The sequence below is a fragment of the Erigeron canadensis genome, chromosome 4 (assembly GCF_010389155.1).
Source record: "Erigeron canadensis isolate Cc75 chromosome 4, C_canadensis_v1, whole genome shotgun sequence".
Classification (NCBI taxonomy): Eukaryota; Viridiplantae; Streptophyta; class Magnoliopsida; order Asterales; family Asteraceae; genus Erigeron; species Erigeron canadensis.
Genome location: NC_057764.1, coordinates 5,331,458 through 5,403,546, shown reverse-complemented (window position 1 = coordinate 5,403,546; position 72,089 = coordinate 5,331,458). Strand labels below are relative to the sequence as shown.

The 72,089-nt window shown below is 33.2% G+C and overlaps 5 protein-coding genes across 5 annotated transcripts; 3 read left to right on the top strand and 2 right to left on the bottom strand.

Moving 5' to 3' along the window:
* The first annotated feature begins 18,226 nt into the window (after positions 1 to 18,226).
* LOC122596880 lies at positions 18,227 to 19,474 on the top strand. Its single transcript, XM_043769525.1, has one exon. It carries the CDS (start codon positions 18,227 to 18,229, stop codon positions 19,472 to 19,474), a length of 1,248 nt encoding a protein of 415 aa, XP_043625460.1.
* Positions 19,475 to 32,654: 13,180 nt separating this feature from the next.
* On the bottom strand, positions 32,655 to 34,669 carry LOC122595162 (repetitive proline-rich cell wall protein). Its single transcript, XM_043767485.1, has 2 exons — positions 34,415 to 34,669; positions 32,655 to 34,061 (listed from the first exon to the last, which is right to left on the bottom strand). Exons 1-2 carry the CDS (start codon positions 34,563 to 34,565, stop codon positions 33,019 to 33,021), a joined length of 1,194 nt encoding a protein of 397 aa, XP_043623420.1. The 5' UTR covers positions 34,566 to 34,669; the 3' UTR covers positions 32,655 to 33,018.
* Positions 34,670 to 46,799: 12,130 nt separating this feature from the next.
* LOC122598311 (translocon-associated protein subunit alpha-like) lies at positions 46,800 to 52,443 on the bottom strand. Its single transcript, XM_043770903.1, has 8 exons — positions 52,361 to 52,443; positions 50,052 to 50,231; positions 49,904 to 49,954; positions 49,456 to 49,544; positions 48,742 to 48,819; positions 48,414 to 48,617; positions 48,217 to 48,288; positions 46,800 to 47,040 (listed from the first exon to the last, which is right to left on the bottom strand). The coding sequence occupies exons 1-8, from the start codon at positions 52,428 to 52,430 to the stop codon at positions 46,990 to 46,992; spliced, it is 795 nt and encodes a 264-aa protein (XP_043626838.1). The 5' UTR covers positions 52,431 to 52,443; the 3' UTR covers positions 46,800 to 46,989.
* Positions 52,444 to 54,796: 2,353 nt separating this feature from the next.
* LOC122595431 (ER lumen protein-retaining receptor erd-2.2) lies at positions 54,797 to 60,903 on the top strand. Its single transcript, XM_043767788.1, has 6 exons — positions 54,797 to 55,196; positions 57,604 to 57,803; positions 58,602 to 58,742; positions 58,822 to 58,902; positions 60,260 to 60,384; positions 60,577 to 60,903. The coding sequence occupies exons 1-6, from the start codon at positions 54,974 to 54,976 to the stop codon at positions 60,623 to 60,625; spliced, it is 819 nt and encodes a 272-aa protein (XP_043623723.1). The 5' UTR covers positions 54,797 to 54,973; the 3' UTR covers positions 60,626 to 60,903.
* An 8,562-nt stretch (positions 60,904 to 69,465) lies between these two features.
* LOC122597847 (gibberellin-regulated protein 1-like) lies at positions 69,466 to 70,278 on the top strand. Its single transcript, XM_043770419.1, has 3 exons — positions 69,466 to 69,614; positions 69,842 to 69,875; positions 69,973 to 70,278. The coding sequence occupies exons 1-3, from the start codon at positions 69,528 to 69,530 to the stop codon at positions 70,152 to 70,154; spliced, it is 303 nt and encodes a 100-aa protein (XP_043626354.1). The 5' UTR covers positions 69,466 to 69,527; the 3' UTR covers positions 70,155 to 70,278.
* Positions 70,279 to 72,089: the final 1,811 nt, after the last annotated feature.

Sequence of the window (72,089 nt, the reverse complement as noted above, 5' to 3'; positions counted from 1 at the left end):
TCAACATTCAGATTTTCTCCAAAATTTGTTCTAATCTGAAACTTAGGAGAGCTAAAATCATCTTCTGATTCTTCAAAAATAGGATCGTCATCAGGCAGTGTAACCTTCGATGGAGTAAGTGGTGTAGTGTTCTCGGGTTCATTATCATTTAAATCTGGTGTCTTATTCTTGTCCTTACCACTTTCATCAACATCAGTAGTAGACTGAACTTTGGTTGGAGTAGTATCGACGTTTCGAGTAGGCGGAGATATAGGAGTATTATCCATGTGATCTCTTAAAATAATCACATCATCAACTGTCTCAGGATCTGAATAAGAATCAGGACCATGTAGTGAACTAAACATACTATCGTAATCGAAGTTTTTGCCACTTCCAGAATGAATAGCGGGCTTATGACTGACAATCTTGACATATGTTCCCAAATCAACTTTGCTGGTCTGTTTATTGTAAACCCGTCGAATTGATGTTCCCGATTTATAACCCATGAAAAATCCCTCTTCAACCTTTGAATCAAACTTTGACTGAGGTAGATACTTCAAGAAAGTACACGGTACACCAAATGGTTCAACATTCTGTAAATTCGGTTTCTTCTTATGTAGAAGCTCATAACATGTCTTATTATGACGCTTAACTACAGTAACCATATTTAAAATATGACAAGCTGTATTCACTGCCTCCGCCCAAAACATAGTAGGAAGCCCTGAATCTGCAAGCATAGTTCTGGCTGTCTCGATTAGAGTCCTATTCTTTCTTTTAGCAACTCCATTCTGTTGTGGTTCATACGGAAACTGTATTGATGTTGGATTCCCTTTGACAAACAAAAGACATCCATCACATTATTCTTGAATTCAGTTCCGTTGTCACTCCTGATTCTCTTAACACGAACTCCATAAATGTTTTCAGTTTTGACAAAGAAATTTATCAAAATCTGCGGAGTTTCATCTTTCGATTTAAGAAAGAATACCCATGAGAATCTCGAGTAATCATCAGTAACCACCAAACAGTAATACATACCACCGATACTTCTTACATTTATTGGACCAAACAAATCCATGTGAAGTAACTTTTCTTGCTTCGGTTTATGTGCAGACTTTTGTTGTTTACCTTTGAGACAAGTTACACATTTGTCTTCCATTCCAAACCGTTTCATGGAAACGCCGTCAACCAAACCATGTTTGACAATGTCATTCATCTTTTGGAAATTGATATGTCCCATTCTTCTATGCCATAACAAAGATTCAGATTCGTTTGCTTTCGATAACAAGCAAACAGACTCTTTTGGATCATCAACACCTAACACAAGGCCATAGATGTCTCTCTTACTATGAGCTTTTAGCAGGATCTAGTCTTCAGGAATAACATATCCTGGTTTCAATATAAGTGCTTCTTTCTCAGTAAAATGGACATTGTTTCCCTTGTTACAAATCTGAGAAACACTTAATAAATTATGTGCTAACTGTTCCACATAATTGACTTTCTCCAGCGTAATCTTCCCATTGACAACATCACCTTGGCCCGAGATGTTGCCGCCCTTGGGACCTGCGAAACTAACATACGAACCATTTACATCTTCATAATTGGACAAAACATTCTTGTACCCTGTCATGTGCCTAGAGCATCCACTATCAACATACCAAAGACTGATAGGCTTCCTTGGTTCTCCCTGCACATCAGACAATAAGATGGTTAGTTTCTGAAGGGAACCCAAACCTTTTGAGGTTTAGGTTTTCCGAATTCATCTCTAATGATCAATTCGGTCCAATATCCATCGCTCTGTAAAGGAGCCTTGGATGAAGATGGTGTCATTGACTATTTCTTAGGTGAAGTGAAACGTGTCTTAGGAGGAGAATTCCTTGGTGAGTGAGTACCAAATCTAGGTTGACTCCCTAATCGATCATAGAATTTAGACGAACTATTGATTCTAGAAGGAGGAGATCGATTTTGTTGAGCCATCTTCCTAGGTGAATAACTTCTTTGAGGTGTACGAGAACGACTCGGACTTACACTACTAGAAGTAGTATTATGTGAAGGTCCCTGTCGTTTTGGAGTCTTAGATCTATTGAAATTAATCCTTTGATCTGTAACTGCAGACTTACCATATGACACATTTTTAAGTAACTTAACATAATTTTGCGCATCTTTATTATCAGGATGTCCTTTTGCATACCTCTCATAATAATCTCTTTTATATGCACTCATAAATTGTGGGGAAGCTACTTGTTCAACTAATTTACCCTTCCCTTTAGTATTAGGAATATCACTAACATCCTTTGACTTGACTTGACTTGACTGTCATTCTTAGGATTCTTGACCTTCCTATTTGGACATTCAATAGCTATATGACCTTTCTCACGACAAGTATAACATTTCTTTACTTGTTGTTTTCTAGATTGACCATTTTCTATTTCAGGGATTGGTATACCATACTCCTTCATTTCATTTATGGTATCAAGCGTCTGTATTGCTTCTTCTATAGTTTTTGCTGGTTTAAAAGGAGCATAATGTCTATCCTTATATGGAATTTGTTCAGCTAACCATTCTTCTTTATTTTCCACACACCAAACTTTATCAAATTTTGATTTAGGTTCAATCCTATTTATAGATACTTATTTATCATAGAAAACTGTATCACAGTCTTTCAATGTGTAGTATACTACTTCATCTGGATTAAAACCTAATTCAGTTTGTTGGTGATCTCTTTGTAGAAGTAAATCAGAATCTTTAGTCACGTTACTTTCCTTCTTAAGAATAACATTTTCAGCAGTTAAACTAGTTAAATTTTCTTTCAATTTCAATATCTCAAGTTTCAAATCTGACACCATTTTACAAACGTCAACAATAGAAAACAATGAATAGGATACCTTCTAATCTGCAGCCTTGCAATCTGCCATGTATGCAACAAAGTCTTCAGTTGTCATACCTTCAGGTATCACGAAGTTCTTCATTTGTTCTTTGATGCTCTTCATAGAAATGTCATCAACAGGACTCGATGACTCTTCCTTTTCTTCAGATGCTTTCACTGTTGTCACAGGTTCACTCTCAGATCTCACAGTCTCAGCAACATTACATACATTCTGCTTAACTATCTCAGATGCACTTTCTTCACTTGAGTATACAGCATAATCAATTGTTGCAGCTACCTCATCATATAATTCCACCATGTAGGCATGATTCGAGGTATCATCGGATTGTGTATCCCATCGATAAGTACCATCCGGATTCTGAACAACAACAGCTTTTGACTCCGAAAATGGTGCGAAACTGGCTGTTGTGGAGTAGCAGGATATGTAATCATTGCTTGAGTTTTATGATTACTCGGAGTAATACCGCCTTGATTGTAATTTTGACGACCAGCAACGGTATTATCAATCCTCTTAGGTCGCTGACACTCTCTTGCAAAGTGACCAAATCCATCGAAGTTGTAACATTTCACCTTAGATTTGTCAAAGTCTTTAGTGCCATTACCTATAGGTCTCCCAGTTCTCTGAGTGAATCTTCTGACCTTAATAGTGAGCATAGCTAGCTGCCATTGTAGATCCATTTCTTCCAAATCATCAGGATCTATATGATTCTAATCCTCATCAATTACTGCAGGATCAGTAATCTTTCTTCTGATAAACGCTTCATGAGCATTACAAAAGGCTGAGTAAACACTCATTCTACCTTCTGCGGAACTTATACTCATTGGCATAGAATGAAAAGATTGTACATTGCTCTTGACATTCGTATGTGCATTGTCATAAGCAACATATCCAGCAATACCTTCAGCATCTACTATTGGTGTAGCTTCTGCACCACTTAGAAATGCATTATTCCCCGAGCTAGAGCTTGCGCGCTAAATGAACAGACTTAGCATGATACAATGATGGATCCGAGTGTGTATCTGTAACAACACGATTTTATCATTCGAATTCACATCAACAATGGCGTTTGGTTAGTGTGTGTGTTCTTGGTGTTTGTGTGTGTGTTGAGAGAGAATTGGGATCAAGTGTGTGTTATTCAGATGTAATGGAATAAAAAATGTGTCAAGAGTTATTCCCGGTGTTATGATTTCTAAGGAATTGAGGGCTATTTATAGTCTAAACTAACCAACTATGCTAATTATCACAATTAGTCCCCCAACCTTAGAAATCATCAACACATGACTTAACAACAAGTAAGTCCATAACTTAAATTACAATGTATCACTATTTTTGGATTTCTAACATTCTCCCTTAGTGATATATTGTAAGATCTGAAGTACGTGTTGTTTTGTATTGTAGGAATGAATTTGATGAGCCCGGTGATGAAGACAATTGGCGAGTAGAAACAAGTCTTCAAAGCTTTCTCATTGTCTTTGGAGAACTTGATTCAGTATTGGTCTTGGACTTCTTGAAGTTAAATCATTTGTTGATTCTCAATGTTCTTTTTGAACAGAGAATAATGAGTGTGTGTGTGTATTAAAACTTCGAGGATTGTTGAATCACATATCAGAGTTGTTTTTTGAAATGCGGAAGATATGAATTTGTCTTGAATTCTTCAATCTTCGAATCTTGAAGTCTTTTCTTTGAAGTCTTGGAATGAATTTTCAGAAATATGTACTCTCCCCCTTGATGTTTGCAATGTAGCTTTTGGTAAAGTGTTGTTGTATGACTTGAAGATCTTTAATTTGATGAAGACTCTTTTTGAAGCATTTCTTCTTTTGTCTTGAATCTTCAGCCTTTTGTCATTTGAAGCTTTGATCTTTGTCACATCGTCTTAAACACTTTTGAGAGTAAATATTTCAATAAGGTTTTGGAAATTCTTTTATGAAAGTAATCATGCTCCTCCTCAATTCATGAGTAATCACAGTCTTTGATTTGAGCGTTTTTGAACTTTTTGTAACATCTTGAGTGAACATCCTTTCATTATTGATCTTGATCTTCTTATCCTTAAAATCATTCTAATTCTTCCTTAATCAAAATTCAATCATACTATTTTCTCCCCCTCATAATGACAATGTTGGGAACCAATGTCATTATGCAAATATTGATTGAATAGAATGTCAAAAGAAATCAAAAGAATCATAGCTCAATGGTGTGTACACAAAGATATATGAACTAACAACTCATTAACCCAAACCATTAGTCCAACCCAAATAACCCTATGGGTGACTAAAATGTAAGGTTTAAGTTGTTGGTATAAGCATTTTATTATGGTGTTGGTGTTTTCTCTGTTGGGGTGATGAGAAAGGAAACCGGATAAGAATGATCTGTTTGCATTCAAAAATCGAAAGGATTAATGAAATGACCGAAAGAAATGTATAGCATTTATCGGATTTCCTATGTATCATTGAGAAATGCACAAAGCAAATCTCTAACATAGTTTGGTCTTTTGGCTTTCCAACCTCAAGATTGCTTCAAAGAATATAAACCATGGTTAGTGTCACCTAAGCGTTCGATAACCATGTTTTACTATCCTTAAAGACTTTTTAGGAAAAATCCAAGGTCACAATAGACTTCTTGTTAACTCAATAATTACACAAATGCAATTATGAGACCTACGTTCAAAGCTGGAAATGATGTTAGCAATGGTAGGATTTCCATTTGATCATCGTGAAATATCAATTAAGATATCACTACAAATGTTCCGGCTATATCACAAAGATAAGCATGTATATCACAAAGATATGACGTAAATGTGTCCTAAAGAATGAATAACAATCAAATTAATGATCAATCACGAGAGCTCTAGACACAAAGTGATCAAATGAAGTCGGGGACTGGAGCAGAGTGTCACCCTTTTTCAATATCAACGTCTTCCAAATGAAGAGTCAATAGAAATGAGAAAATTTCCGTGAGAAATAAAACAAGCATTTGTTAAGAAACACTTGAGTGGTTAGGTAAAGATGTGCATCGCTTCATTGGGTCCATGAAGGCTTCTTTAATACTGAGATATCAACAAATGACATCCGATAGAAATGTGTTTTACCCGGCGATTTGAGAATTTTAGGGAAGGGTATCAATTCTTTTAACCCTTTTCTCACAACGTTATCACCATAACCTCTCACTTTTTTATTGTACTCCCTCCAACTTAGTTGCACGAATTCATCATTACTCAAAAATACCGTCACTATCTACTGAAAGAAGTGAAAACTCCTAGGTTAGAACTCATCGGCGATGATGAAATTCATGGAGTAGAATTTTGAGAAAAATCTAGTCGCTCATGTGCAAACTAAACACCGAACTTCCTTTGAAGCAAATGTTTTGAGAAAAATCATCAAATGTGAAAAAAAAAAATTTTAAACAACACATTTGAAGGTTGAAAGAGATTTGAAATCACAAACTCCCCTTTAATCTATGTAAAGATAGATCAAAAAAAATTTTCAAAGAAAAGGTGGAGCAAAAATGATTTGTGTGAGATCAAAACAAGTTTATGAAAAGTGAACTCAATCAATTGTTCAATATGAGACAACTCAGGAGTACACAAAGGCGTTCAATCCTTTGCTTCTCATATCAACAATTGAGAGTTTTTGAAACAGGTGCAACAAAATTGTAATCAACATCTTGTACTACACATATACATTCATATAAGACCACTTGGAAGTACACAAAGGCGTTCAATTCCGCGTTATCTTATATCAATTTATATGTATAACAACATGAATTAATTCCAACTTTGAAACATAAATAATTTTTTCTTTTTAAAACCGGGTTGCATACAGAGTATATGCAAGCCATTATGAAATAAATAACACAAATAAGCACGGGTTATACACTGAGTGTGCATAAGCCGGGAAGTAATAAATACATCATTTAAGCACGGGTTACATACATAGCATATGTAAGCCATTTTAGAATAAATAGTTCAATGAAGAACGGGTTGCATACAGAATATATGCAAGCCACTATGAAATAGAAAGAAAGAAAGAAAAAAAAATTAAGAAAATCTTTTTGTTATTTTTCAAAATTTTATATTTTTGTATTTGATTTTTGTTTTTCAACCTTTTATAATTTTTGAAAAATGAATCAAGAATTCCTTCCATGGTAAAGTAAATCAAGGATCAAAATTTAGCATACCATGTTTAGAGATTAAGAAATTAAACCTCTTTTCGTCCAGTGGTTTGGTGAACAAATCAGCGAGTTGGTAGTCAGTTCCCACGAAGTAGAGTTCGATGTCACCTTTCTCAACATGATCTTTGAGAAAATGATATCTCACATCAATGTGCTTTGAGCGTGAGTGGTTGACTGAATTGACAGCAATTGCAATCGCACTTTGTGAATCACAATAGATAGGGACACGATCATATTTCAGACCATAATCGGTAAGTTGTGTTTTCATCCATAACACTTGAGCACAACAACTAGCAGCAGCCACATATTCAGCCTCCGCTGTCGACAATGATACACAATTTTGCTTCTTGGATGACCAACCTACAATCTTATCCCCTAAGAATTGTAAAGTACCAGATGTGCTCTTGCGATCAAGCTTACAACCTGCATGATCTGCATCTAAATAGGCAGTTAAATTGAATCCAGTATCCCTTGGATACCAGAGACCAAGATTGGGTGAACCCTTCAGATAACGAAAAATTCGTTTCACAGCTTGGCAATGTAAATCAGTCGGAGCGGCTTGATACCTAGCACACATACATGTTGCAAACATTAAATCTGGGCGAGATGCTGTAAGATACAACAACGAACCAATCATGCTTCTATACCTCTTTTGGTCAAATGGTTTCCCATTTTTATCAACATTAATATTTGTACGAGCAGCCATTGGGGTTGAAATTGAAGAACATGTAGTCATATCAAACTTTTTCAACATATCTTTTATGTACTTACCTTGTGATGTAAAAATACCAGTTGGTAATTGTTTGATTTGTAAACCCAAAAAGTAATTCATTTCCCCAATCATGCTCATTTCAAAATGATTAACCATTAGAGATGAAAAGTTTCGGCAAAAAGTTTGACTGGTTGACCCAAAAATAATGTCATCAACATATATTTGGACAAGTAAAACATGCTTATCTTGCTTACGAATAAACAGGGTAGGGTCAATAGTGCCTTTTGTAAAGTCTCCTTTGAGTAAGAAAGTAGTTAAGGAATCATACCATGCTCGTGGTGCCTGCTTTAAACCATAGAGAGCTTTGTCTAATCTGTAGACATGGTTTGGATTCTTAGGATCAACAAAACCTTCAGGTTGCTCCATGTAAACTTCTTCTTTGAGTTCTCCATTCAAGAATGCTGTCTTCACATCCATTTGAAACACAGTGAAGTTTCTGAATGCGGCATAAGCTAAGAATATACGAATAGCCTCCATTCTTGCAACAGGAGCGAAAGTTTCGTCGAAATCCACACTAGGTTGTTGGCAGTAACCCTTTGCAACCAATCTAGCTTTGTTCCTTACTACAACTCCATTTTCATCCTTTTTGTTCTTGAAAATCCACTTGGTGCGAATTGGTTCTTCTTTCCTTGGATTTGGAACCAATCTCCATACCTTCAGTCTCTCAAACTGAGCTAATTCATCTTGCATTGCTTTAACCCACTCTGGATCACAAAGAGCTTCAGAAACTGTTTTGGGTTCGATGTTACTTAGTGAAAGTGCAACAAGACACTCATTGACTGTAGTACGGGTAGAAACACCAGCTTGTGGATCTCCGATGATCTGTTCTGTAGGATGATCTTTGCGCATACGCGACCACTTGTTGTCATGAGGAAGAGGATCTTGTTGATGAATGTCAACATTGTCATCATTGAATCTAGAGTTCTGTTGAGAAATGGAATCATAGCTCGGAAGAACTCTTTCCTCAAAATTTGGATGATCAAAATCCAGTGGTACATACACATTTGGAGTATTTGATGGATTTGTTGTTTGGATGATTTGAGAAGGTTGTTCTTGAACATTCTTCTGAGAATAAATATCACTTGGAGATGATTCTTCTTGCTCTGAAGAATTTGAAGATGATTCACGATTGTTGTCAGGAACTGGTTCATTTGTTTGAATAGCATCATTGTTCGGAATTAGTTCATTGATGACTTGAGGTTCCTTTTCTTGAATCGGTTTTGAATTGTAGAATTCTTCGAAAAGAATATCTAGCTCTTCACTTGTTGGAGTTGGATATTTCTTGAACTTTGAAGCTAAGGTAGACGTCTTTGAGGAAGCACTTGAAGTACTTGGATCACTAATTGTTGGTAGCAAACTTTCTTGTTCAAATATCATGCCAGACATCTCGTCAAACCAAACATTCATGGTTTCTTGAATCGTGTTTGTTCGACGATTAAAGATGCGATATGCAATCGATGTCTTTGAGTAACCAACAAAGTAACCTTCGTCACCTTTCCTTTCAAACTTTCCAACATTTTCCCGATCATTCAAGGTATAACAAACACACCCAAAAATATGGAAGTAATTGATGTTGGGTTTGCGTTTGTTAATAACCTCATAAGGAGTCTTCTCATGACGCTGATTGATGATGGACCGATTTTGAGTGTGACAGGCAGTGTCAACAGCTTCAGCCCACATATTTGATGGTAACTTGGAATAAGCAAGCATTGTCCTTGCTGCTTCCACCAGCGTACGATTTCTCCTTTCAACAACACCATTTTGTTGTGGGGTACGAGCAGCAGAGAATTGGTGAGTAATGCCTTTTGATTTGCAAAATACATCGAAGATGGCATTTTTGAACTCAGTACCGTTATCTGAACGGATATAGCGGACTGGAAGTTGAAGATTCACTTGAGTGGAAGTGATGAAATCGATCAAAATTTGAGTTGTTTCATCTTTTGAAGCAAGGAACTTGACCCAAGTGTATCTTGAATAATCATCAACGATAACCAGAATATATCTCTTCCCGTTTCTGCTTTGTACTTTCATAGGCCCACAAAGATCCATGTGAAGCAAATGAAGAGGTGCCAAAGTGTGTGGAATTTTCTTTGGTTTATGAGAAGTTCTTTTGATCTTCCCAACTGCACAAGAAGGACAGACATGCTCACTCTCATACTTGTAGTCAGGCAAACCTTCAATAAGTTGCTTGTTGACTAAAGCATTGATGGTTTGATAATTCAAGTGAGAAAGCCTTCTATGCCACAACCAAGAATTTTTCGAAGTAGCTTTTGAAACAAGACAGATATTATCAGTTGGCTGGTTATCATCAAGATTAACTGTGAAAAGATTATCTTCACGATCTCCGCATAGGATATCAATTCCATCTAGAGTTTGGACTTTGCACAGAGATTGTTGAAAAAGAACTTGAAGATTGTTGTCACAGAACTGTCCAACACTGAACAAGTTATGACTCAGACCTTCAACATAATGGACTTTCTTAATGACAATTCCGTTTCTTTCAATATCTCCATAACCTAGAATTGGAGCGAAATTGTTGTTTCCGAAACAAATAGTTCCCATGAATCTTTCAACAAAATTCTTGAGCAATGATTTATTGCCAGTCATGTGTTTTGAACACCCGGAATCGAGTATCCATACACAGATGGTTATTTCCTGCAATCAAAAATTTTAACCGACTTTAGGTACCCACTTAAAGACGGGTCCTTTGTGGTTAGTTAACACAGGCAGGGGGTATAACTTAGGATATGTATACAAACATGCTTTAGAATCAATATAAGCATTAACAAGCACACCATCAATAAGCACATTCGTATAAAAAGTACGCACATTCTCATTTGAATTAAAAGTAACATGTTTAACAACATTCAAACAAGCATGACCATTATTATTGTTTACAGCCCCACAAGGCATAGCCTTGGATTTATTAACATTGTTCACTAAAGATGAATTGTTTAAATCAACAGAAACTCTTTTCTTTCTGTTACCAACACTCTTTCTCCTCCTCCTCTTCTTCTTTTCCTCAACAGACAATTGCTTAAAATTAATCTTAGGTTCTAATGACTTAGGAACCCATTTGGTTTTTCCACCTGTTGAATTGACACTAAGAAAATTAAAACGAGGGGTTTTAGACTTATTCATCTTTTTTGTCTCTTTTGGGGAGACTTCTTGCTTCTTAGGTTTGGTAATTGAAAACCATCCATATCTATCCCTATATCTAGTTACACCGTTTGAAGTATCCCTAGTTAGCAAAACGGAGCTAGACTTTGGCACTTTAGAAATTGAAATAGATTGAGAGTTAGACAAAGAAGCATTTGGATTGTCATTTGGAAGTTTCACTTTGTGATACCTTGGTTTTGGTGAGGTCTCAGCTTGTTTCTTTTTAACATGTATGTCAGGTTTTGGAGGGTTAGGACTCTTTTGTTCAGTCTTGATAGAAGGGGTAGAACTCTCTTGTTCATCCTTGACGAGTTTGGGTTTAACTCGTTCTTGGAAGTAATATGATGTTGGAGTTTTGGACACTGATTTTAGTTTTTGAGATTCTCCTTTTATTTCTTTTTGAAAATTTATGATTTTGATAGATTCAATCTTTTTCTCAGTTTCTGAGTCAAAAACATATTCTCCCTCCATGAATTTGTTAAAATCATCTTTGGTGAATTCATTCAAAAATGTAGAAATATCAGGAATCTTGTTGTCCAACATCATACCATGGGTAGTCTCAGGAATAAGGTCGACTTGGACTGAAACATCCTTGGTTTCACAAGAAAATTGAGTAGAAGTATCAACACCTATACTAGCACAAAGCTTAGGGTGAACAACTAGCTCATCAAGATTTTCGCATGTGAAAAATCTATAAAAGTACCATATCAAAACTAAGTTATGCGCAAGATCTTCATCAGATAAATCAGATTGCACATAATTTGCAGCTAAAGAAGTAGCAGTAGTTTGACAAGTACATGCAAAACAGTCAGTCACAGTCTGGGTGGATGAACTTGTAGATGAATCACAAGTAGCCTGAGTGAAATGGTCTACTAAGAGTCTGAAATCAGTTTGAGTAGAAACATTCACACAACCTTTCTTGGTATCAACAACAACTGATTCATTCTTCAAATTCGGATTTTGAGACTGTAAATTAAGAATGAGTTTTTGTTGAGATTCCACTGTTTGTTGTAAGCCTTCTATTTGTTTTTCCAAAAATGTGGATGGAATATACAATTTAGTTGGTTTTGTTGGAGAAATGACAGATTCTTGGTTTTGAAAATTAGACGCAATCTCTTCTAATTCAAAAATTGTTGAATTTTTCGTTTCATAAGAAGTATTGATAGCATCATAATTAACCAAAAATTTATTCTTTTGAATCTTCTCAACTTCATCAGTCTCAAATTCGTCATTCAAAGGACGAATGAGTTGTTGTACCATACCAAGTCTCAAAAATTTCTCATCATACAAAGGTATAATTTCTTCTTTTGCTTTTTGCAATGGAGTGATATTCTCAAAACCCAACCCAAGAAGAAATTCCGATTTATCAATCTTTGATTTATTGAAATAGGCAGTGAAATCCAAAAGAGGATTTTGTTCAACTTTGTACAACTTTTCTTGATAGAAAAGTATATTCTTCTTATGTTCCTCAATTTGTCTTTCAAGGTTTTCAATCTCAATGCCTTTTAAAAAACAATTATGATTTAAATCAGAAACTTTTCTTTCGAGTTCAATTGTTTTTGGTGTAGCTTCTTGAAGCTTCTTATTCAGAATATCAACATCCATTTGTCTTGCATTTGCCCGAAGTCATTCATTGGTTTTTTGAATTTCAAGATCTTGATTGGCTTTTTCAAGATCAAGAATGGTCTTTTCTAAATTATGGCACTTTTCCAATAACTTAGAATTAGGAGACGCATTCATTTCACATTCTTTAACCAACATTTGTTCTTTATAGTTTTGAAATTCTTGTTTCATAGCATCATACTCAAAAAGTAGTTTAGAATTTTCTTCAAGAAGTTTTGTGTACTCCCTTTTTGAAAATAAAATGCTATTTTTCAATTTCTTGTTTTTGTTGGCTAAATAAGTGTAATGATTTGTCAAGTTTGATAAGGCAATTCTACAAGACTCTTTATCCTTAATTGATGAAAAAGTAGAGTCGAGATATACCTCATCATCGGGATATTCCTCGTTAATGTTGTCAGCCTCCAACACTTTGTCTTTGCTCAACCTTGCCATGAAACATACATTTGCAGACAGATCTTCATCTTCATCATCAGTCAGTAAAAGCCACTTGTCATCTTCAGCAATCAAGGCTTGACCGGCTTCAACTTGTTTTGCCAAGAGCATCTTCTGCTTGTAGTATTCATAATTCTTCTTGCGAGGCAGCTTGCAATCCACAGCAAAATGACCAGGAATTCCACAGTTGTAACACTTTTTGTCAGATGTTTTCCTTTCTCCACGATTTGTTTCTCAGTTTCTCCTTTCTTATCTCCGTTCTTGGAACCTGTTGTGTCACTTTGTTCAAAACTCTTGTGATGATATTGTTCCTTCTTTGGAAATGCACTAGTTGATGAAGTACGAAGATTGTTGTTAGTTGGCCTCGCTTTGAAATATTTTTTCTTGAAATGCTTAGTCACAGCGGCAAGAGCTTGGTAGAATTCATCAGGAACACCATCTCTTGGAGCCAAGTAATCTTCTCCCTCCTCATCAAATGACGAAACAACAATCATTTGTCTTTTAAGAGCCTCAGAAACCTTTCTTTCAACAACCAATGCTAAAGGATCAGTAGATACAACTTCTGGCACTTTGTTGAATGAATATTTGCTTAGAACTTGATGCTCATTCAACTTGAAAGATTCATAAAGAGTATGAATGGTGAATTTTGTTAGATCTTGATGTTGCTTGATTTGAGTTCCATAATCTTCCCACTCGGAACCAAGTGCTTTGATAAATTTGATGTTCAGCTCAATTTCAGATTTCTTGACCTTGTTCTTTCTCAGTTCATTGATCACATTGCAAAATCTGTAGTACACAGACTCGAGAGATTCATTTGGTGATTTTTGAAAATTGTCAAACTCAGTTAGGACATTTGTCAGTCGGATTGTTGAGGTTACATCAGCACCTTCCATTTGTCTAGCAACTTCATCCCAAATATCCTTTGCTGTGTCATAAGAATCAACTGAGCCATAGATCTCATCAAGAAGTGTTTGGTACAAGCATGACCTAGCTTTGTTGTCAGCAGTAGTACGATCTCTTTGTTCGGCATTCAAAAGATCAGGAGTCAAAATAGCACCGGTAGTAGGATGACGATGCATAGCAAGTCCATTCATGATTGAATCCTTAAGCATGTGACCATTAGTCTGACGTTCCACATAATCCATGAACCTTTTCTTCCAAAGTCCATAATTACCACGATAAAGAACTGGAGGTCTTGTATCAGTACCCAGAGCCAACACTTCACGAGTAGCCATTAGAAGTTGATTTGAATTGAGAATTGAATTGATTTTTGAAGAAGGAATGAAACGATCTAATTTGTAATGAAATGAAACGATCTAAATTGAAATAGTTTTAAGAAAGTGAAATGAAACGATTTAGAAGAAGTGAAAATGAAACGATCTAAATCTGCAGGAATGAAACGATCTTAAATTGAAACGATCTAAATTGAACCAGGAATGAAACGATCTAAAATGAAATGATCTTGAGAATTTGATGAAAATATTATGAATATTCTGAAATGATTTGGGCAGAGTTTTGGTATGAATTGGAATGAAATGAATTGAGCAAAACCAATCACGAAGATCAGTTACCCAAGAATATTATGATTCCCAAACACAACTCTTCACGAATTACTCAAACCAGAGAATGTTTACGTAAAACTTGAAATGATCTAAAAGATATCGTTTTGGTTTCACAAAAACTGAAATGATCTAAAAGAGATCGTTTTGGTTTTCTTCACAGAATTTTACTAAAACTTGATTATTTCAAGAAATTGAATTGACCAAAACCAATCCAAAGGATCAGTTAGCCACAAAAGGATCAGTTTCACACCACAACCACACTTGTCAAAACGATCAAATTTGAATCGTTTTACAAGCCATAACACTGAAATGTAAGTACCAAGGAAAGAAAACTGAAACGATCTAAATGAGATCGTTTTAGTCTCACAAAGTCGTCTTTAACCTCTGAACATGAACAACTCCATTGACGATTTTTAAAACTTCAATATCTTTTGATTTCTGAGAATTGGAACATGAAACCACTTGCAAACAGTTTGTTTTCACCTTAGCAATGATCCGATTAACACAATTCAGCTTATAACACAACAGAATCAAATCCCAAATTTTAGCGCCAAACACTCAAAATCTGAACTTTTGATCCAGATCGAATTAGAACACAAAACTTGAGAGGATTATGTATTTAACTATGAGGAATCGAACGGTGAACAAACAGTTGTGATTTTATGTGATTTGAGAGGTTATTTTTGAATTTTTCAGTGATAAAAAATAACGAACAAGAACAGGATAATAAATCAGAATTAAAAGGTGATTGTTTGACGAATTGTGATTGAATTCAGTTATGAATCGAGATCAAAACAATGTTTGCTCTGATACCACATGTAACAACACGATTTTATCATTCGAATTCACATCAACAATGGCGTTTGGTTAGTGTGTGTGTTCTTGGTGTTTGTGTGTGTGTTGAGAGAGAATTGGGATCAAGTGTGTGTGTGTTGAGAGAGAATTGGGATCAAGTGTGTGTTATTCAGATGTAATGGAATAAAAAATGTGTCAAGAGTTATTCCCAGTGTTATGATTTCTAAGGAATTGAAGGCTATTTATAGTCTAAACTAACCAACTATGCTAATTATCACAATTAGTCCCTCCACCTTAGAAATCATCAACACATGACTTAACAACAAGTAAGTCCATAACTTAAATTACAATGTATCACTATTTTTGGATTTCTAACAGGATCTTTAATTCTTCTTTTCATATCTCTGTTCTTAAGCTTGGAAACCACTTTTTCAAAATCCCATGAGCTATATTCTTGATCATCTTGAAGTTGATGAAAATAATCAGACCATGTCTTAGGTAATGAGTCCAAAAACTTATCGACTAGCTCAGTTTGAGGATAAACAACCTCAAAATATGACAACTCAGTGGTCAAATGACTGAATCGAATAATAATCTCGTCAAGAGATTCTCCTTTCAGTCCATTGAAAGCTTCATACTGGCGCTTCAGAAGTTTGATACGATTCTTCTTCAAGGTTACATCACCCTCACAATATCTTGAGGCAAGGCCATAGTAAGAGTGAACAAGGCCTTTCCCTCAATTGCGTATCTTTTACTGTCTTCAATCGGCATATCAGCATAAGTATACCTACCGATCACTCCATTCTTCTCCTACGAAGGCCAATCAAAACCTTGAGTTATCACAAGCCACATTTCCATGTCAGTGAGACGAATGTAGTCTTCAAAACGTCACTTCCACATCCAATAGTTTTCCATACGGAACAACTTTGGAGGTGTGTTTCCACGACCAACCTCATGATCATGCATGATCCTCTGGCTGATGAGTAGGGCATTAGGTGAGTTTGCGGCAGCCAGTACTGTTCTCATTTCGAATCTTTTAGTAAACAAATCAACCGAAATAACACTAAGTTCGTATGGCACGAAGTACACGTGGCACGAGGCACGAAGTATATGTGGCACGAAGTACGAAGTACACGTGGCACGAGGCACGAAGTATACGTGGCACGTAGTACAAGGAACACTAGTCACGACCTAAGTCACGAAGAGTGGTTCGCGCTGACGTGGCACGAGGTTAACATGAAGTCAACAGATGACGTAAGCACAAAGAAAATCTTACTTCGTGCTGACATAAGCACGAAGTGTCACACGAAGAAGAACACGAAAATGCAAATTAACACGAATTTCAAAACGAATTTGCAATCAATAGCCAATCAAACGATCTTAAACCTTGTGGTAATCAACCTTAGGGCTCTGATACCACTTGTAAGGTACCCTATTGTTGTGTGGATCATAATAAGACGTGATTCGTTATGTCAAGAGTGCGGAATCCTCTTGAGATAACTAGATTTCTATTGCCTTTCGTCGATTAATGAGCAATTAACCAACCTAAGGAGATGCACAAGGCTTGTGGTTCGTGTAGGAGGTCACACGAAGGAACAATTAACCTTGATTCGTGTATAATCAAAACGATTCACTAAGATCTCAAAGGATTAACCTAATTCCGTATATTAGGTCTTGTATTTATACTAATAGGTATTGGGTTCGTGTGGGCTTCGGCCTTAATTACGTATTAGGCCCGTATTTAACAATAACCAATACACTTCGTGCTGACGTCAGCACGAGGGTAATCCCATGTGCTGATGACGTCAGCACGAGGGACGTGCCTTTGGTCCTTTGTTTGACTTTGTTTGACTCGTACATAACATCCAATCATCATTTAAGTATTCTACGACACTTATAAATCTTGATTCTATGTTCTTGTACCTGCAAAACAATATATAACATACAAACACAATACAAAACATAAACGGATATAATATTGAAGTTCAAACGTAATCATTAAATATCAACACAAGTTCTTATTTAAATGATTACAAACATAGTTCCTAAAACATAAATGATAATCAAATCTATGTTGCGATTGTCACAACGAATCTGCATCTACAACAACGTTACACACACTCACATATTTACTTGCTTATTTTCTCTGCTTATACTTGTAAACTACGAACACACTTTTCTTTACTTAGAAAGATCGATCAAGTCGCTATATCATTGTAACCAATTTATACCATTAATAAAAGAACAAGGCAGGGACGATTGCTTCCTCCCAAGGTTTTTATGCCGGCAATCCATAAAGGATTAAGGGCTTTTCCTCGATAACAAATCTCGGTGTTCTTTGTTCCCTTCTCTTTATTTTCCGCATTTATTTACGTTTATCTTTCTTTATATTGCTTAATCTATCTTATATTTGATTATATAGTTATTTGCGAAATCTTTTGACTACCTTCTTTTGTTTAAGTCGACATAATCTTGATTATCATACTTATTTTAAACGCATCTTTGAATCTAAACCAAATTTTCAAGCCCTTAACCTCACGAACGAAAGTTTGGTTACATAATTGATCTAAGTCATCAAGGTTGATTATTTTGGATAATTTTTGACCAAAACAATTTGGCGCCCACCGTGGGGCAAAAGGTGCTTTCGATCTGATAAAAAATCTTTTTGATTTTCATAAATCTCGATTTTTCAAAATCTAATACCAAAGATGTCGACTCAACCAACTTATTCTTCGCAAATTACTCCTGTTCTTTCTTCTCCTTTGCCTCCTCCACCTCCAGGACGTGCTTCTTATCGAAGAAACAGGAACAATGTTGCTCGAACTTTTGCCCATGAAAAAGGAAAGTAGCCAATGGATTCATTCCAGATCCCAGACTTATCTGTAGAAATTTTGGCAGGAAACTCATCTCAGGAGAATGCAAGATCAAGCCAGACTCAAAGAAGGAGTTTTTACGAAGATTATGGCAATCCGGATGCCTACAATACCGGATCTAGGAATGTTAACTCTGAAGAACTGCCTGACTTGTTTACTATTTTGCAAAATTTTGATAAGACAATTAAGACTAATCAAGAATATAATCAGGCACAATTCAAAATTCTTGAGTCAAGGATTTTAGAAAACAGACCACCGATGACTCCTAGGAGATTGCTTTCAATGACTCCAACTGCTCCTGAGTCTGCTCCTATTAATACGTTGATGCCAACTGCGAGTCCTAATTTTGGGAGTAATATTCCGCAAAACACTCATGTTGCTGGAACATCGGCCACCATGAGTGCAGGTTTGAACAATTCTAGTAATTTTGCTGGATCTTTTGCTTTTACTAATCCATCGCAGGGACAAGGAGCAAATGATTACATCGCTAGAGAATTTCAGAAGATTAAAGACATGATTTCGAGCATTCCTGGATTTTGCAATCCAATTCCTGAAGTCAACCCTGCGTCTTATCTAATCAACAGATATGGCGACAAGATTGCGAACGTAATAATCCCAAAGAAATTCCAAGTTCCAAATATGAAACCATATGATGGAACCACTGACCCACAGGAGCATATTGCACTGTATCTAGAGAAAATGGAAATGGTGCCGATTCCATCAAATTTGAAAGAAGCTTGCTTATGCAGAAGCTTTGGATCGACACTATCTGGATCAGCCTTAAAATGGCTGCAGAGTTTGCCTCCTCTATCTATTAATTCTTTCGCTGATTTAACAAATTTATTTTATAGTCAATTTTCATGCAGTAGGACTTTTGAGAAATTGACTGATGATCTATATAAAATAATTCAAAAACCGCATGAATCACTTAGAGATTTTATGACTAGATTTACAAAAGAATCTCTTAATATTCCTAAATTAGATATGTTGACCGCTATTCAAGTTTTGCAGAGAGGTCTCCATAAAGGATCTAAATTCCAGGAAGATCTCATAATGACGCCATGCAAAAATTTAGATGAAGCAAAAGCAAGGGCGACAAGATTTATAAGGCTCGAAGAAAATGAACTTACAACTTCGAAATTAGATGCCTTATCATATGATCGTCCAAATTGGAAGGCAGAAACCCCGGTGTTAAACCGATACACAAACCTTACTCAAGACATGTAGATGATCAAGTCAATGTCGTTGAAGAAGATGATGGGGTCGAATATCCAACTTTGGCATCATACTGTTTCTCTGTAGGAACTCCTGGCATTATAATGGCGCTTAGAGATCTTGGAGACAAGGTGAGATGGCCTCAGAAGAAAAATGACGGATACTTCAAGAAGAAAGATCCTAGCCAGTGGTGTGCTTATCATGAAGACTTTGGCCATATCACCGAAGATTGCAAGATGTTAAAAAGAGAAATATCCACTTTTTTAGCAAAAGGATATTTGACAGAATTCCTTGGAAGGAAGAAGGCCAAAGATGTTGAAGGCTTGGACTTTTCCAAACCAAAATCAACACAAAAAGCAGATTCCCCACCAGCGAATGCAAAAGTAATTAATACCATCTCTGGGGGATCGGAAGTGTGCGGGACAACATATTCAATAGCAAAAAGACTTGCAAAGCAAAGCAAAGCGGATAAAGGAGAAAGAAGTGTGAAGAAAGCATCAATTTCGGACTCAGACATTATCTCCTTTGAAGAAGATTTTGATGATATCATGGAACCTCGTCATGATGGGCTGGTAATTACTCTCTTTATCGCTAACCATTATGTTCGCAGGATTTTGATAGATAATGGGAACTCAGTGAATATCATCAAGCTGGAGACATTACGAAGAATGGATATCTCGGAAGAAGATATCAATGGAAAGGCTTCTCCATTCATATGATTTCAGTGGGGAAACTAAATATACAGTGGGTGAAATAAAATTACCAGTTTATGTTGGAGGGATGACTTCGATGCAGAAATTCTGTGTCGTAGATTCTTTCCCAGGATGCAACATAATCTTTGGAAGACCCTGGATACACGAAATGAAGGCAGTACCTTCAACATATCACCAATGTGTTAAACTTCCAACACCTTGGGGAGTAGTTACTGTCAAGGGAGATCAGCAAGAAGCAAGAGAATGCTACACATCCAGCATGAAGTCAGCTGCAAAGCCAATTTCACAATAGCAATTACAGAAAAGGGTCTTCGATGTAGACGAACCAGAAGAGCAAGATGTAAAGGAAGTTATCTTGGTTCCTGAAGATCCTAACATTAAAGTTTTAATAGGGAAAAAGATATCAAAAGATACGAAAGTCAAATTTACTGATTTCCTCAAAGCTAGAATGAAGACTTTCGCTTGGAAACAAAAAGATATGACTGGAATATCAAGAGATGTCGTCACACTCAAGCTGGGAATCGACAAAAGCTTCAAACCTATTCAGCAAAAAAGAAAAAAATTTGCTCCTGAAAGAAATGCTATAATCCAGGAAGATGTTGAAAGATTATTAAAGGCTAAAATGATCAGAGAAGTTAAATTCCCAGAATGGCTGGCAAACGTGGTGGTCGTACAAAAGAAAAATGGAAAATGGAGAGTTTGTGTAGATTTTACCGATCTAAACAAAGCTTGTCCAAAAGATCCATTTCCACTACCACATATTGATGCAATGGTCGATGCAACTTTGGGACATGAGATGCTAACATTCATGGATGCCTCCTCAGGATTTCAACAGATACAAATGGAACCTGAAGATCAGGAAGCCACAGCCTTCATGACACCGACAGGTATTTATTGTTGTATTGCAATGCCTTTTGGTCTTAAAAATGCAGGTGCAACATATCAAAGGCTAGTGAATATGATGTTCAAAGATCAACTGGGGGATACCATGGAAGTCTATATAGATGATATGGTGGTAAAGTCCAAGAGAGCTGAAGATCACTTAAAGGATCTTGAAGTAGCCTTCAACATCCTGGACAAGTACAATATGAAGTTAAATCCCGCCAAGTGTAATTTTGGAGTCGGAGCCGGAAAATTCTTAGGATATATGGTCACCAAAAAAGGAATTGAAGCTAGCCCGGAGCAAATTAAAGCAATATTAAATTTGAAGTCTCCGTCGAATGCTAAAGACATCCAAAGATTAACTGGCAAATTAGCAGCTCTCAATAGATTCATTTCAAGATCCTCAGATAGATGCAAAGAATTTTACGATATTCTGAAAAAGAATAAGAAATTCGAATGGGGTGAAAAGCAAGAAGAGGCCTTTCAGGAATTAAAAAAGTACTTATCAACCCCTCCGCTGCTGATGAAGCCTGAAGATTGTGAGCTTTTATATCTTTACATGGCAGTATCATCAAATGCAGTAAGCGCAGTTCTTGTAAAGGAATCTGAAGGCATACAGAATCCCATCTACTACGTAAGTAAAAGTTTAATTGATGCTGAAACCAGGTACTCTCATCTCGAAAAATTCATACTTGCATTAGTCATGGCATCTACTAAACTTAGACATTATTTTGAAACGCATGCTATACATGTTAGGACAAATTACCCTATAAAATGTGTGCTTAGAAAACCCGAAGTATCAGGAAGAATGGCTAAATGGTCTGTAAAATTAAGTGTCTTTAACTTAGTATATGAACCTAGAAATGCTATAAAATCTCAAGCTTTAGTTGATTTTGTGGCTGATTTTAGTACTGACTTACAACAAGAAGTGGACTTAGAAGTTAAAATGCTAGAAGAAGCAACTAAAAAATGGATCCTATATACTGATGGTGCTGCTAATGTTAAAGGAATAGGATTAGGTATCGTACTAAAATCGTCACAGGGGGATATCATACCCCAAGCAGTAAATTGTCATTTCATAGCTACTAATAATGAAGCAGAATACGAAGCTTTAATTTCTGGTATGCAATTGGCTAAAGATATGAATATTAGGAACCTTAAAGTATATGTAGATTCATTACTTTTAGCACATCATTTTAATGGATCATACGCTGCGAAAGGAGAAAAATTAATGCAATATCTAGATATAGTTAAAAAATTAGCTGAAAATTTTGACTTATTCGATATAGAACAAGTACCTAGAGAAGAAAATGTTGAAGCTGATGCCTTAGCAAACCTAGGTTCAACATTTAAGATGTCGTCTGAAACTAGTATTCCTATAGTTCATGTTCTATATCTTGCCATAGATAAAGAGTCTCATAAAACTTTAGCTATTCAAGATAGTGAAACTAGAGAATCTGAAAACAATCGAACTTCATGGATGACTCCTATAAAGGAATATATAAGCAATGGGACAATTCCTAAGGATGAAAACCCAAAGGCTTTTCGAATGAAAACTGCACATTATTCTATGATAAATGGTATCTTGTATAGAAAGTCTCTTGCAGGACCATATCTTAGGTGTTTAGAGGAACTCGAGATCAAAGAGGTTCTTAAAGATATTCACGTCAGAGAATGTGGGAACCACACAGCTGGAAGATCCTTACATTCCAAAATCTTAAGGACTGGTTATTATTGGCCAACCATTAAACAAGATGCTGAAGATTATGCTAGGAAGTGTGATGCTTGTCAAAGACATAGCAACATTCATCATCAACCAGCTGAACCTATGTATCCAGTTTTGTCACCATGGCCATTCATGAAGTGGGGAATGGATATTGTAGGACCAATGACAGAATCTTCAGCGGGGAAGAAATATTTTTTGGCAATGACAAATTATTTTTCAAAATGGATTGAAGCTGAAGCATATTCCAAGATCCAGGAGTCTCATGTTATATCCTTCATCCAAAGGAATATATTGACCAGATTTGGAGTTCCAGCAGAGATAATTTGTGACAATGGTTCATAATTTATTGGAAAGAAAACCACAAATTTCTGTGAAAGATGGGGAATTAAGATGATCACTTCTACCCCTGTTCATCCTCAAGCCAATGGTCAAGCAGAGTCAAGTAATAAGATTATTACGAACAATCTAAAGAAAAGACTGGGACAGGCCAAAGGAAAATGGGCTGAAGAGTTACCATTTGTCTTATGGGCTGATCGCACAACCTCTAAAAATGCAACTGGGCAAACCCCATTTTCGCTTGTTTTTGGAGTAGAAGCAGGAATGCCCACTGAAATGGACTTACCAACTGCTAGGATAAGTCTATTGACTTATGAGAAAAACAAATAATTAATGTTTGAAAGCTTGGGAGCTCTAGATGAATTACGAGAAAGAACCCGAATAAAAATAGCAGCTTATCAACAACGAATCACCAAGTCTTATAATAAGAATTTAAGATTAAGACGATTTCAAGTTGGGGATTTGGTGTTAAAGAAAGCTTTGATCAAGCCTGATGGGAAATTGAACCCGAAATGGGAAGGACCTTATTTGATCGAGGCAGAAGCTGGTAAAGGATCTTATTGGTTACAAGATCTAGAAGGTAAATTAGTTCCAAGAGCTTGGAACACCATCCACCTTAAATTATATCATGTCTAATTAATTTTATCTCATTGAAAAAATCAGGTATGATTTCTAAATCCTTTTATATTTATTCATTTATTTATTTATTTGTTTATTCTTCAAAATGATGATACTGACTTGAGCGTCGGAGTGGCGTTAGCCAAATGGCTAACGTCAGTTTCTAAGGATTTCAATTTGTAGGATCTCAAAGGATATTCAGCATCATACATAGCAACGTGGAACAAGGTCTTCACCTTTTGGCTTTCACGCCAACTTTTGGTTGGGGGTTTTCACTCTCTTACGATTTGCCCATGTCGCACGTTCATTAATTTCACAACTGAAGGGTTAAATTCCAAGGTTGTCGAAATTAATTCTACCGATTATCGATGTCACCATCGATCTCCCGAAATGGCTAACCACGCCACCCATTACACAAACACATAAAAAAGGCTAACCACACCTCCCAAGCATGTTCAAGATATTGAGACACCCTCATTATCTTGGACTCCAATGTCCCTATGAGAATATTAAAATTAAGAATTCCATTCTTAATTTTAATCCCCTCCAAAGATCATATCGGTCCCATTTATATTTTATTGCTACAGGAATATAGTGGAACTGACAAAAAATTAAGACGCTGGATGCTTGAAGATCACAATTTACAAGTGGATCTTAATTACATATCACAAGGTGCATGTATCTTACCCTATAATTATTACTTTGATTTGATTTATTACTGTTGATATAGTCAAATAAGTCAAGGGTAATAATTAACTGACATGTGATATCATGCAAACAATTATTTAATTTTCCAATTTTAACCCCATTAACATCATTGATTTTTGGAATCGAAGCAATAAAGATCAAAAGATAAATATTTTTCATTCATAACGAAAATATTTACAAAAGATAAAACTGCTTGACAGCAGTTACAATCAAAAGAGTTTAAAAATGGGCTCTGTCCTTTGCATTATATCTGTCATCGCCCATCAAAAACTTTACAGAAGAACGTCCCAGTAAAGCTCAGGTTTAATCTCCTTCAACTTATTCAAGATTGACCTAACCCTTTCTAGTTCCTCTCGAGCCCCTCGGAGTTCTTCCTGCGGTGCGCCAACTCAAAGCATTGTTGAGAATCTTATTTTTTGCTTCCAAACTCTTTTTCACCTCCAGACCCATTTCTTTTTCGGTCTCGATGGATTCCCCGTAAGATTTGAGTAGGCCTTCCATAGTTTGGATGATCTCATCGTTTATCTTGTCTTTGGCGATCTGTTGTTCTTCGAGATCAGCGAAAGACTCAAATATGAAATAAATAAGTTATAAATAACAAGCAAATAACTTAAGGAAAAAGAAGATTTAAATATACCTTTTGAAGGAATTCCCCAAGAGATTTTAGAGACATATTGAAAGTATGGATTTTAAAGAGAAGAAGATTTTTCGTGACTTCAAAAGACTGAGGGCACTCGCTTATATAATAGGGTAAAAGGACATGAATGAATCGTCGGGTAGTTACCTATCAAGTCAAGACTCTTGGTTATCGTATCTCCACGCATCTTATCCTCGGGGTGAATTCAAAAATTAACTCCATGACTTTGGTCAAAGCGTACTCCGGAAGATTGAAAATTATTTTGAGCAAAGTTATTTTAAACAAAATTGATTTTTTATCAAAATAACTTTGGGGACAATTGTTATGGGTGAAATTTCAGATTTCATTATCTTGGGACCTCAAGATCATGGACCTTCGAGATCTTGACATGCCTTGACGAATTACTAATGATAAATTTCAAGTATTGTTTCTATGAGAATATTATGCAGGTAACTTAATATTTATCACAAGGGAAATATCTCTAACGGTACAAAAGAGATTCAACACATGTCTTATTTGATCAACACGCAAAGAAGACTTAATCCAGCATCATAATCAGACTTCAAGAGGAATTCAGCATGAGGAGAATATCTTCAAACGGCTACAATATCAGTCAAGATATGCTCCAACGTTCACCAGATGAAGACCAGGAAGATCCCTGTAATTTCGGACAATTAGTTACTAGGCTGCTCTATATAAACGAGGACCTGATTGATCATAGGATATACAACGTTACACACACTCACATACTTACTTGCTTATTTTCTCTGCTCATACTTGTAAACAACCAACACACTCACATATTTACTTGCTTATACAACGTTACTTAGAAAGATCGATCAAGTCGCTCTATCATTGTAACCAATTTACACCATTAATAAAAGAACAAGGCAGGGACGATTGCTTCTTCCCGGGGTTTTTATGTCGGCAATCCATAAAGGATTAAGGGCTTTTCCTCGATAACAAATCTCGGTGTTCTTTTTTCGTTTCTCTTTATTTTCCGCATTTATTTACGTTTATCTTTCTTTATCTTGCTTAATCTATCTTATATTTGATTATATAGTTATTTGCGAAATCTTTTGACTACCTTCTTTTGTTTAAGTCGACATAATCTTGATTTATCATACTTATTTTAAACACATCTTTGAATCTAAACCAATTTTACAAGCCCTTAACCTCACGAACGAAAGTTTGGTTACATAATTGATCTAAGTCTTCAAGGTTGGTTATCTTGGATAATTTTTGACCAAAACAGACTTGCTTTTGACTTTAACTTCCGTTGACTCGAGCTGGCCAAGAACAAGATGCATTGCGGCGCAACATAGGTAGTTGTGGCGCAATAAGCGGTTGCGGCGCAAGGAGTTGTTTTCCAGCTTTGACTTTTGTTGACCAGCTGCTATCTTCATCCAAATGCTCCGGAAATCATCCGTTAGCACTAGGGATGAGCTCGGTACCAATACCGTACCGAAACCGAATATCCCAAAACTGAAATCACCTTAACAACTGAAACCGATACCGTACCGAATAAAATATACCGGTACCGGTTTTGGTACCGATATTTTCGGTACCATACCTCCTTAGTACCGATTTCACATACCTTTTTTCATATTTATGCTTTCCAAACTCAAAATCAACAACTGCCCTTGAGTTTTGAACAAAATCAACCATTCTCAAGCCCCGTATGTATCAATATCATATATTCATGTAATTCGTGGAATGTTAAATATGAATTTATCATTAAACTTGGTAAAATGGATTCTACAAAAAATTAATACGATCAAATTTTGAACCTGTTGCCATTGTTAAGCATTCTAAAACATTTGTATATATCCAATACCATAATTTTTTTCATAGAAATTTCAGTTAGTATTTAACCAATTTTGGGTTCAGTATATTTCTATATATGGTTATTCAATAGTTGTTTCACATACAGTGGAAACTAATTATGTATAATGTAATCCATAGTAACCAAATGACTAGCTACATAACTACATAGTAGTACTTACGGATAACAAATATAATAGTTCCATCCAAGTTTATTTCGTTCAAATAAGATTTAAGGCATTAAAAACTGGTTACTATAATCATAGAACATAAAACATGAAGACATATGAGTCATATAACATTACAACCAAGAGCTCTGATATGAGAATTATGTGTTGTATGCGTTTGTTGACCCTCATCAATAGATAGAAATTAAACTTTCAATATTTTTGGTACAAAATTCGGTTTCCCCGTACCGAACCGGTACGGAACCGGTACCTAACCGATTAGTACCGAAACCGAATAGTACTCAAACTCAAAACCGATAGGCGCAACTCCCTGTTTAGCCATCGCAACTGATTATTTTGATAGTGGGTGGGTGTCTTGAGAATCAGTTTAGAGGTCCCACGTATGACGCCAATTTGTATGATCAAATAAGCGCACTATGGCTCAACCAGATATGTGAGTACGGTTAGTGGTGTTTATTGGCGATTCCCTTATGGTCAAAGGGTCGGAGACCGCTTTATGCCTATTGTTGATGATCTAAGTCGATTTGTTCGACTTAGGCTTTAAGGGATTGTTTAGGGTTTATCCGGAGGTCGAATAAACTATGAGTGAGGGTTTTTTGTGATTATCGCGTATTATATATGATATCCCTGCCGTATGGCTTCTTCCTTTATTTATATAGAAGGTAAAAAACTTGGAGAGGAGGGTAAGAGAATTAGGGTAAATCTCTTGCTCCTTTGTAAACATCTTATTTCCTTCTTCAGGAGATTTGTGGTGATCTTGTTTCTAAGTCGTGTCCGAGTATATCGGAGCTTCAATATATGTTTAATTGGATAATTATGGGAAAGATCTTTACCAGGTCCTTCTTGCATATCTCCTCGGAGCTGGGTACTTATCATCTTTGGAGCTCCGGGATAATTATGTTGAACGAAGGTTAAACTCCGTTACGGGTACAAGTAGTTTTACCTATACGAAGGTGACTTCGTATTCTGCTTCTCCTTCGAGTACGGAGCTAGAGCTCCGTATGGGTATATCATCGGTAATGATTTGATTACCATAAGGGAATGACAATAATATTGCTTTCTTCAAGAATCACCTCCTAGGATTTCGTACACATTCAATACACTTTCAGCCATTCACCCATTCTCTTTTAATTTTTTTCCCGCCCAACTTCCGCCCAAACTTACCTGTTCCAAGTCATGGATTTTAATTCTATCACCCACTATGACCCAAAAAAACAAATTTAACGCTCATACTAACCCAGTTTTCATAGATTAGGTTTATTTTGCCAACTCTGGATTTGCAGAAAGGAACTATTGTGATAGTGACATTATCCATTTTGTTCTGGAATACCTTCAAGTGATTCATGAAGCCAATAGAATAGGGCACAACTCATAGAATAAGATAATCACCAACCTTAATACCTACCATGTACCTCGGCACCATGTTTAACCAATTCCAAGGTTGATTTAGGTATACAAAGTTGATAAGGAAAGACTTGAAACACTTGTAAGATTCCAAGCTCCCCAATGTTCATCCAAGCTGACTATAAGTACATCAGCTTGGTCTTTTATCATTGATCTTCACTCTTCAACTTCAGAGCAGTTTCTAGTGTTTTTTGTTGATGTAGCTTGAAGAACCACTTCCTATGGATGTGCACAGGTCGAAACCGGACCCGAACCAGGTTGACCTGTGACCTGCGAGTACACGGAAAACGGAACCGTGGCCCAACCCGTGAAGGTTCGGTTCAGGCGTGTCACGAGTTTTCTTCACAGTTTCTCGGTTTTTGGCATCACACGACCCAGCAGGCCCAACCAACCCGTGAGCTGGAATACAACAAAAATTTGACCAGTGACCCAGGGTAAAAGTAAAAAATTTAAGTATTTTTACATCATCTCTCATCAACAAATATAAGCTAATACAACTTGACTCGACAAGTATATTGTTTTTTATATAATATAATATTTTTTTAATAAAAATGGGTGATGATATATATATATATAATGGTTATTATATAATGGTTATGATATAATATATATCTTCGTTTTTTAAAGGTAGTTAATTTATACTCGTATAGTTTAATTTGTTGCAGCTAACCAAAATACCTTTTATTTTTTATCATAGTCCATAAATTCTTAGAGATAACCCCGCTCATATCCAAATCAACGTACTAGTAAATGAATTGATAACCATCAGAATAACTAAGAAACATGAGGTGCTTAAAAGCAAATTCTTAGACTCTCTTTTACAAAAGTGGAACACTTATATTGCCACACTGTCATTAAGTTCAGTATCTAACATCTAACATATATAATAATAGAGCATCCTAAATTCTAAAATGAAAAAATAATAACCATTGGATGAAATTTAAATTTAAATAGAAGCCTTTGGATGAATATAATGGTGTCATATTTGACTTAAGAATTAGTCAATGTCAATATTAATCCTTCTACTTCATATTTTAATTAATATATACCCTTACATCTTTAATTAGTATCCAGAATTAGCTTGAAAGTATTTAATGACATTGAAATTTTATTAGTTAATATTTGTAATTATATAAACATTTTAATTGTTAGTAAAATATAATTGTTGGATTATCTTTTATTTTAATAGTTTGAAAAACATTTAGAGAAAAACAAACAAACATATATTCATAGATCTAATGTAATTTTCATGTCTGTATATTTTTAATTTTTTAGTATTAAGCAACCAAAATGATTTCAATTTAATTTCCACTTCGCTAATGCTTGTATTTATGAATTATAAGTAGAACTTTTTAGAAAATTTAAAATTTAACCTAAAAGAACAATAAGGTTATAAATTTGTAGGTTTTAGATCATTTTGATGATTTTTTAAATTTTATAATTATTTTAGTTTACGTAATAATTATATCTACATCATGTGAACTACGTATACATGCCTTGAACCAACTATTTTCATAATTAAATTAAACCTTTATGTATTTCATATCTCTTATTTAAAGAATTATAAGTAGAACTTTTTAGAAAATTTAAAATTTAACCTAAAAGAACAATAAGGTTTTAAATTTGTACATTTTAGATCATTTTGATGATTTTTTAAATTTTTTATTCTTTTAATTTACGTGATAATCATATCTACATCATGTGGACGACTAAGTATATATACAATAAACCAACTATTTTCTTAATTAAATTAAACACTTATATATTTCATATCTTTTACCTAAATAAAAATAAAAGATATAGACTAAGTATACATGAAATCAACCAACTATTTTCTTTTCGTAGGCATGGATTATGAGTTTTTGTTTCCTTGTGATTGAGTTCAATTTTTTTTTTTTTTGAACGGCAGTGGTGTTGAATTCAGCGGCATGCCTCTTCATTGTCCAGGAGTGATCGACCCTTCACAAGCACAGTCAATTCATACAGGCATGACAGGCTGTGAGAAGTCTCACTAACCGTTCCAGGTGGAAACCAGCTAAGCTGTAAAACCCCCTGTGCCTCTCCGCATAGAAAAGGACTTCCCATATGCTCCTTAAGGGATTTGATCCCATGACCTACTAGACTGAGAAAGCAATATGGGCTTACATATGACCACCTGGGCTATGCCCTTGGGTCGAGTTCAAATATAAAAAAATAATAAACCTACCATACTTTTTAGCGTTGCAACACAATAATACATGGTTTATGTAGCTACATAAAATCAACATGTGGATCAGTGGTAAACACTCGGCATTTGGAAACAGAGGTCATGGATTCGATCTTCATTCCATGCAAAGGTTGGGGGGTTTTTTCTACCATTTAAGAACTCCTACAAGAGATCCTTATTTTGAGAACCCATATTTTTGTAAAAATCCTAAATTTCATATTGGATCAAATGTTTTTTTTTTCATTCACATGCGAAACGTCATAAAACATATGTTGTAGAAGATTTTTTTTTTTCAAAACCTTACATATAGCCGTTTATCACATGTGAACCAAAAACGTGAAGAAAATCTATGCACAAGTTCATAAAACGCTATTTTGAAGGTTTCTTAAAAACGTTTCTTCTACAACATATATTTTTATATTATTTCACATGTGAATTAACAAAAAAAATATGTGAACAAATACATATTTTGAGATTTCTCATTATTTTTATAAAAAAAAAATGGTTTTCAAAATAAAGAAACTATATACATATATATATATTTCAATTTCGACCTTTTATTTGTCGGTTTTAATGGTTAAAGCAATCAACTAAGTTTACCTTGAGATCATTAATTATCATTTAAAAAGTATACACAACAAAACAACTTTATTATATAACAAAAATCAATTATAAAGAATATATCTTAACATCCATCATAACTTTTAATATATATATATATATATATATGATAGAGATCATGGAAGAATGTGTCTTAAGGAGAGAAGGGAAAGAAGGTCCTATAGGCCAATCAGAACGCAACATGTGTCAAAATGGAAAAAAATGCGCGATGGCATTTTGGTAAATAAATCAAACTTTTCTGAAGCTTGGTCAGCCTGGGTTCGAATCAACTTGGGTTCTGATCAGCTTGGTCAGCTTAGGTTCTGGGTTAGCTTGGTTGGTCAGCCTGGGTTCTGGGTCAGCTTGGGTTCTGATCAGCTTGGTTGGTCAGCATGATCAGTTTGGTCAGCTTGGGGTCTGGGTCAGATTGGGTCAGCTTGTGGTTAGGTTGGCTCAGCTTAGGGTCTGGGTCAGATTGGGTCAGCTTGTGGTTAGGTTGGCTCAGCTTGGGGTCAGGTTGGGTCAGCTTGGGGTCAGGTAAGGTCAGCTTGGGGTCTGGGTCAGATTGGGTCAGCTTGACACAATCTACACAAATGTAGATTATTAGTTTGGGGTCAGCTTGGGTCATCAGCTTGGGGTTGGGTCAGCTTGGTTAGCTTGGTTTGGGTTGGGTCAGCTTAACCCAATCGACACATGTAGATTATGGGTTTTGGGTCAGCTTGGGGTTGGGTTGGGTCAGCTTGGGGTCTGGGTCAGGTTGGGTCAGCTTGGTTAGCTTGGGTTAGGTCAGCTTGACACAATCTACACATAATCTACAAAAATGCAGATTAATCTACACAAATGTAGATCCCAAGCTAACCCAGAACCCAGGCTGACCAACCAAGCTGACCCAAAACCCAAGTTGACCAACCCAATCAACTGACCAAGCTGACCAACCAAGCTGATCAGACCCCAAGCTGACCCAGACCCAAGCTGATCAGAACCCAGGCTGACCAAGCTTGACAAAAGTTTGATTTATTTACAAAAATGTCACTGCGTTTTTTTTTTAAAAGCCACATGTCACGTTCTGATTAGTTTATAGGAACTTCTCTCTCTTCTCTCCTTAAGACACCTTCTCCCTTAATAATCTAGCATATAAGAAAGTAGAGTTACGTGGTTTTTATCGTTTACTTCATAATCATGAATGCTTAGAGGCAAGCTAAGTTCGGTATCAAAATCGCCTATCGAAAGAGACTGATTAATTAACCGATCTTTGTGTACTCAAAAACCACTCTCGAATTTATGTATGAGTGGTTGTAAAATGTAAATAAATTAAACCCGTGTAAACAAATGATCAACTGAAACAACTTCTTGAATTTCAACACATACATGATAATTATCATATTAGTTATTCTTATAAGGACAACGAATTACATATAATTCAAGTTGTCACAAAAAAAACAAATCAAACTTTGAACATTTACAAACGGCAATAGATACCTCAAATTCACACACCAAATTTTGATACAGTATATAACAAATAAAAGAGACCTCTCTTCCTTTCGCGATGCATCGATCTAGACATCTAAATGCACTATATATTCTCTTCAATCACTAGATGCATTTATCTTTATTTCTTTCTTGAAACATTGTACCCGGAAAGTCGAGACAAATGTTGAATCCTACATGCATAACGACTCGTGAAATTTTAAATTATATAAAAGATAATTGGAGTCTAAGGATGAGATGGTATTGGGATGAGGGGATGATGGAATTTCTTTAAAGGAAAGGTGGGAAATGGAGGGAATGGTTTCAAGGGTGGACATGGTTTCTTATAGTATGGAGGTAGTGGTGGCAAGATTTTTGGATGTGGCTTATAAGTTGGGATAGGTGGTGGCAAGATTTTGGGATGTGGCTTGTAAACCGGTGGCTTGTAAACGGGTGGCTTGTAAACGGGTGGCTTATAAACTGGTGGCTTGTAAACTGGTGGCTTGGAAACCGGTGGCTTGTAAACCGGTGGCTTGTAAACCGGTGGCTTGTAAACTGGTGGCTTGTAGACCGGTGGCTTAGGCTTTGGCTCTGGCTTGTAAACTGGTGGGCATGGCTTCGGCTTAGGCTCCGGCTTAGGCTTAGGCTCTGGCTTAGGCTCCGGCTTAGGCTCCGGCTTAGGCTTAGGCTCTGGCTTAGGCTCCGGCTTAGGCTTAGGCTCTGGCTTAGGCTCCGGCTTAGGCTTAGGCTCTGGCTTTGGCTCCGGCTTAGGCTTAGGTTCTGGCTTAGGCTCTGGCTTTGGTTCCGGCTTAGGCTTTGGCTCCGGCTTTGGCTCTGGCTTTGGCTCTGGCTTTGGCTCTGGCTTAGGCTCCGGCTTATAAACTGGTGGCGGGAATGGCTTTTTGAACGGTATTTTAGGGGGCAATGGAAGATGAGGGAATACATGAGGAAATTTCTTGAACCAGGGGTGTTTCTTAGGAAAATGAGGCAAAAAGGTGGCGGATGTGCAAATTGCCGACGAGAATTTTAGTTTTTCGTTTGGTCCAAATGTGTGTTTCTCATCTGATTTTGACATGAAACTGATCTTAGAGGCTTCCAATCCATTATGAATTCCACAAGGTGCATTTTCTGCATTGTGTAGTTGTGCATAGCATTCTTCTGCCAACTTTCCTTCTTTCAATATTTCTTGAGGAAGAGCTACCTTAAAGAGTCCTTCCTCATTGAGCTTTCCAGCACCTCTTGTTTCAAATTTACCATCTTCAAGCTTACAGTCAATGGTAACTTTTAACCCTGAATGAAAAGGTCAAAATCATAGTCAAGATTCATGCATGATTAAAACATAGAAGAATAATGGACGCAAAATTTAAACTTTTGTTATGGTACTTGTCGGTACGTTACCATTAAAGTCAAGTAGAAAGCATGTGACTCATATGTATTTGTAATGATTTCAAGTTACCATTATGCATTCAATTAACTAAATTTCCAAAATCATGACTTGTTAGCTAGTCATATATATATATAGTAATTTTTCATGCACCTTAGCAAAAAGAGCTCCACATAGAAGTGCATGTAGGTCTTATTTCACTTGGCACAATTATTTGTTATAACAATAATAATTGATAGACAATGTAAATCTACAGTACCTGACAATGCTTGGCTTGTCTTGACATTATTCTCTTTGCAATCAGCACATTCTCCATAACCAACTACCTCAACAGAATTGGCATTGCCATAACACAAACTACCAGAAAACAATAAAACTAGCAAAATGCCGGGAAGAAAACCCCGCATCATCGATAAGCGAGACGCGAAACAAAGAAACAAAAAACAACTTAAAGTCTCAATGATGAGCACATAAGAAGAAGATGGTGTTTTGAGTGAGTGAGTACTTAAGGCAGTTGCTACATGTATATATAGATACACATACACATATATTGGATATTAAGTTATGGGGTTATGTTGGCTGGCTAGGGAAGTAAATAACCTCACATGAAACATAGGGACCCATGTATAGTACCCATTATATGCATTGGGTGCTTGATGAAAAAAGCAACGCCACCCCATTATCTTTCATTCAATTAGCTCTCAACTGCACCACATATATATATTTTAGCTTAATTAGTGAGCATGTGAAGCCATTATATATCTCTCCCAACTAACCAAAACTTTCTCATAAATACCTTAATTTTACCCATTCTTATATCTAAATCTTACACGGAAAGGATTCAGCATGTATATATGTTTTTTACTAAACAATGAAACACTAAATATATGCATTATAACAAGCTATAGCTTTAGAATGTGAATGAAATATATCTACCAACTAACTAAAATTAAGTTTATCAAACAATCCATGTTTATATGCCATTAAGGCATTAAAAAGCAAATGATAAACGTAAACTAGTTAGCTTCCTGCCTAGGCTAATTTGTCATTCTATCAAAGGATTTAATCTAATGTTTGGTTCTTCAAAATGACTCATGATTGTAAATTTTCACATTTTCAAATTTTTCGAGTTCATATTAGATATACGTAAAAGAATGTACGTGATTCCGAACTTCAATCCGGATATTTACATTTAATTACTAACCTGACACTTCTGAATTTCATGTCAGTCATACGTGTAATTTGTGAATATAAGTAGATTAACTTTTCGTTCAAATTAATAAACTATAATAGCTCACCATATTACCTTTATGGCTTTATATTGATTGGCCGACATATAATGTAATTCAATTTTCCAGTTAGACATTTATACATCAAGGGTCCCAGATACGCTATAAACACAAAAGTAGAATGCCAAAGTATCAACTTATTTTGACACAATGTTTTTTTACAGATCAATCAGAACATAAAATATTGTGACAATGGTTAATAAATGTGCATGTTCTGACATAAATAAGAATGTTTGAATGAGGGTATGTTATAAAGAAGGAAAAAGAAATTGATATCATATCATATACATGTACAAGAATCACTCAATCACAAGTGTAACTCCTTGTAGGATAACTAGTGACATTAATTTCAACTGCTGCCATTCAGGAAAGTGGGGAGAGTATTGGTTGAAGAAAGGTGTTCTTTTTATTTACTCAACCAATGTATATATTCTTTTTGTATTTCTAGTTAATTCTATAAAGTTGCAGTACTATAGAACTTTTATTCGTATATTTGTTTTTCCTCTTGAACTTGACAGTTAAAATAGTTTAGATATTACTATACTTATGTCCGCGTAATACGACGGCAGTGGAAATAATAATGGCGGAGGCAATGGTGGTGACGATGGTGGGGGAGGCAGTAGGGACGGTGATGGAGGAGGCGATGGTGGTGAATGTAGAAATAATTAATGTTAAAGGTGGTATTGTAGTTATTTTAAGTGTTAGGGGATCTATATTATAAATTATTTCATTAAGGGTATTATATACATATTAAATGGAGATGTTTAAATTAGTGAATAAAGAAGGAGAGTATTTTTTGTTTTCAAAAATAGAAAGTTTAAGGGAAAAAAAGGTGGTTTGTTTTATCTTTATCTATACTAAAAGACAACTGACCTAACCTCAATTAACCAATCATAGGTCTCAATTTCTCAAAATTAATTAAATCAACATGCATATGTCTAAATTAATTTACACTTTTTGGTTTTCCATCAAAAATTTTCACTTTAACCCAATTTAAAAATTAATAATATTTTATTGCATAGTGTCTATCTAATGAAAAAAATATAAAGTTTTTGTTATTAGTATTTGTAATCAGACTATAATTAGGATAATTGTTAATAATTTGAATCAAACTATATTTAGGATACATATTATTCTTATATAAACTGAACCCTACAAATAAATTCACAACACACAAAATCATTAAAACCTTACGGAACAGCTGCTCCTTTTATTGTTCTTAACAACCATGATCATGAAAAATAAAATTATTTTTTTGGAGACATCAATGAGAACTCGGTCAATTGTGTAATCAAACTTAAGATATTGTTTATCTTGAATAGTTTGTATTGAATAAACTCTGCTACACCATCTAGCCTTGATATGATTTAGCATCGGTATTTACATTTGAATATCTCAATTCCTTTTTAAAGTACAGTAATATCTAAACTATTTTAACTTATGCTTGCGCAATGCTATACCATCTAGCCTGGATATGATTTTGCACTTATATGAGTGAAAAGACGAAAATGCCTCTCACGTGACTTGCATGTGAAGGGGTTAACGGAAAAGTTATAACGGCACGGACGAAATGCAAACCACAAGGATGATTTTAGCCAAAAGTTAACGACGAGATTAAAACTGCAAAATAAAAAAAAAAACACAAGGACAAAAAAAGTACTTTGGTCATTCTTATATTGATGATGTTGTAAAACCCGTGTATTTGACACTGGTCTAAAATCTAGTTAGATATTATAGATAACTTGTGGAAACAAAATAACTTGACACAATTTTGACCTTATACTATTCTTATATTTACGATTACAATTTACAACTTATAAGTGACAATTTATAGTTATAAATGATAACTTTTAATTATGATTTACAATTTATAATTTTATAAATTATAATATAATATTTCCTACGTCCCACTTAATTTGTCCATATTAAAAATTTCAAAGTCAAAATTTATTAACTTTGACAATAAATATTTTTAATTGTGTTATATAATAGTTGAATGAAAGTTATACTAATGAAACACACATGTAAAACATAATCAATTTATATAACTTTAATCAAGTATTATATAACACAAAAAAAATATTTATAGTCAAAGTTCGTAAGGATTGACTTTGAAAATTTAAAAATGGACAAGTTTAGTAACACGGTGGGAGTATAATTTTAATATAATATAATATATAATTTGTAGATTACAATATAATTGAAAATTTTAAATTTTAAATTTTAATTTTTAATTTTTAAATTATAACATATAATTCAAAAATTATAATTTATTTTAAAATACTACTAAATTTTAGATCCGTGTCTGACATTGAAGACGGGACTTACGACATTATCAGTATTAGTCTTAAATATGTTGTATTGATCCAAAGTTGAAGCTTGTATCGATTCAAACTTAAATATACGTGTGTGAATATCAATAAACAACTTTAAAAATCACACTTGAAAAGAAACATATTATTAACCACATATATACACTTTTAGTATTTGGTGCAGGTAATGGGAGATTTAAGAGTTATACCTTAATCGATGAAAACAGCAAGTAAACTAGACCAATACCTGGTCGTTGACCGGGTTATGAAATTGACCTAAAAACAACTGATTTGACATACTTAATCAAAACCAATCTACTTAAAAGCATACTTGACTAACCAACTTATCTTACTTATCAACCCGCTAACCTATAATTTGATCAACTTATTTTACTTATCAACCCGCTAACCTATAACTTGGCCAACTCTGTAAACCCGGGTCGATCACGAGTTGAACTTTTGAACATGAAACTTTTAATGTTTAGAGTTAGATCAGAGAGTGCAACATGTCAACATAACTGGGTCGTGCTTATATATTATATATTATCGTAATTTAAAAGTCAATATAACAACAAATGGTTATGTAAAAACAATACAAATAAAAATTCAACTTTGTAGTAAAAAAAGGTAATTGGATGGAAATCATCTAATGTACCATTTGGTATCCACTAATCCTCCAGTCAGGCTAGTGTCCAGATGATTCTCAGTCACTTAATAATCCTTTGATTATCTCAAATTTGACCTCCCCTGTAAAGTGGTGGCTAGTGGCTACTGGAGTATTACCCAAAGGTTTTCAACTTTGTAGTATGATACACCTTAAACTCTCTATGTTACACAACTCTCACGGATGCCAGCAGCCAGAAACCGTCACTTACTTTTTAACTTCATGCCCTTACGATAACATTTAAAAAATATTTGGATGCCATGTATTACACGAGCACACTTCTAATCTATGTAAAAACTCTAACATCTAGTTATTTTTGAATCTATAATTACAAAATTTTGCATGTAATGGGCTCCCTTTGGGGGTACCAGCGGTGTAAGGCATTTCGAACCCTAAACATACTGCCCGTTTGGATGTCACTGCTCAACTCGATGGAACGACCTTCCCATCAGCCGTTCAAAAAAAAAATCTATCATATTCTTTCTTATAGTATTTTTTTCTTAGAAATTATAAATTTGGTGTGAGAGTTTATAAGTTTACCATTTACCAAATTAACTAAAATAGAAAACTTCCATTAATTTGAAACTAATCGATCAAAAATATGAAAATATCAAACATTATTCATCATATATAATTCAAAACTAATTAAATTTTTCCCCCCATTGGGTATTTGAAATAGGCATTTCTACTTCGAGTGAGCTCTCTAGCCCGGACAAGGTTAAGACAACGTATGCTAGACCTCTCGCTGTCGAATCATGACACGAAATATTCAAGAGAAATTCACCTTTAAAAAAAAAATTTATCTACTGTAGTGTCAGAATAACTAATTAAAGTATGTTGTTATACATAAACACTCTTATCATTGTCGTATGATTTTTTTTTTTAGTGTACTATGTACTTAAATTTTTTAAAGCAATTAGTTAATATGTTTAATACAATTGAAAAGTTACCATGTTTATATCTTTTGACTTTTATAACTTTAGAAATTTGACTTTGAATTTTAAAGGCCAAGATTTAAAGGATTGTGAATTTTAATGGTTAGGATTAAAAGTTAGCTTTATTTTTTTCTCTATGCTATGGTAGCCATATATATATATATAATTATAGCTCATTGACGGCAATGTCAAATAACTCGGATGATTTTAGAGTTTCGTTTTGAATAAAAGGTTTGTTGCTATATGGGTTTGTCGACTGGGTAATAGGTTTGTTGTTGTATTTATCCATACATCTATACCAACCATGAAATCCTTTTTTTACTAAAAATTAGATGATGACATCAGCGAGAGTCAATTTAATTAAATTGAGTGATATGATTGATCAATAAGTAATTAGTTCAATTGTCTTATCGTATATATTAAGATAAGATAATTTTTAATTATTTATTTGTGTGTCTATTTGTTTAAAGACAAACTTTCAACACTCTTCAATTTATTTGTATTAGATTTGTATAATAATAGCAACAAAACTCAATCTTTAAGCAAGATACCAAGTAGGTAGTTTTACATAGTCTTACTTTTTACCTAAAGGTTAGATTTGTATCAAATATTAAATTAGGTGCCAAATGAATATAAATGTGAGGTTCCAATAAGGTTCAAATTGATACCCTAAATCCCTTCCCCCTAATATATGCGGAACATGGGTTTAGTGGACAGCAATTGGTGGTAAGTAGCTATCAAAGTTAAGGCTAATCAATCATATCGTCAATTCAAATTTAATTCGACGTTAACTTTTCTTTCAAAAAATATAATTATTATTACACTCAAAATATCTTGTACGAGTATCAAATGGGTTTTTTTTTTAATCAAATAATTCTTTATATATTGCAAAGACCAATGTTCAAGTTAAAGATAGATGTTCTCATAACTGGTACCCAGACGAAATTATTTTAAAGGTCCATTTTTTCTAATTCTCCGGTGAGAGTTAATTTTTGTTTAAAAATTTTTTCCCCTCAAAGATGAATCTAATAAATATAATAAGAGACTTTTAAATTTGCCCCCTCACAAAAAAAATTTTAGCTCCGTCCCTGGGTACACTTGACACCCTTAATCTCTCTTTTTTGGTCTAAAGCTCCTTCCTAATTACTCTAGATTTTTCTCTTTTTTTCTAGTTTTTTTTAAATTTTTTATTTGCTTATTAAATGATAATTATATTTAAAATTCTATCAAAAATGTTATTCTATCAAAACAAAATCTTTTTAAATTTTAATGATATATATTATCCTTAAAACTCTCTCAATAAATAATTATATTATACAACCTAAACTTTTATTAATCATTCTCATTTATATTATTTCTCTCATTCTTATCGTTAATAAACAAATCAAGTTAAGTAAATTTCTCAAAAAAAAAAAAAAAAAAAAATTACGGTTTTTTTATATCATTTTAATTTTGCTTTTGATATTTTGTTTGTTTTTGTTTATTATTTGATATTAAATTGTTATGTTATTGTTATTTTTCTCCTCTCTTAATTTAGTCAGTCGTCAATTGTAATCTGATTATGGCTTATTCTTCTACTACCAAAGGGTTTATTCTTGTAAAATTGTTTTGTCATGTCTTGTTATTTTTTACCTGTTTTGTTATTTATTGTTTAGATATTTGCCTTTGAGATTATCTGTTCATTGGTTGAGTTCATTGGTTGAGCCTGAAGATTAAAGTTCAGTATGTATAGATATAGAAGTATAGATATTGAGAATCCATTTACATTACATTTACAAATTATACATTTATAGTTTTTATTGAAGATCTTGCAGCATAACATTCATCGTCATCTTTTAGAGCACTAGCTTTTTTCAATACGAGATTAGCGTACTTTTGGTAAATATTTTTACAGGAAAATTCATGATTCAATGAGTTTATTATTATTTTAAAGGTAGTGTAGATTTTTCGTTAAAAAAATAGAGAAAATTACGCTTTTGATAACCCTTAATGATTAAGTGAAATGATAAAATGAGAACCAAAAAAATGGTAAAAACGGTCAGAACTACTAAAAAAATATCACTAAAGGCTTAGTCCTTAAAATTAAGGGTTACGCAACTACCGTATCAAACCGTCACCATTTCTTGGTCGTCGTCCATCAAATTCATACCATTCTCATATTTGTCTGGTGACAACCCCTTTAAAATAGATGAGCGCAACGCCCGTGCCATATCGATATGTTTTCAACATGTAACCCATATTATTTTTTACAAGAGAAAAAAAAAATTTGGTGTGAGAACTAAAACGTGGAAGGAGAACCACTAGCTTCCCTCTCTCTTTTTCCTTTTTGGTATGGTTTTTTAATTTTTTAATTTTTCATCTTTATCTTTTGATTTTTTTATTTTTTTTTTTCTGTTAACAAAAACCAATTCCATTTTTTTGGTAAAAAATCATATGGATTACGTGTTGAAAACGTATGGATACGGTACTGACGTTGCCTCGTCCATTCTAAAGGGCTTGTCACTTGACACATTTTGGAATGGTATGGATTTGATGGATGGCAATCCAAGAAATAGTGGCGGTTTGATACGGTACGGGCGTAGCCCTTAACTCTAAGGGCTAAGCTCTTAGAGATGTTTATGTAGTGGTTCTCACTATTCTTTTGCTTCTCACTTAATCACTTCACTATATATAAGCTTATAATATAATTACGCACACACATATGCTCGTAGCTAATACAAGCTTAGAATAAATTACTGAAATGGTACATGTAGTTTGGTCAAAATTACCAGTTTCATACCTGTTAAATTTAAATTACGCCCAGCATACCCATGGTTTACAATTTCGCACTTGCAAGATACCTCACGTTGACAGTCGTTAGTTGTATTGTTAAGTAGCCAACGTGCCTTGCACGTGAAATATGAAACATGTAATATTAAACAAATCATGTAAATTACACTTATAATTTATCAAGAGATTTGTTCTGATAATAAATTCAATGCTATTTTAAATAAAACTATTATCATTCTAAAATTATTTTATTTATTTAAAAACTAAAGTTGGTTTACATATTTTATTACAAATTTATAAAAAAAATTTAATATTATGTATAATATTTTTTTTAGAATTTGTTTTAAAATTCTAAGATTATTATTTTTAAAAATATTAATTAATTATTATTATCATTAATGGGTTGATAGCTCATTGATAAAGTTTTTGGTCTCGTGTTATTTTATCAAGGTTGGAGTTTCACGTCTTACATTTGATTACTAGTCAAAACATTAATTAATTATTACTATTATGCAAAAAAGTTCTAAAAACTGAATTGATTGTTTAATAAAAAGAGATTAGTGTCTGGTGATGTAATGAACTATTCCCGATTGTTTATGTTATGCAATGATCTACTCGTGTTTCTATGTAATGTAATGAAACTTGTTATTCTGTCTAAGTGATGCAAGCTATCGGGTAATCGTATATGTGTAATAAGTTGGTGCCACGTATGTTACATTTTGTGGACTTCATGTGAATTTCAATCTCCACTCTTCTTCTCCGACAACACAATAGTTTCCAGCGTACGCCTTTAACCACGAAATCCATAACATCTTCCGGACAAACATTAATTCTACCAATTTGATGTTTCTCCTATATATATTATAGTATTTTACTAATTTATTTTAATATATTTTCCGATCTTCCTTTCTCTGTATCATCAACATAACCCGACCCAAAAAACTAAAAGTTATCCACCCAGACATCTATTTTGAGCACAAATATCATTAACAATAAAATTAACAAAAAAAATATTGTAAATCCAACAAATCAAGATCGAACATTAGGATATCTAAGATTCATATTCACAAGAAACCACCATCAAGATTCAAGAAATATCGCCGCCATTCAAGCCATCACTCACAACCATCATTGTGGCAACAATTTCCTGTCGGGAAAGACACCCCCGATCTCCGGTCACCACATCTGCCCATGCTATGTGAGAGTAGTGGTGGTTGGGTTTTGGGTATGTAATAAATAACTAAATGGAAAAACGAAAATACCAGTTCTCAAATACTCGGGAGGAGTTGGAAACAATAAATAACATGAATCACTTAGACAGTTTTGGTAAGTTCGTTACATAACATAGACCCCGATTAGATCAATACATAACATAGACATTTTGTCATAGTTCACTACATTCACAGGTCATTATCCCAAGTTTAAAAAAATGGACGGTAACCGGCTACTTGTAGATTCCTCGGTAACATGCATAACTTAGACATTTTTGATAAGTCCGTTACATAACATAGACCCCCGATTAGATCAATACATAACATAGACATTTTGTCATAATTCATTACATCCACAAATTTATTTTAAGTTTGAGTAATTTTTTTAGCATTATATTAAAATATCCCTACATGAAATATTTTTTTTTTATCTTTCTTAAACATTTAATGCAATTTTAGTAAAAATAAAAGAAAATAGACAATCAATTGTAGCTAACTATGTAACATATTAATTGTAGTAAAAATATTAATTATGTAAATTTAAAATACTAATAAATTATTTTTAAAAAGTAATAATTTTTATAAAATAAATTTGTTTTGATAAATAAAAACTTTTAATTACACAGATGGTACCTATAGTTTATATAATGTTACATGTTCCATACCTCACGTGCAAAGCACGTTGCCTACTTAACGATACAGCTAACGACCGTCAGCATGAGGTATCTTCGGCGAAATTGTAAACCATGAGTACGATGGGCATAATTTAAATCTAACAGGTGTGAAACTAGTAATTTCGACCAAACCACATGTACCATTTTAGTAATTTACTCATAAGCTTATAAGCATCTCAAATACGCAAAGAAACAAAGTACGAAATAATGTAATATGAAATCGAACAAATGTGCAATAGGATACATTTTGTTTTCATTGAAAAGATACCATTAACGACTCCGATTGATGATACATATATAGTGAAGTGATCAAGTGAGAACCAAAATAATAGTAAGAACCAAAATCAACTCTAGCCCTTAGAGTTAACGGTTATGCCCGTACAGTATTTAACCGCCACCATCTTTTGGATCGCCGCCCATCAAATCTATATCATTCCCATATGCGTCCGGTGACAACCCCTTTAGAATGGATAAAGTTAACGCTCGTACCATATCCATACGTTTTCAAAACGCAACCCATCTGAATTTTACGAAAAAAAAAGGTTTTACTAAACGAAGTCCTAAGGGTTTTCATTAAGGTGCATTAAATAATCGTACACTTACCATAATATTCAGGGAGTAGACTTTTAATATGAAAATGTACAATTTTTTTTTGTACGTTAAATGAAGCCCTAGGGGCTTCGTTTAGCATTTTACAAAAAAAAAATTATTTTTTTTTGAAATGGTTCTTTTGTTAAAAGAAAATAAAAAAAAAAAATCAAAAAAATTTAAAATTAAAAAAATTAAAAACCAAACCAAAAAAGAGAAAGAAAACAGATAAACTAATGGTTCCACAGTTCTCTTCTAACATTAACCATAACCTAGATCGCTAAAAAGTCTTTTCGCATCGTTTAGTTGTTAATTGGTTCATACACGCTAGTATGCTACATTAACAAGACGTTTTGTTATTTAATTACTTGAACAAGAAGTCCGAATTGGGCAACAGTTACCGCTCAAAAATGGGTGACCCGAAACTAATTAATCATCATTATTAAAACATGGAAAAGTTGTATTAGCCCATCTGCTTTGATGTTAAGTGAATGATGATGGGCTATGGGCTATTGTACATTTCAACACTACTACACTAGATGTATCTATCTATATCTATATCTATACATCTATACTACAATATAAAAATTATACCCTAATATTGAAAGATTAGAAAAAAAATAAGAAACATGCGAATTGACCAAACTACCCTTGATAAATTAAATATATCCACAAACCCTTAATATTAAATTACACTATTAATCCTTTATATTACAAGTATAAAATATTTTTACTATCCTTTTTAAATCAAACATCTCTACATCAATTACCTACGCCAGTTGATATTGCCACCACCATCACCATCCGTCGCCGCCATCACACCTCCGTCATCGTCATCGCATTGCACTGACACAACGATCCTTTATGATTTATCTATGTAGTTCAATAAATTCCCCATTTACTATTTTTTTTACTAATCGATCCACATTAAATAACAAGCAAATCAGCAATGTACACACACTTATGTAACATGTGTGTGTCCTTGTAGTACTAAAGTTATCAGGCGGGCAAGGATCAAATTCATCACCTCATATTTATGAATCAAGCTAACTAAAAACAAAGGATATCTAGTAAAAGTAACATTTTGAGTAACGGGTGTTCGGTTTAATATACGAGAGGTGGGCATTCTTTTTCCGTTTCATCGATCGGAATCTCCTAGTTTATGTAGTTGTCGTTATTTTCCGTGTTTCTTACTCTTATAGTCGCGTTAGAGTTTTTGTTTTCTGTTTTAACGAGACTGTGTGCTTTTCTGATTAATTAGTTTCTTATGAGTATTAATTCAATGAGATTTTAGTGCTGTTAAAAAGCAAATATTTAGTACTCAAAAGTAACACACGTGTAACATTTCTATGCTTAAGCTTTTTCTCGTTATGTTTCTATCAGGCCATACCATCATGGAAAATATTTAAATGTGTAAAAAATTTAGACAATATATGAATCCAAAAGCAATGTCTATTTCTGTGTGATAAGTTTGAGTTGTGATTGCCATAATGAGCAACCATTCTGGTTGTTTGTTTTATTATGTATTTATTAATAATTAGATTAGATTGATTACTGATTATAACAGCAAACCAAACAAAAGAAAATGTGTCAATTTCAATCTCAATCTCATTATATGGACCTCCCAAAAAATTGATACCTTTGGTGTAACAACCCATATCACCACAACATTTCATTTGGATCCGAAGTTATTGGGTCGGATCATAACTTTGGAGTATGAAGTGTTACAAATGATATCAAAGCGTTAGCCTATTCAGATACGACGAGTGTCACATGCATACATCTCCTCGGCTATTGATTACGACGTGCGTGTAGGGTGCCCGACACGACGTCACACATCACATACGTATCTATCCGCAATTAGCATTCAACATTGAAAATCAGGGAACCTTTTTGAGGATTAGGATGCTCGAATCTAACACGTTATAGTATTTATAACAATAACAATGTGGTACATAATGCAAAAATTATGTGGACTTACTTTAGATAATTTCCAAGAAAGGTGTTTAAAGCAGCTTTTGACCCATATACTGTTGGCCCATATGAGGTATTAATTACACCAAGACTTTTTGCAATTTAGGAATTTTTTAAGTTCGTTTACATGGAGATTTTTTGAAAATTGGATCTGGGCAAAGCGTCATCCATGTGATGGGACCAACAAAATGAATTTAGACTGACAATAGCTCTTTACATCTAAAAATCTCCAGAAAATAAACCAAACGGTTGGATTGCACAGAAGATAATTTAGGTTACACATTGGCTCATAAGTCATAACATCTAAAACAAAACAGAAGAAATAAAACAGCTAGTAATTTTGAGGTATTTCCGCTGAAAGCGCTTGTTTTAACTTGAAGATAGAGTTGCAATAATCTGCTGCTCGGTTCTTGATACTCTATTTTTTCTTCTTAGGTTTGTTGGACTGTGGACGAGTATAAGCAGTTCCCTGAATGAAGTACTACAATCATTAGGACTCTAAACTATTTATCGAACAAGTGAAAAATGACTGTCTTATAATAATATTGTAAAAAGGTGGTATATGTGAAAAATGTGCATATTAGAGGGGTTGAGGTAATGGGTCAAAAACATGAATTCGGGTAAAAACGGGGTTATTACCAGATGGAAACAAGTTCAACATATACTATTAATCATTATAAAGCCTATATTGTTATAGGATCAATCCATTATAAATGAGGTTTTATACATTTTGAGCGGAAGTCAACTCCTATGACCCGTTTTTAATTTGGTTAAGGTTTTGGTCGGTTAGACAGAAAAATATGACCAAACTTTACCCATTAACTGATAAATGTATGAAAGTTTACTGGCAGCTAAAGTTTATCTCATCAATAATTAGAAATCATATATATCAATGAGCAACTGCTAAAGTTAGTTTCAGAAATTTCCCAATAAGGGAATACTGAAATTAGTATTGACACAAGGCAGTTAGGTGCATTAAGTATTTGAAGGAAGTTATAAGCTCGACAAACAACCTGACTTTTGGGTTGTATAAGTAGAACACCTCATGAGTCTCGATTCTTAAATAATTTAAATGTTTTGAATAATTAGGAAGGTTAAAAGGTCATGTTATTAAATACCAGTATGCCTATATATTGGGCCAAAAGTCTTTGTAAAAAATAGTTTTTTTGATGACATGAAATCCAATTTTCTCCCTATCAAAAGTGTGTGTTAGTGTGTGAATTTAATAATTATCGGTATTCTTTTGAATCAACGATTTTTAGAAGAATTGTTCCTAGCATTCTCGTGAATCAACAGGTTCAATTAATTATCCTTTTTTCTCTCTACATCAAGTATGGGGTAGCCCAAACTGAAAGCATTTACTTTAACTTACCTAAAACTTAAATGAACCTAGACTCATGAGAACTCAATTCTCGGAAACTATTTGAATATAAGAATTAAACTAAAAGGCTAAATAAGATTTTGGGTGGTAGCTTGCATTCCACAGGTATTCGGGGTAGTAGGCATCAACTAGCTTAAACTTAGATGAATCTGACGACAATGATTACTAACGAGATTAGTCTTGAGTTTCTTCTTATTTAAATTGGAATATACGTAAAATCAAAATCAGGAAGCTCTTTGGTGATATAGGATGAGAGATACAAACCTGTAGCCACTCATCCATAGATGCATTAACGACCCTAGACCCAGTTTTGACCTTTTGTGATCTCTTAGTATTCTGATGAAAAACATATAGTATATAATAAGCATAGAGAAAGTCAAACACATGTATAAAAACCAGACATTCCATTCGAATTCTCAAAGTGAAATGCTGTAAGTGGAATTATTGATGGCCATTAGTACCTTGGAAAGACTTTGGATATGACCACGAACCCACAATCCAAAAAGGGCCAGTAAGGCAATCCCAAGAGAAATAAGGAATATAGTCTCGACGTTAGCAAGGCCACCGGCTTCAGTGACTTCAATAGTACCATTGTAGAATATATTTTGGTACGGTCGCTGCTGTACTTCATAAACTATTGTTCCAAAAAGATCAAAGGTCCCAGGCTGCAGACGGGAAGGTTGCAAAAATCTTGATGCCAATATAAAGCTAGTAAACAATTCAAAACAGAAACACAACTTTTAAAAGTAAATGTTCTGTTTTTATAGCAATTAGCAATGATCAAAGTACCTGTAGAAATTTACTGACAGCAAATTTGTAAGGAAAAGTAGCTTGAGCTGAAGCAGGAATTGATGCATTTTTGAAAGGCTGCCGATAGACAGATGGATTGGAAAGCAACGATTATATCAAACACAAACTTGTCATGATTTAACGATTGCAAAGAAACTGCTGAGCAGAAAATGCATATGTAGAGCCAAAAAAATCCACAAACAAGACGAGGCTATTTCTCGTAGATACGACTATTCGAGTTATAAGAAAAACGTATCACCATAAGCAATGACATCGAAGAACAAAAGACTCCAATAGTAGATAATATATACAAGAGGTCATGCAATTTCATGTTTTGTTATGTTGTAAATATCCTGATGCCTATTCATACAAATTTCATGACTATTTGATAGTTATCAAGTCCTTACTGGATAGAATGAGGATATGAATCAAAAGAAAACTGATTTTTATTACTATGGTAAAAGAGAAATTTTCTTTTTGATTTGAAATATTCAAGATATTTTACTTAATAGACATATCTTGATATCTAGCATAATTGGGCAGTCAATCTTTCATAAGTACCTCAAATGATATAAAAATTTTTATGTCCTTTGCATTATCAACTACAAAGAAGATTAAACTGGCAATTTGAATCATTAGCAACACTCTTATTAACAGTTATCATTAGCAAGAATATATATCCAACTCATCAGACCTTTCTCGAACACCTATTACCTGTGCTGAGAGATCCTGCACCAACTGACGATGATCATTAGGAAGATGAATGCTGGCATGAATAGCAAGAAGTTTCACGCTTTGTTCACCTATTCATCAAGCAATACTAATACGTCAGATCACATCCCTACCAGTAACTTACAATTATAAGGTAAAGAACAAAATATATATGTAGATTGTTAGGAAATATAATGACAACTGTCATATCAATAAAGCAAACACCAGTGTGCATTCCTGGTTCAAAAGAGTAATTTGGCAGAGATATCAAATGGCTTAAACACCAGTTGAAGCATATGATTTGCAAAAGGGTATTATGGAAGGGAACCTTAACCCCGTTTGCCATTTTGGCACCCGTCATTGCCCGCCCCACAAGGATAACTCTAGGGACGAGAATTGAAACTGAGACCTGTTATTTGCGAGTCATACCATTTGAAGCATAGAATGTTACCTTCATTTTTCATTCCAACTAATAGTTCAGTCTCTTCCCCTGCTACCACCACTGAAGAAACAGATAAAAATATAAATTTATTTGCAAAAGTCACAACTATAATGACAAGGTGAGATGATAACTAAATGGAGAAAGCAATTAAACTTACATTTTGAAGGGTTGTTTGGGAAGACGCACACCGTCTTCAGACCAGGAACTGTACGGACACTTCCTCCAACATTCTGATACTCATTCCCTGCAACCTTGATATCTCCTCCTTCCTCGACACTTTGGGCAAGAGGCTCGACAACCAGGTCAGCATGATCAGAATCGGATTGACACCTAGCAACTTTGGAAAAGTATTAATGACAATAAATGTGTGATGATTGATACCAAACAATTCATTGCCAACTAAATAGCAGCATCTCAAAAAAGGGGCTGAACTTTTATTTTTGTATAGTTAGCAAGTTGTACAACCTCACCCTATTCACATAAAAAAAGTTGGCTGATGACAAAAGATCGGAAAACATTTGCAGCCAAACTAAAATCTGGAATTAGAGAGCATCAATGGGCACATAACATACTAAGAACAATACCGAGCTTCACAAATCACATGAAATGAATTGCTCGCCTACAGGCTACAACTATAGAGCAAGTGTGATTCTGCACAGAATAAGGTGCATATAGTTCTTATGAAAAATTGCACAAACTATTTATGTACTTGCACAAGTGTTGAACATAGGTCGTTATATATATAGTTAATTAGTTAGCTATTTTTCTTTCGATTTAGTCATCGAGGGTATGTTTATAATTTGTTTTGATCAAAACAAGTTTGGGTCCACCACTTTTGCTACTAATTAACGACCAAAACCAGTCATATATGCATGCATAATTAGTATAATGACTCAAGTATACATTTCAGTGAGCACATTGCAATTTTGTTTAAGTTGAACTAAAGTTATGCCCGCGCGGGAGGTGTATTGGCGGCGGTGGTGGCGATGACGGATTGTGGTGGCGCGCGGAGGTAGCGACGGTGGTGGCTATCTAATGGCGGCGGCGGTGGTTTCGCACGGCGGTGGTGGTGGCAGCGATTGGTGGTTGTGGCGGCGACAACAAGTAGTGTATGTTATTGATGTAATGAGATTTTGATGAATATTGAATGTTGAAAGTTGAATATTGAATGTTGAAAGTTGAAAATATGATTTGCTTTATAATTAATTTATATTTATACTCCTTTATAAAACAAACTACCCCTCCCCTTTTTCAACTTTTATACCTTTGAAATATCCAAAATACCCTTAACTTTCAACACATTCTCAATCCATACACTACATCTACCTAAAATATCCCTAAAATATTTTTCAATCTAATCTATTCAAACTGCCTATCTTTTATTCACTAATTTAAATATTTCTACCTAATATACTTATAATAATCTTAATGAAATTATTTACAGCATACATCTTTTGAGCCTTAAAATAACCACATTACCTCCTTTTACATTAATAATCATATGGTTACCGCCACATTGCCGCCAACATCATCACCCGTCGCCGCCACCTTCAACTCCGTCGCATTGCGCGGGCACCCTTCTCGTATAGTAATATAGTATTGATATAGATAGTATAGATAAGTTCCACAATTCTACTTAACTTAGCAAAACCTATTTGTCAAGCCGAGTATATATGCATCCAGAGTTAAATGAATCCAAACCATTAATAATTCTAAACTCAATTGCAAAAATAGTACCACAATGCATGAAGAATTTCATGGGAATAACATGAAGAGATGGATTAGAGACTACATGTTTAAGTTCAAGTCCAGTTCAACATGAGTTTTACCGCGTGGGCCTTTAATTCATCAGCCACAGATTTATCTTAGGAACTGGTGGCGTTGGTGGGCTCTGTCTACCCAACACTGTGTGTCGTTTGTGGGCAAATGGGGTGTCTTTCACCATTGAGTAATCCGGGTAGTAGAGCATTAATCTTGGTTGGACATTAAAAAATGGGAAGTGATATTAGTACCACTTTCTTATATATAGATTTAACGCAACTATACAACATTATTGGTTTTTACATTCAGCTGTAAAACTTGTATTATTTACCACAACTATACAACATTATTGGTTTTTACATTCAGCTGTAAAACTTGTATGTTGTAATACGGATATCACAACCCTTAAAAAAATACTTTATACATATAATTTCACAAACTATTGCAATTAATTAAGCTAATTAAACTATAGTTTCCAAGAATCAAATGCATGCAAGTAACAAAGAGTAAACAACAAACTAAAATATCATCAAAAAGCACATTAGTTATTATTGTTTATTGATAGTTGATGATATATAATTACATTTGTAAAACAAGAAAGAGCAACTTCACAATTAGAAATGATTAGATACACTGACAGGGAATATGCATGTAAAAAAGTGAAATGTAGAATATATGTAGGAGATGTGATGGAAGATGCAAAACCTTCAAGGAAGAATAAGTGAAATGAGAGAACAACAAGAGTGAGCATAAACAAACTCCAAAACTTCGACATGACCAAATGTGTGTTGGCCTTTTGAGTTTGTGAGGGACAGAGAAATTCAAAGAGCGATATGGTCGAGGAGTTATAAAAAGAACACACTCGACATTTTTGTTTTTTAACTTGACACGTATTTACATTTACATAGCACGATGATGACAGAAATTACAGAATATGTGAGTATTGTAAAATCAAAGCTAGGTACGTTCAATATATATAAGATAAGTGGCGATTCACGAATGGTGGTGGTGAAATGGTAGTGATGATTATGGTGGATATATAGATGACAATGGTGGAACTAGGATTCATATTGATCGGTATCAAAAATTTTCTTCACTAGCCTTGTACTCGTGGATAATTTCTAAAATAATTGTCTAAATATAATACATAATTTTCAAATGACAGTTATTTCTAAAATAATTGTCTAAATATAATGCATCTGCTACCTTCATTTGCAATTTTTAATTTTTAAATGACACTTAAATGCATAAAATAAAACATCCCTGCAATTATAAAAGGTATTATTTCATATTAACCTTTCAAATTTTAAAATGTACAGAATTGTTTCTTGCAAAACAACACAACTGCAACTAACATCTCTGTAGTTAACTATAACGATAATTTCCCATTTTCAAATTTAAATTTAGTATAATAGTTTCAAAACATTATAATAATATTTGTAAACTTAAACAAAAAGGATTTATTTAATTGAAAATGGATTTCTTTTAAAAACCTTTGAAAAACAAAAAATATATATTCAAAAATGACTTTTGTTGACCTTGACTGGATTTGACTGATTCTCGTCGATATTTGACCGAGATTACAAATATTTGATCGATATTGACCAAGATTCCATATATTTGGGCGATATCCCATGGTTTACCGGTGTTGGCTGATATTTCACCCGATCGTACCCATTTCGTCTTCTTTAGAATCCAATCCCGAGACGATGCCGAGATATCAACCGATATTTACAACACTGGTTGTATTGATAGTGACTATTGATGGTGGCGGTTGTGTCGTGTGGTGTAGATTAAAGGTGGTAGAAATATTTTAGAACATAGAGATCTCTGCACAATATGTAGTGATAACTGATGTAAAAGTAATTGATTTAAATGGATAGTGAGGATATTGAGAAGATTAAAAGACTAATGGTGTAAACGAATTAATTAATAGTAAGATACTGATTTTTTTTTTTAATTTTTGTTTTAGTTATTTAACAAAGATGAATAATCTTTATATAATAATATAGATTTTTTTTTTTGTAAAGTTAGTTTCGATTCAGATGTGCTGAAAGAAACTTTAACCAGCGATTTGTTGGACTTCCAACCCCATTCTCATGAAAAATACCTTGAGATGAGAAACCCAAAACCTTGAGAAAAAACTCATATACGGGGGCCTACATAGTGGATTTAGAAGATACTCTTGGTCAACCCACCTAAGTAGAGTTGGTTATCTACCTATAAACTAAAACAAGATAGAGATATTCTTAAAACGACATTTGACGTAATCATTGATCGACATGTGTTTTTTTAATTTATTTAATTTATTAAATTAGTTTTTTTAATTGTATATTGATTCAATTTCCTTATTTTACTTAGAATTAAACTCTAACTCTTAGCTTATAGATACACAACACATGTGTAATAAGTTAATAACACGAAGACTTCAAAAAATTGAATTTACGATTTGAAATCACAAGGCTATATATCGTCATCTTCTATGCTTACAAGTTTCGATTTTAATGTGCTTTTAAAAATTCAAGGTATATTCAAAACTTTAACTAAACATATATTATATTTATTATTACTTTTTATTATAATCTAACATCGATCATTAGTTTACTTTAACCACAATTTATTTCATACTCACAAATCATGTATATGAGGTATATACAAATTTTTTTTATAATTCAATCTATTTAGCTACTATACACGGATCATTTGCTAGCAACATGGATATCAAGACTAGGATAATAATATAGATACTAAAGTCATATTGTTTTAAAAATTTTAAGTGAATTTTGTTTAAAAAATCAAAATCAAAATATATTATATGGATATAAATCTAGTCGATTGTTATAAAATTTGACCACCTAATGGTGTAACAAAACTTTCTACGGATAATCTGGGAATGTAATGAATTATGCACGAATGTTTATGTTGTGTAATTAACTACTTGGATGTTTATTGTATGTAATGAACTTTCAAATCCAAGTTATTGGATGTATCCGACCAATCAAAAACTTACAAGTAGCAGCTTATATGATTGACACATATATCCAGTTGCATCCGATAAATAGGATTTAAAAGTTCATTCCATGTAATAAACATACTTCATTACATAAAATAACATAAAGTTCATTACATTTTCAGCTTATCCCACCTTTCTATCACCAAAGAATTCCAACCAAACCTCCAATATAAACACATTTACTGACTTCCACAGACTAAAATTCTCCCCCAAATCACAAAAACCCTAAAAAAACAAAAACCATCCTATACATACACAAATCGTTACACAAAAACAAAACCCAAATTTTAAGTGAAAAAAGAAGAATGAGACCACCAAAGAGAACGATCCATATAATATCATCATGGGTTCGCCGGCAACCACCAAAGGTGAAAGCTTTTTTGGCAGTAGTGAGTGGAATGCTGGCTTTGGTGCTGCTGCGTGTGATTGTTCATGATCATGATAATTTATTTGTTGCTGCTGAAGCTGTTCATTCCATTGGTATCTCCGTCCTTATTTATAAACTCATGAAAGAAAAGACTTGTGCTGGTATGTATTTGATCAACTAATCTTTATATATATATATAACTTTTTATCTTTCTGTTAAATTGATCTTGTTTATATGTTTTTTGATGGAAAGTTGTTTGCTTTTTGTGTTGAATCAATTGGGTTTTTGTTTGTTTGACTTTAGGTGTGAGATATTGATGTAAAGTTTGAAGATTTAATGATAAAGTTTTGATAATTAAGAAAAAGAAAAAAATAAAAGATTACCCATGAATTGCACATTTAGCAGCTAAGTTAAGATTTACAAAATTTAAAGAATTTATTATGACAAGTTCTTGCTTTAGAGTATTTGTGAAATTAATGTCTTTTTCACCGGATTTCGGTAAGGATTTGAGCTTTTGACTTTTGATTTTCTATATGAGACTGTTTAATTCAATCTCAGAGTTGTGTAAGTTTTAAAATGTCTCTATTTTTGATGTAGGATGATGATCTGTTACTTATATGTTTAGCTTTTTTTTTTGTGTGCAAGTGATATTATGGGTCTGGTCGAAGATCGTTGATGAATTTGAAAAAGTAAAAGCATGGATTTTGTTTAGGAAGTTGCCTAGTAAAATTTGTATAGGCTTAGATATGAAATCTTGGTTTATCTTTTACGGTTGAACTTCGTAATGATTACTGCAAAGTTTTGAGTAATGTTTTGCATATAGGCAGCCCATGTTGACATATTGAATCAAATATACTAGTCTCTTTTGATAATAGATGCCGGTGAGTTGTTTGTATTCTTTAGGTATTTGTATAAAGTAAGTTGCTTTATTGTTCTTCTTGCTGTCTCTTATGCATCTCTCAATACCTGTCAAAAAGTAGATCAATTAGTCTCAAGATCACGGTTTATGGTTCATTGATTTCTGGAAGATATTGCAGTTAATTTTACCTATGTAAGAAACACCATTATTATTATCGACATCTTATTGTTTACTGAATTTATAAAGGTTTTAGTTGGATACTTGGATATTCTCTTTCCTTATCTTCTCTGTGTAAAGTTTTGCAAGTTTATGATTATGAAATTATAAGGCAGTTTTCTGGTTTGGTTATAATAAATCTGCTTCTGGTTATTAGGTGAGTTATATATAGCTATAAATAGTTTGTCCTGATAAAGGCGTGTCTTTTCTGTATGCTCTTAGTTTGAGTTATGTTGAATATATATCTATCAGGTTAGGTGTATAGCTCATCTAGATGTCACCTACTCCTTTCGTTTTTTATGATAATGGAACATGTAGGAAATGCATAACCGTTTGCGATGTTACTCTTGTTACTTAATAATGAATTTTTAAAATGAAGTAAAATCAAAATTTACCACAGATACCGAACTAGAATGGTAATGAAGTTTCTATTCATTGTGATAAACAGCCAGCAGTTAACACATAATAATGCACGTTAAAGAAAAAATTTCACATGGTACAACACTGCAACGATTTCATACAAAATGATTTTTCTTGAGAATTCGTACAAAGAATGCAGGACATATTCTTCCATTAAAGAGATCCTTAAGTAATGAAAGACTCATTATGGTAGACTTATGCAGATATTACTCCATCGGACAAATTCCTTTAGACACACTTTGTTCTATATCTTATACAAATTACGAGTAATAGGTTTAGCCTCTAAATATATATTAAAAATGTTTGTTCTGTTGTTTTTTTCAACTCTAGCGATTGTACTAGTTTAAGCTTGTTTTAAACAATGAGCTCTCAATCTAGTTTTCGTATCGATGTTAGAGGATTATAAATCTCATACACTTAAAATAAGGTTTCCAAATCTCTGAATGCTGTTTTTCATTGAGTTTTAAGAATTAAATTTGTGTATCTACTATCTAGATATACAAGTATAACTCATCTATTGACAAGTTCAAATCACAATTGTTGTATGCTGTATGTTAATAATGGAACTCATTGCTTGCTAAAATATTGTCTATTACCTTTACCAACAATAAGATCTTAAATGGCTTTTTTAAAAATTTCAGAACCTTAAGGCATGTGTTAATACAGAGGACTGATCGGAAACTTTAAATATTATGACGAGGCCTTTCACCTTTGGTAAAATGTCATCTGGTAAATAGTTCCAAAAGAGCTTTACCAGAATCTTATTCCACTATCTGTATAACCTTGCATGAATATATATAGCTGATTTTTCACCTTTTTAACAGTATTTGTTTCATCGTTGTGATCCCAAAATTTACCCTACATATCACAATAATTGATAATTGTGTAATAGGCTGGGTTATCATTTATGCACCCCGAAAAGATTTCTCTTGCCTGTTACTTAGGATACAATCATGCTTTTCATGATTCGTATAAAGTCAGTTTTGACGGATGCTATGGTATATTGTTTCAACATTTTGCTTATTCCCGCTGGATACAAATTTATTGGTCTCATTTGTGTTGGTTGATTGTAGGGTTATCGCTGAAAACGCAATACCTAACAGCTATGTTTTTGGCTGTTAGATTATATTGCAGCTATGTTATGGAGTATGATATACATACCTTGCTTGACTTGGCTACATTGGGTACAACATTGTGGGTTATCTTTATGATCCGTTTTAAACTCCAATCAAGTTACATGGAGGACAAAGACAACTTTGCAATGTACTATGTGGTAAGCCCCTCATGTCACATCTATGTGGAAATTCTTTATCACATCTATCTTCTGCTTTACTTTTTAAGCAATGCATAAGTTGAGGATTCATTTATACTGAGAAGTTGATTACTTTGAAGTTCTTATATTCCTGTGAATACGTTGGTTAAGTTTTCTACTTGCTGACTGTCAGCCGCTTGTTAGTGTATTCAAAATTCATTAGTAGTGCACGAGACAGTTCTTTCTTCGATATTAAGAAATTTATCTTATTAATGTTAGAATTTTTTATGTTTAAACTTTAAATAGAAAACTGCCCACACAATGCAGCGGGAGTTAATACTTTCTACTGGTGTCATCTGACAACTTTTTATGGTGGTTCCCACTAGCGGTCAAATACTTTCTACGTGCGGCTACTGATCTGTATTTTTTCTAAATGACAGTATTGTGTTCCTTGAAGTTTAGTTTACCAAAATTATCTTAGCTTATAAGAATATAGTCTGAATTATATAGTATCAGGATAATTATTTGGGGTTGACTATTATAAAAGTTACCGATGATTTACTATATATTGAAGGGCAGAATAGTTATATCGCATATCAAATTTTCAACTTTTTTAACAGGGGAATGAAATTCTTATAAGGTATTGTAGAGAGAACTTTAGTTTTTTTAACCATGTAAAATAAAATGATTGTTATGATATCACGACTTTCAACTTCTATTTGGCATGGGCTGATTGCAGTTTCAGTTGAGTAAAATCTTAGTTTCTTCTTCTGTTTCTATGTAATGATAAATCTTACCTTGATATGATTTTTGATGTAGGCGGTCCCATGTGCTGCACTAGCTTTGTTAATTCATCCATCGACGTCCCATCACTTTATCAACAGGATATTTTGGGCATTCTGCGTCTATCTTGAAGCAGTTTCAGTTCTCCCACAACTCAGGGTTATGCAGAACACAAAGGTATGAAATTGGTCCCTAAGGACTTGTCAACTTGTACTTGCAATTCTCTTTTAGGTAACTTTGTTTCTCTCCCTCTCAGATTGTTGAACCATTCACGGCTCATTACGTATTTGCCCTTGGTGTCGCAAGGTTTTTAAGCTGTGCTCATTGGGTTCTTCAGGTTTGACTTCAAATTCCGATATCTATGAATTCTACTTGGCACTAGTGCTTTCTGTTGGGAATTTATTACTCCATACCCAAGAAATGTAAGTTTTCTAGAAGGAATCGGTATAGTTATTGATAAGTATAAACTATCAAGATGACTTCTCATTCATTCTTAAAAAAGGAAGCATAATTTAGGATTGTAAAGTTTATCATAGAGAGTCGATTTTGTTCGATAATCTTATTATAACCTGTAAAACATGTCAAAATGATTTGTTTCCGATTCTACTAAAAAATATTGCATAGTCTAGAATCATTAATCTGTCGTAGTGAACAGGACTCTTTTATTGGTATTTGGAAACTTTTTAAAGGAAAAATATTGCATAGTCTAGAATCATTAAATCTGTCGTAGTGAACAGGACTCTTTTATTGGTATTTAGCAACTTTTTAAAGGATGAGTATTGCAGGATAAGGTCGTGGAGAGACTCTAATGGATATATTGGGTCTTTCTACACAACCTGGTTACTTGTTGGTTATAATAAGAATTAAAGTATAACTTATCAACATTTCTGCTATACAAGTTCAGCAGCAATCACTTAAATCTTGCATGAATATTTTTACTATATGAAAATGGTTTTTGAAGAGGTGATTGATACCAAAAATAGAAAACTTTTACCTGCTATACCTGTATTTTCTATATGATTTGATTCAAACTCCCATTATTCTCATTTCATTAAAAAGCCTATCTCAGTTTATTAAATGCTTTCCTATATGGAGAAGAGTCCAATGTAAGGAGATTAGGCCCTTTGTATTTAGTTGAAGACACTTCTCTGCTACCTATTTTTTAAATTTTCTATTTTTCTAGATAGTTGGTATTCAAACATCTACAAAACCTGTTTTAGACGAAGCAAAAGAAAAATTGAAGATATACTGCAATTGCACGGCGGTGGTGGTGGCGGTTAGGGAGGGGTGGCAGTGGTGAATTTTGGGGACAGGATGCCAGGTGGCGGCTTGTTTATTTTGGAAAAACTTCTGAAACTACATCAATTCTATCAGTGATAATACAGGAACAATGTTGAGATATTTTATGAAATGTGGAGCTATTAATCAGAAATATGGGGTTTTCATAAGCCCTTTGTTTCAAAAAAGACTTATTTGAAAACATTTTCTGATTTCTGTGTTTCTCTTAAAAAGTTTATGGGAAATGCAACTAGCTTTCTGCAAAGAGCGTTCAAAATCCCCCTTGTGTACCCTTATCCAAAACTCTGATTATTTAATTTTAAGCTATCGTTTACTTGCTGGATATTTTGGTAATATTCTTCTGGTTAAAATTCACATGGAAAAATTATTGTTGATCTCTCTTTCCTGTTAAACAGGTTTTGGATAGCCGTGGTCATCTACTTACAGCCCTAGGTTACGGATTGTGGCCATCAATGGTTCTGATCTCGGAGATTGTTCAAACATTCATACTAGCTGACTTCTGTTATTACTACGTGAAAAGGTTAGACATGCTAACCACTCTTTTTTTGCACATTCTTTTACTAGTTCTGGAGTACCATTTGTTTAACTGTCCATTTGGGTCAATAATCACAGTTGACCCGTAATGTAATAATTTTTACATGTAAATATATTAACCATTGGGTATTTAGCTTGTATGAGGTGGTTTAACAGTTTCTGTGGTTTTCATGTTTAGCGTATTTGGAGGACAACTTGTGTTGCGTCTACCTTCAGGGGTGGTGTAAGTTTGAGGATGATGTACAAGGAAATGGTGGCATCAAACGACGTTTACAGTACTTGTTCGTCTTGTTAGTTTAACTTTCCTGCAATACAATCTTGCAAGATAGTCGGTCAAGGTGGATATTTGTACATTTGCGCCCTTTCTTATTTACAACGATAACTCAAATCTTAAAAAACTTCAATTAGGATACTCCTCGGGCCTTTAATGCATTGTTATCCTTTTTCGTAATCAGGTCTGCTAAATGAAAAATTCCAAAGTAATTTGAATCTATTATTTTGAGTATGGCTTAATCTTGTGAAATGGGTCTAACCTCTAAACTGTATCTAATTCAATGTTTAGATTGATCTCATCAAGGTTTCTGGATATGTTATTATGTTTTGATTGTGTCCAATCTTATGTGGTTCGAGAGGTCGAAAATATAGTACACTAGAAAGGTGTTTAGAAATGAGTTTTGTTATCCGATATACCAATAATTGTGACTTGTGAATCTATGTTAATAATTTTTCAGAACTTTTTACATTTCAGCTGGCTTCACGAAGAATGACTATATGTAAAGACCTTTTGCCACTTTAAAATATTTAGCATGTATGTAACTTCTCAACATCATGTGTTGTAACCATTTGATCTGAGGCCATTGTGCCGCCTTCCACGCCGACCATCCAATCATTGGTACCAAGACCTTGGCACAAAAACGCCTTCATGCCAATACTAAAGATGCAGTTGGAGATTGGCTAATGAAATTAAGTGAATTATGTAACCATTCATTTTATTAACATATAAATTTCTGATCAATGTCAAAGGTTTACTTTTTATGTAACGATTTAAACCTTAATTTATAAATCACTTAAAACACTGAATAAACAAAACGTAAAACACAAATCATCTAAACAAAGTAGACTTAAAAACAATGAATGGGAAAATAAATACCATGGGCGATATAATTGACAAATTACATATAAGGTAACGTTGGAAACATGTAAGTTATGAAAGACATAACGATAATAGTAAACAAAATGGACGTTTCAGTAGCATGATGAACTATATAATATGGAACTTCTGGTATCGCCATAAAGAGAAGTTAGTACAATAATTTATTTTTAATGGCTAGTTGGTTTAATGGTATATATTGGAACCGATGTTCTAGACTTACCTATTGTCTCAAATATGTCACAAAATGATGAGAGTGAGACTTGAACTTGGGTCCTTTTAACTACAAGTATGAGTTTTATCACTACTAACAACTTTGCTTGATAAACTAAAATTGGTCGAAGTACGTACAATAATTTAGAGGTCAAACTAAAATTGGGCAGACATAATTGTTGCAAGTGACCCTAAGAGATTAACAGCTGTTTTCCACTTCGAAAAAAACAGAACCATGCACCTGTACTCGTTTTCATAACTTCCCTTGCCACCTTTCAACTTTTGATTAGTTTTTGATTAAAAAGGGTCTCATCTTAAGCCACCCAATTATGAGGAACTTATTATTTAATGACAAAGATTTTCTTTTTAAACAAGTGTTGAATAGCGACCCCAATCCAAAAATGTGGGCCCAGTTAGACCAAAATAGTCGATCAGTTGTTTTAATCGGCTCACGTTATATCCTCGCTGAGTAGGTATTCAAAGAAAACCTCAGAGACATTACAAAAGAGATTAATGAGGATTGAACCCTTAGTAAAAAGTGTAAAACCTAGTTGAATTCTTGACTAATGACCAAGCTGTTTAGGTAAAAACAAGAGGTTAACCACGTTGCGATGACGAAAATAGTTTGTTATAATATCTGCATTTTTTTGTGTGCGTGATGTTTTTTTGAAACAGATGATGTGCAAGTAAATGAAAGAAAAATTGAAAGATTGAAAGGAAAATATATGAGATTAAGAAAATAAATATAACAGTTTAGATCAACAAAATATAAAAAATAAATAACTTAGATCGAATCTTGTAATTTGAAATAATTAATTATGAACACTAATAAGATTAATCTCTGTTCCCTAATAAATCAAATCTCCCTATTAAATATTTCTGTTTTTGAAAACCTTATTTGCCTTTTGACTTTTTTGTTTTTTTTCTTTACGAAACTACCTAAAATCCCTAATAAAGTAGACTGTCTTCCCCACTACTGTCATCGCATTGCGCGGGTACCATGCTCGTTCCACCTTATTTTTCCATATATGATATATAAATAAGACGTGTAATTAGTTTGAGAATTTGATAAATATTTTATATAACGGTATATATCGGTAGGTATTACTGGAACCGGAGAATACTCCGGTATTTTAAGCATGATATTTTTTCGGTAAATTCACTATTCAATACCGGCCGGTATTTTTGGTTTTAGTGTTTCTGTATTTCCGGTATTTTCATTATTTTATTTAAAAAAAATATTTTAAGTTATTTTTATGATAATTTAATGTTATTTTTTGTTATTCGTGAACTTCAAACTTATATTTTGTTATAGAATACGTATTTGGTATTATTTTTTAGTGGATTATAATTGTATTTTGACTACTTTTGTTAAACTGTAATACATTTTGTAGGATTTTTGTATAAATAATAAATCAAATTAATATAATCGTACCGGCTGGTATTCTTAGCAATACCGATAATACCGGAAAAATTTTCCACACAACCCGTTTGATTAAAATACCGATTTTTAAAACATTGGGTCCGATATTCACAAAACTATCATTTCGTCATGCGCATGACCTTTCACGTAATTGTATATTATACAATAAAATTTATCTAAATTTATTATATCATAATTAAAAAAATGTCATTACTCCATTAGTTTATGTCTAACTTATTCTAGCAATGCACCCTCTTTCGCATTTTTGATAGATACCTTCCCATCATACTGTTTGTCCTTTTTCATTTCTTTTCCTGTTTCTCATATTCAAATGTACATCCAAATTAATCAATTGGTCCCTTTCACATCATATATCCTTTTAACATATTAATTCATACAACCTTTTATCTGTATCTATTCTATACTTCTATTATAAAGCAAAAAATTATACATTTTCAACATTAAACTTAAATTTTTAATATTGATTTTAGGTATTCTTTTAAAATGTCTCATATCGATTCTATATTTACCTAAAATAACTATATTATCATTTTTCTCTCCTCAAATCTCAACCAATCATTTTTTTCTCTCTCCTCCATAAATCATTTATTCCTCCAATTCATTCAAAATCTTTATTTCAAAAATCATACATCGATAAATCATAAAAATTATATAGGTGTTCTTAAAATTTCATGTTCTTTCATTAGATATGTCATTTGATATACTTTCAACGAATTTTTAAATCTAAAGACGGATCCGTACGGCTAAAGCATTTGGCTATCACACTCTATGACTTATCACTTCCTATGACCTATCACACTTTATGACCTATCATCCCATCATTTCACCGCCTTAGTACTTGCTCTTGTTTATTTAACAACTATATTATGGTACCTTCTACTTAATATATATATATATATATATTATAAATTTATACTATATTATAAAGCAGATTTCCTCTAAATTTTCAACATTGAACTTAAATTTTCAATATTGATTTTAAGTTTTTCTTCAAAATGCACTTTTATCTATTATATATTTACCTAAAATAACTATAATACCCTTTCTCTCTCCTCAAATCTCAACCAATCATTTTTTTCTTCTCTCTTCCATAAATCATTTACTCCTCCGATTCATTTAAATATTTTATCTCAAAAACCGTATATCGATAAATTATAAAAATTATATGAGTGTTCTTAAAATTTCATGCTCTTTCATTAGAGATGTCATTCGATATACTTTGGACGAATTTTTAAATCCGAGGGCGGAGCCCGTACGGTTAAGACATTTGACTATCATACTCTATAACATATCAACTCCTATGATCACACTCTATGACCTAGCTATCATCCCTATTATCTCACCGCCGCAATGCGCGGGTACTTACTTTCGTAAAATTAAAAGGTTAATCTTATGAATTAAAACTGTTAGAGATAACATGGTTCGCTGGGTTACTTCATATATAAGTTTTGCATATTGATTGAATTTGAATTCAATTAAATTAAATTGTTCACTTTCCGTCCCATATCCAGTGAAATAATCATAGAGCGATAATACAGCAAGCTCATGCAATGTTTATTGTTTTGGATAAATAAAAAGAAAATATACTTTTATATATGGAAGCAAACTTCACTTTGAATTGCATTATGCATAGTCTCACATAAGTCAATTGAGTTTCTATTTTAAATATTAATTAAATGATAGAAAAATATAACTTCCACCGAAGTCCATCAACTTTCTGGTGAAGGTTGTCAAATGCCCACTTGACATATTGTTTATCATTAGTAATAATCATTCAACACTTGTTTGGGTATTTTAAGTGTGGTTGGTAGAATATCTAAGGTGTAACTAACTACTCGATCGTATATAGTAGCATACTTTACAAATTTCGATCAATACTGGAAAAAATCTTCTAGAAGGGCCTAATATTGGGCCAAATTAACTTCTGATTGGGTTATATCAATAAAAAATATATTTAAAACTCAATCTATTCATATAAATTATAGCAAATGTTATAAGATATAAACAAAAATATTTACGGTCAAAGTTGAAAGTAGAAGACTTGACAAGTCAAATTTAAACCATTAAAATGAGACGGAGGGAGTATCTTGTTTCTCTTGAGCTTGTATTAATTAATCACATCAACAAAATAATATTGATACACTTTTGAGAATTTTTTTTTTTTTCTTGGTATAACCCGGTTATTTCTACCTAGTTCTTTAAGTCGATCGTACATGTGACTTGGAGTTTGAAATATATATGGTTATATAATCCTTTGATAATAATATTAAGTGTTTTCGTTTTTTTTAACTGTTGGTTGTGAAAATGATTGATGGAAGTTCGGATAGATAACTGACTCATTATCGTGCATTTCCTAGCCTATCTAACAACCAACATTAAACGAACATGGGATTAGAATTTGAGTTTCAACATCCACTTTTATGCTAATTAAATATGGACACTGAAAGATGATAATAAATCCTTTCTGAGTTTTCTCTTCTCAATGATATAAATTTATATAATTACAAATTACATTTTACTACCCTGAATTTATTTAATTCGAATATCATCGATGGGGAATGATAATTGGTCCCGTGTGTAACAATATTCGTAAACTTTACGTAATTTTTTATGATGGTCCTTGCCAAAGCAAAGATAAATGTCCTTGCAAAGAATAAACGTATTGTTATAGACAATTAGGCATAAAAGTGGTATTACTAGAAATGTAAACCATAAAAGACAATATTTTATGCATCAAATTACATATTAGTTTTAACTAAAAAATATAACCACTTTTATTATAAAATGGTAAAATTCATATACATTTTAATCTATCAATATATATATAACAAAGTCCTAAGTTTTTTTATGAAGATATAACTTTTAATTATAACTCATAGATCAAAATAATTATATCATTACTAAATTTATTATTAAGAAAGCACAACATTAGTCCTTATTGTTTAAATAATCTAAGATCTATATACATAACAAAATCTTAATTCTAATATTACTATTAAATTATTATTCTTTAATTATGACAATACGCAAGATTCTTTTTTATTAAAATCAAAGTTTGCATCATCATTAATCTATTATGACAATACGGAGATAACTTATATTGGATAGACTATTAATAATAAACATAGTTTTCAATAATGAATGATATTATGATCATTATTCTATATATTTTCAAACAATAACTATTATTTTACTCTTTATTCAATTGGATAGATCATTATAAAATGACCTTTTTAAATAAAATAAATTATTTAATAAATATAATTAAATAAAACCTTATAAGTTCAAAATTTTAAATTTTTTTATCAAAAAAATTTAAGAAAAAAAATGAAATATAAATGTAAAGAATGTAAAATGTGTTACCATGTGTATACTAGCGAATTTACCCGAGTTCAACCCGGACGTTTTCATTAAAATTATAAAACTAAAAAATATGCATGTAATTTTTCTATTAATATATATTCTAAATCGATTTGGAGATAGTGAATTGAATAACACGATAATTTGTAAATTAAAGTACCCATTGCATTAACAAAACAGAAATGGGTATACAATATAAAATAAATTTCTTTATTTGTAATAAAAGATTAAGAACTTTAAATAAGCATTTAGTGAGCTATTTTTAATTAAAAATATTGTAAAATATTTATGACATCATAATTAAAATAAAAACTTTTAAGTAAAATTGTAGACTTGCCACATCATATTTTTTCTAAAAATAGTTTTGAAAGACAATTATTTTTTATTTATTATAAAGATATCCTATGACCGAGTTATGTAAAAAACTTCGTATTTTATTTATAGTTTTCACTTTTCTCTATATTTTAAAGGGATTAGTATCTTATAATTTAACAACTTAACACGAATTGTCATAGTGTATATTAAACTTCAATCATGTACATTGTATGTAATAAACTTTTAAATCTTAAGCATTATATGTATCCAAACAATAATAAATATTACTTAAAATATAATCATAGGAAAATTATTAAATAAAAAGTTGTATAATCATGTATAGAACTTGTCTGAGTTTTGCTTATAGTTAAAAAATAATAATGACAGTCTTAAGGGCTTACATACTTAAAAACCACCTCTTTGAATTTTTTTTAATTATAAATTTTAATGTAGCAAATTTGTAACATCCCGAGCTAGGGCTCAAAATATTACGGAAATTAAATAGCGCAAGGTGGAATTAATGTAGAACATGGACTATATGAAAATAAAGGATTTGGTGAATCCTTAAATAAGATAAATGTATGTAATTTTGAATTGATCGAATCTTATAACCAAAAACCACAGCTGGACAATTACATATGTTGAAAAAGTTTATAAACAATTATTCAGTCATCTAAATTAACCGATTTCACAATTCGTTTGAACGGCTCAAATAAAGCCGACAACCGAAGAGGAAAAATAACATGTGTTTTGATGCGATTTCTCATGTTTACTATTTGTTAACAACAAAGTATATAATATTTGTATAGAATACACTTTATAACCAAAGATAGATATTTGTTGTTGCATTGAAATATATATATCGTGATAATATTATTTTGACAGTTGTTTGACAAAGTATAAACTTGCTTATCATCAATTAATCTGATCATGAATATGCACATATAAATACCTCTTATTATTTAGCACGAATCGCAATATGACAACCACAATTCAATAACAATGTATAATATATCTACTTTTTTTTATAAAAAGTCGTATCCAAATAACCATAAAGATGACGCTAATTACACAAGCGATGCGGATGAACGATGTTAAACAAATCATAATATAACAACAATAGTAAAATAACAACTTATAAAATTATCTATAATCATTTATCACGTGATATCAAAATACTAAAATTATATAAAAGAGAAATGAGAAAGGAGTACAACGGAAGTATGTGAAAATCAAGTGTGGTACACAAAACTAAGGCAAGCTTTACATGGAGCAAATCTGTGCTATTTAAGTGTCTTCGAAAACTAATATTGAAGATATCATAATAAGCCCAAAACAAAAAATGTAGAAACAATATAAATATCATAATTAGTATATGAGAGATTTTATACCTAATGTGAATTCAGTTAAAATAACGTAAGTTAGATCTACTATTGCGAGTAAATGATCTACACCTTTTTTAAAAAAGTACATGATATCCATATATTCTCATCCCCTCTCTTTCTCTATATATATATATATATATATAATTATATACTTCTATAAGTGTGTCTGTCTTTTGTTATGAACATTATTTTTGTATAATTGAAATAATATTAATGACTTTGTCTACAAATGTCATATTTCTTTATTGAATAGGTACATGTTGTAGTATGTTGTAGTATATAGTTAGTAAATTAATACTTGAATTTGTATTGTATAAATTTATATGTTTTCTAAGAATTAGATCACCCCCGCCCTTCAAATTATAAATATAATATTTAAGATTTTGGATGTTTTTTTAATTTGACCGTTTTGTTTGTGTTATACTAATGTAATATATATGATGGATGAAGCTTTAAATGTATATGCGTTGATATAATTTTAATCAAATATTATATAAAACAAACACAAATTTGACCATTAAAATTGGAAAAAAGAGAAAAGAAGAAAAAACAAATTAAAACATATTAACTTTGGACGTATGAAAAGTATTACACTAAGTGAATATACTTTAATTATAAATCATAATTACACAAAGATATAAGAAACATATCTTCAAAACATATTCAATTAAAACATTTTCAATTTTTTTTTTCTTCAGAAATATGTGAATCAATTGATCACAATAGAGAATCTAGCTTATATTGTTTTAATCTGGTCCACTCTGGATAATCTCCTCACCCTGAATATCTTGTAGGAGAAAAAACCCTTTAATTAAACTGTCTAAAGATACAACATTTAATTGGGATAAAACTCTGACATTTTACCAAGACTCGAACCCGAGTCTTGCACTATCAAATAACAATTGTATTTTGACATTTTTATTGTAACTATTAGTTATGTTATTATGAAAATACAACAAGCTTATTTCATGTATTATGCGAGAAAATAATTTAGTTTAATTATATTACATTATTTTAAATTAAAATCAAAATTGATTTAGCCTTTTGAATGATGTCGAGGATAATACCAAATTAGCACAGATAAACTCATTTAAAAAATGTAATGAGTTGTATTAATGCGACAATTCGGCATTGTCTCTTTAGCTAGCTAGCATCTATAAATAGAAGTTGATAGCATGCTTCATTCATATACTCAACAAACTCTACTTTCCAATCTTTCTCCCATCTTCATTTTGTACTAAATATCATTCCAAATACAAAAAATGGGCATCTCCAAAGCCTTTGTTGCTTCACTTCTTCTTTCTCTACTTCTCCTCCAACTTGTCCAAGCCTCTTATCCTATTGAACTTGTAAATTAATCTTTACCTTATTTTTCTCTCTCTTTTGTTCATTGCATATTATGCATGCTTTAAAGTAACTACTAGCATCTTTCTTACTAAAGAACTATACATATATACTCTTTATTTTAGCTGATCAAAAGTATACCATGTACTTTATCAATAGTATTTGTGTTTCCAACAATTAATTCCTTTCTAGCTTTTTGTTGTTAATGACATTTTGTGAACTTTTGTCGCAGAATGACGCTGACAAAAACACACCCGTCAAGATAGGTATTGAATAGAAGGACAGTATATACTTCAATAAGTAATTGTTCTCTATTTGTATATTGTATGCTAGCTTAAAAAATGCATTTTTTTGAAAATGTAGATTGCGGAGAGGCGTGTTCAATTAGGTGCAAGCTATCAAAGAGACCTAACCTATGCAAGAGGGCGTGCGGAACATGTTGTGGAAGGTGCAACTGTGTGCCTCCAGGCACTTCTGGCAACTACGAGTCTTGCGCTTGCTACGCTGAGATGACCACTCGAGGCAACAAGAAGAAATGCCCTTAAAACTTTTATTTTAAGTTTCCACGATTATTATTAAGAGCTTAATTTGTTCCATGTATTTAATTTGTTTAATTCTGAACTTCTTTCAGAATCATCCACATAATAAGAGCTTAAATTATTTCATGTTTATCATGTCTAATTGTTTTCTGAAATACTTTCCGTATCATCCTCGTATAATTATTTTATGATTTTAATATATATATATTTTCATTTTATGAGCTTCTTGCAGTTAAGTCACTAATATTGTGAGCGATATTATTTTATATTTGAGGCCCAACATTGTAAGACTAAACGGGGGCTTCGGAAAAATGAACATAACTTGGGCTACGACCTATAGGGGTTCTGTTTCAGGGACAAGACCAGTCAAATCGAAATTTGAAACAAGAAATATAATGTATTTGATGAGTTATTTGCACTTTTATTTTATTTCTTTTCTAGTTTGTTGGACTTTGTTTGTAGGTTAGGTTTCGGCCAGTTCGTCCTTTAGTCCCATTTGAAATTCTGGATCTATTTTAGGTACCCGTGAAGCTAAATAGTTGGTACCAGCCGAGCACGCTTATTTGTCGAGTTCTTCTTTTATCCACAACTAATACTTCTAAAACGCGTTATGTTATGTAAGACCAATGATGGCGATGATGCTTTCTCACCCCCTTAACATAACTCAACGTCCTCGTTGAGTCATACCAATGTGCCATACACAACTAACAATCCTAAAGGTTACCCTGATACCACTTATAACATCCCGTTTTACTACAACACAATATTGTCTTTTTTTCTTGTAGGCCCATGACTTTGTTTTTTTGGTTGCTTAGACAAACTTCCCAGAAGGTCGGTCACCCATTTGGCAGCACTGCCACCTGAACACGTTTAACTATTGAGTTCTCCTCTCATTAATAGTCAATACACCCAAAATGCGTTATGTTATGTAAGACCAATGATGTCACCCATATGGCAGCACTGCCACCCAAACAGGCTTAACTTTAAAGTTCTCCTCTCAGTAACAGTCAATACGCCCAAAAACCGTTTTTATATGCAAAGTACAACACATAACTATATGACTAAAATCATGTGAGTCTTCGGGGTCACACACATAAACCTAGACACGTTATATATAGTAACATATATTTTATATATATATATATATGTTATAGTAGCTTGTATCAAGAATTAAAGCATGACTAGACTTGAACTAATTGGACATGGCTTGACAAATATTTGATAGACTCAAACGATGAATTAACTAGTTTATTTATTTAAATCCACTAAATATTTGACCGAACCCAAAGTTTCAGCCCAAATCTTATATGTACTTATGTTAAATATTAATTAACCAAATGAGTAGTTAATATATACATATCTATACTCCTTATTAAAGATTATACACCCCCTTCAAAATGAAAAGTGTTACCAAAATGTTACATGCGAAATTACCAAAATGTCCTTAATAAACACCACACCATGGAAGGGTTTTTATAAATTACCAAATTTGCCCTTAATGAATTAATTTACATCCTAAACCCTTATCTTGCTAATTTACATTCTAAGTCCTTATCTTATAAAATGGTTCTATTATCTTAATATCAACTTACACCACTCGACACAATTGTCGATGTCATCACCACGCGTCACCAACCCCACTATACCGTCGTCGCCGTTACCGCCGCCGCATTGCGCGGGTACCATGCTCGTTAAATAAAAGGAAAAGAATCTGTGATAGGTCTCCAAGAAGATAACAGGATGGTTTAAGATGTCTTCAAGAGTTGTAGAGGGGGGGGGGGGTGAATACAACTTTTAACTTAATTAGCTTGGAAATACTTTTAATACGGAATTGAAGTTATGTTAAAGTATTTGTTCATGTTCAGCTTAAGATTAATCAAATTAATGAAACAGTAAGTAAAATAAACAGAATATAAAGAAAGTAAAGTAAAGTGTAGTCCA

Coding starts and splice junctions, on each gene's coding strand:
- LOC122596880 (XM_043769525.1), top strand. CDS start 18,227: ATGGATTCATTCCAGATCCCAGACTTATCTGTAGAAATTTTGGCAGGA.
- LOC122595162 (XM_043767485.1), bottom strand. CDS start 34,565: ATGATGCGGGGTTTTCTTCCCGGCATTTTGCTAGTTTTATTGTTTTCT. Junction 34,062..34,414: donor GACAAGCCAAGCATTGTCAG/GTACTGTAGATT, acceptor CTTTTCATTCAG/GGTTAAAAGTTACCATTGAC.
- LOC122598311 (XM_043770903.1), bottom strand. CDS start 52,430: ATGTCGAAGTTTTGGAGTTTGTTTATGCTCACTCTTGTTGTTCTCTCA. Junction 48,289..48,413: donor ATATCCAAAGTCTTTCCAAG/GTACTAATGGCC, acceptor GTTTTTCATCAG/AATACTAAGAGATCACAAAA. Junction 47,041..48,216: donor CTATGGATGAGTGGCTACAG/GTTTGTATCTCT, acceptor TACTTCATTCAG/GGAACTGCTTATACTCGTCC.
- LOC122595431 (XM_043767788.1), top strand. CDS start 54,974: ATGAGACCACCAAAGAGAACGATCCATATAATATCATCATGGGTTCGC. Junction 55,197..57,603: donor GAAAGAAAAGACTTGTGCTG/GTATGTATTTGA, acceptor GGTTGATTGTAG/GGTTATCGCTGAAAACGCAA. Junction 60,385..60,576: donor TGTTATTACTACGTGAAAAG/GTTAGACATGCT, acceptor TTTCATGTTTAG/CGTATTTGGAGGACAACTTG.
- LOC122597847 (XM_043770419.1), top strand. CDS start 69,528: ATGGGCATCTCCAAAGCCTTTGTTGCTTCACTTCTTCTTTCTCTACTT. Junction 69,615..69,841: donor CCTCTTATCCTATTGAACTT/GTAAATTAATCT, acceptor CTTTTGTCGCAG/AATGACGCTGACAAAAACAC. Junction 69,876..69,972: donor AAACACACCCGTCAAGATAG/GTATTGAATAGA, acceptor TTGAAAATGTAG/ATTGCGGAGAGGCGTGTTCA.